This window comes from Eublepharis macularius, chromosome 2 (genome assembly GCF_028583425.1).
Source record: "Eublepharis macularius isolate TG4126 chromosome 2, MPM_Emac_v1.0, whole genome shotgun sequence".
NCBI classification, from domain to species: Eukaryota; Metazoa; Chordata; class Lepidosauria; order Squamata; family Eublepharidae; genus Eublepharis; species Eublepharis macularius.
The window spans coordinates 8241551-8313639 of NC_072791.1; the positions used below are offsets into that span (position 1 = coordinate 8241551).

Sequence of the window (72089 nt, forward strand, 5' to 3'; positions counted from 1 at the left end):
AGAAGGTGGAGTGAAAATTGATGGGAGGAACATGAACAGTTTGAGATATGCAGATGATACCATGCTACTAGCAGAAAATAGTGAAGACTTGAAACGACTACTGATGAAGGTTAAAGGAGAAAGCGTCAAAGCAGGATTACAGCTGAACATCAAGAAGACAAAAGTAATGACTACTGAGTGAGGAATAACACAGTTTTAAAGCTGACAATGAGGACATTGAAATGGTTCATGATTTCCTATTCCTTGGCTCAATCGTCAACCAAAAGAGAGTCTGCAATGAAGAAATCAGAAGGAGATTGAGACTTGGAAGAGCAGCTGTGAGGGAGCTAGAAAAAAACCTTAAAGATAAAGAGGTCTCTCTGGGAACCAAGATCAAGATAATCCAAACTGTGCGATTCCCCATTACTATGTATGGATGTGAAAGTTGGACAGTGAAGAAAGAGGACAGGAAGAAAATTGAGTCATTTGACTGTGGTGCTGGAGGAGAGTTTTGCAGATACCATTGATAGCCAAAAAGACAAATAATTGGGTACTAGATCAAATCAAGCCCATCACATCATGAAAAGGCAAGATTCTCTGGAAAAGTCAATAACGCTAGGAAAAGTGGAAGGCAGTAGGAAAAGAGGAAGACCTAAAACGAGATTCCTGGACTCAATAAAAGAAGCCACAATATGCAGATGACACCCAACCCTACATCTCGCTATCCAGGTCCCCACAGAATGCAGTAGAAATCTTAGATTGCTACCTGACAGCTGTGGTGAAATGGTTGAAAAACAACAAATTGAAATTGAACCCAGACAAGACGGAAGTGATGCTTGTTGGGAAGGCAGAGATCTTGAAGGACATTGTAGTCACCACTTTTAATGGAGTTCATCCGACCCTTGCAGACTCGGTTAAGAGCCTAGAGGGTACGCTGGATCCCACGTTATTGCTAGAAAAACAAGTTAAGGCAGCGGCAAAAAATGTTTTCTACAACCTCACTCTAGCTTGGAAGATGGCTTCTTGACACGGCTGACCTGGCCACTTGGATCCATGCTAAGGTAACATCAAGGCTTGACTATTGTAATGCTCGATACATAGGTCTCCCATCTAAGTTAACTAGGAGGCTTCAATTAGTGCAAAATGCTGCTGCTCGACTGTTATCAGGAGCTCCATTGGCTACCCATCAGTTACCGTGCTCAGTTCAAGGTATTAGTTATTACATACAAAGTTCTTCACAGCTTCGGTCCGGCATACCTACGGGACCGCCTCCCTACGTTCCTCCACGGCAGCTTCGTTCATCTGAACAGGGTCTCCTGCAGGTGCCAGGCTGCACGCGGGTGAAGTCAGCAGCAGCCCCTATACACGGGCTTTCTCTGTAGTGGCCCCTGCCCTGTAGAACGGCCTGCCTGAGGAAGTCAGAAGAGCCCCCACTCTCCTGGCTTTCCACAAACAATGCAAACCTGAATTATTCAAAAAGGCTTTTTACTTAAATAGGAAGGCAGTATTGTAGGGAGGGGGTCTCAGATGCTTTGCTAGTAAGTTAGGAACCGTAGACTTCACCACTATGTTGCCTTACATATTACCTGCTGCTTTAAATATGTACTCCTATGTACCACCAGTGCTCCATGTTGTCTAATGTTAGTCCTAGAATTGATTATGTTCTGCTTCACTATTTTTTCTACTCTGTATTAGATTCTTGCTAATGCTATGTCTTTTAAACTTGTATTTATTTACCCTATGGCACTGTTTATGGAAATGTCCTTGAAATTGACTGTCCTAATCTCATACTGTGTAATCCGCCTTGAATCTCAGTGAGAAAGGCGGACTATAAATGACATTGATGATGATAATGATGATGATGACGATGATGATGATGATCCAGTTTGCAGCATCTGAGCAAGTCTGTTAAAGATAGGACATTTTGGAGGTCTTTCATTCATAGGGTCGCCATAGGTCAGAGGCGATTTGTCGGCACATAGTCTGTCTTTCTCACCGAGACTCGAGACAGATTGTAAACTATAAGTCAAGTTCAAGTTAGCCTTTATTGGCATATATCAACAATTCAAGTTATCCACTTACAAGAAAGAAAAACAAAGTTAAAAGGATACTACATTACAAATACATAGATACAATTATAGCTTATTTCTGTGATATCCTTTGACGCAACTTCAAAGCGGAATGGAGAAACTTGGCCACTTTCTCAGTGACGTCAGGAAAGGAATCCTTCAACAGCCTATAGACTTTGAGCGAGTCAGAGCAGTCCATCATTCCCGCTAGAACAGATTTTAAATATGTTTGATGTATACCGGCGTAGAAATGACAATGCAAAAGAACACGTGTAATTGACTCGACACATTTTTGTTCACATAAACAGCATCTGGTTGAATAGGCTATCCTGTTAAATCTGCCATATAGAATGGCCGAAGGCATAGCATTGCGCCTGGCCAAAGAAAATAAACTATAAGTCAATGCATCAAGAGGACACAGCATCTAATACAGAACAGGTAAAGAACAGGAGAAGGGTTATGACACAGGGCTGCATATTTATGCATGCCCAGATCCCCGGCAGTACAATGGTTAGAGTGCTGACCCAGGACTGGGGAAACCTGGGTTCGTGCAGTTCTCAGGTCAGTAACACACACACACACACACACACTACACTAGCCTGCTTCACTAGGTTGTTGCAGTGCAAGATGTTGCATGGAACCCTTCCCCCCCCCCACACACACACGCAGAATAAGACCCCGTCATTTTGCATATCAAGTTTCTCTGGCCTTCAGAGGTCAGAGGGGTGGATGGATTCCATCCAGTTTGGTATTGAGGCAGCCTGTCGATTAAGGCAGGAATTCCCTCTAGGCACTTTCAAGAGTAAGTAGCCCAGCTGCCCGAATGCTCCAAAGCGACATTAAACAAAGCGCCTTCGAGAGCTCTTCATGGCCACATGCAACGACCCAAGTAAGCTGGACAATTAACCCCAGGCGCTCCTTCACATTACACACACACATACACACACACACTATTCTATAACCCACCTTACAACCATAATGGGCACGTATGAGTCAGGTCTGCCCCTTAGATAATTCATTTTCCGGTGATTAGCCATGTTGGTCTCCAGCAGACAAGCAAGATTCGAGTCCAGCAGCACGTTAAAGGCCAGCAAGATTTCCAGGCATAAGCTTTTAATAGTCTCTCTCTGATGAAGGGAGCTTCACTCTCGAAAGCTTATACTCCGGACATCATGTAGGTCTTTAAGATGCCACTTGACTTGAATCCGGCTCCGGTAATTCAGTTCCTCCTGCCCTCCCCTTTGCCTCACCTGGTACACGTCCTCCTTGTCCTCTTCTTCCTTCCTTATGACCATTTTTGGACACCTTCTGTCTTTTTTCTTGTTACCCAGATCCTGCTCTTCTGGTCCAATGCCATCGTAGATCCTAGTCCGGCACTGAATTGGGTCAATAGCAGCACAAGTCTCCCCAGGGACACCCAGGTAAATTAAGCAGGGGTCATTTCATAGAAAAAGAGCTGGAGGAACTCATTAGCATAACTCATTAGCATATGCCACACCCCTTGCCATCGCCAGAAGTGAGTCATTAGCATAACTGGTTTGCATATGCCACACCCCCGACACCACCTATCTGCGGTTTTGGACCCAATCCTGGCCATTCAGGGCCGAAATTGGGCCCAAAATGGCAAAAAAGTGCTGAAAATGGCCAAAAAGGGGCACAAAATGGTCAGGATCGGGCCGCTGCTGAGTGGGAGAGTGATCCACCACCCGTCAGAGGCCCAATCCAGGTTATTTCAGCCCCAATCCAGGCTGAAACGGGCCCAAAATGGCTGAGAGTCAGGTGGGCGGGGCCACCTGTCATGTGACCTCTTTGGGGAACTGCCAGAACTGCGTTCCTGTGCATTCCCCCTCCAAATGAGCCCTGAAATTAAGTGACACACAGTGCAATCCTATGCAGAGTTACTCCAGTCTAAGCCCATTGATTTCAACTCTGCATAAGATTACTCTGTAAGCCCCCCCCCCTCTGTCATAGCTAGCTCCCAGCCTTCAGCAGTATAGGAGGTGGCCAGTTTCACCTTATGAGTCACAGGACGTGTCCAACACCACAGAGGCTTAGAACATAAAAAGAACCTGGCTGGATCAGACCAGTGGTCCATCTAGCATCCTGTCTCTCAAGCAGTGATTGGGTTTGGACCCTGCCAGCAGGGCACAAAGCCCAGGAACTGATGGGTATAATGCTGTAGCATGGTGATGCAGTGGTTGGGCTGTGAATCAGTGCTCTGCTGGTTTGGATCCCACTACTGCCACCATGAGCTCAGCAGCTGGCCTTGGGTCAGCCACTCTTCTCAGCCCCAGCTCCCCAGCAGTATTGTGCAGATAATAACATTGACTTTCCAGGCATATGCTGCTGAAGCATAGTGGTTAAGTGGTTGGGTTGTGAGTCAGCATTCTGCTGGTTCGAATCCCACTACTGCCATCAGTTCAGCAGGTGGCCTTAGAGAAGCCACTCTTCTCAGCCCCAGCTCCCCAGCAGTATTTTGCAGATAATAACATTCACTTTCCAGGCATATGCTGCTGTAGCATAGTGATTAAGTGGTTGGGCTGTGAGTCAGTATTCTGCTGGTTCGAATCCCACTACTGCCATCAGTTCAGCAGGCGGCCTTGGAGAAGCCATTCTTCTCAGCCCCAATTCCCCAGCAGTATTTTGCAGATTATAACATTCACTTTCCAGGCATATGCTGCTGTAGCATAGTGGTTAAGTGGTTGGGCTGTGAGTCAGCATTCTGCTGGTTCGAATCCCACTACTGCCATCAGTTCAGCAGGTGGCCTTAGAGAAGCCACTCTTCTCAGCCCCAGCTCCCCAGCAGTATTTTGCAGATAATAACATTCACTTTCCAGGCATATGCTGCTGTAGCATAGTGGTTAAGTGGTTGGGCTGCGAGTCAGCATTCTGCTGGTTCGAATCCCACTACTGCCATCAGCTCAGCAGGTGGCCTTGGGTGAGCCACTCCTATCAGCCCAGCTTTCCTGCTGTATTGTGGGTATAATGATAGCACTGACTTTGTTCACGGCTGTGAATGATCTGTCTAGAAGGGTGGTATATAAGCACACAGTTGTTATTGTTATTGTTCATAGGGGCAATAACATGGAGGAGAGGGGAACAATGTAAGCTGCCTTGGGTTCCCATTGGGAAGAAAGACGAGGTATAAAAGAAGTTAAATAAATAAAATACCCTAAACTGAGCCTGTTGAAATGGGATCCAACAGAAGGGCCTGGGTTCACAAAGATCAGAGTTGCAAGCGACAACGGGAGGATAATTTGCTATCCGTCTGCCTTTCAGTTCAACCTTTTGGAGTTACTCTTCCGTGCCCGTAAATGCTTTGCTTCCAGATTCCTACCCAGCTAGAACTTGCAGTCCCCAAGCTAAGCCACCAAGAGCTTCCCTCTGAGGACCTGGCAGTGTTTGATCCATGAATCATCCGAAAGTATTTTTTTGTGGCAGAGAAACAAGCAAAGCAGCTGATGAAATCAATCCGTTTTATACGCCCTTTAAATCACAGCATGCCATAAATCAACATGAAACGGGTCTGAATTTTTGTTTTTTAACAGTATATTTTTGAGGGCTCAGAATACACCAGGATTAAGAGAGGCGACTAAATAGTACCTAAGTTGTGCCAAGCACATATCTTAGGACAGAACAGAGAATTTGTCCTGGGACATCTACTCTTTGTGCTTGTGTTTCTCATAAACACCGCTTTTCAGGAATCCGTTCAGGGAGGAAACATTACGAAGCAAGCACAGAAATAGAAGGAGGAACCAATACTGTAAATTCAGTGCATCTGGCCATTCGAAGGATGTACTTTCACAAGCATTATAACAATTCTGTGAAATAGCCTAGTATTATTCTCCGCATATTGTAAAGGAGAGTAGAGCTAATAGAGCGGGAGTGGCAACTCATACCCCGTCCCCAAGTCCATAACTGGGGAGTTTCTTGCACAAACTGTGGCTAGAGTGTCAGGGAGGGCAGGGAATCTCTACACAAGAAGTGGTGGGAGTTCCAGTTTGGTGTAGTGGTTAAGAGCAGCAGGACTCTAATCTGGAGAGCCAGGTGTGATTCCCCACTCCTCCGCTTGAAGCCAGCTGGTGACCTTGGAACAGTCACAGCTTCTTGGAGCTCTCTCAGCCCCACTCACCTCACAAGGCATCTGTTCGTGGGGATAATAACACACTTTGTAAACCGCTCTGCGTGGGAGTTAAGTTGTCCTGAAGGGTGGTATATGAATTGAATGTTGTTGTTGTTGTTGTTGTTGTTGTTGTTGTTGAAGTGAGAGAGCTGGTTTATCAGGCACTCACTTTCTGTGCTAACATTGCTGCTCGGCAGAGGTGGGAACTGTACAGTATTCCAGATGGGAACCAAACCCACCATATTTCAATCTTTTATTGGAACCAAGAACTTTTTGTTTTGCCATGAAAAGCAGCTTTGGGGGGGACTCAATATGGATCACCACTGGAGAAAGAGGCTATTTCCCTGCTCTTCCCTGCTCCCTCCCCCCCCACCGCTTGCTTTAAAATCCCTAACAGGAAAAAGTCAGGCCGCAGACATGCTGCCAAGGGGTTCCCAAACAAGTAGATGGTCATTTTTATTGGTGGGGGGGACTTAACCTCTCCTTCCTCGGCATCATTATCCCAGTCCAGACCACCGTTGAAAATTCAGATGCATTTGACCAAGAGAGCTGTGGTTCTCTAAAGCTTATGCTACAATAAGCAATGCTGATTCTGTGAACCTGGGCAGATCACGAGAGGGAGGGCAGGAAGGGTTACATCAGCGCTTGGTTCTCGTGGCCCCTTTTTGCCTGCCCAGAGTAATGCCGATCGCCACCTTGGGGTCAGGCAGCAATTTCCCCCAGGCCAGTTTGGCCAAGGAGGGCAGGAAGGGTTACAGCAGTGGCCCCTTCTTACATGCCCAGGGTAATGCCGATTACCACTTTGGGATAAGGAAGCAATTGGCTAGGGATCCTGACGATGTTTTGCCATCTTCTGGGCATGGAACAAGGGTCACTTGGGGTATATGTGGGGAGGGAGGAGGTATTTGTGAATTTCCTGCATTGTGCAGGGGGTTGGACTAGATGACCTTTGAGGTCCCTTCCAAACCTATGATTCTATGACTCTAGGATAGTGTATCGTTGAATGGTGAACATCCGTGTGCAAAGGTGTGGATCCTCTCCTGTTGGACTTGGGCCAGAGGGAATGTATAGTAAAGGCTTTAAAGGAAGAGTCCTCACATACCTCCCCCCCGAAATAGACAAAAGGATTCTTAGGGCAAACCTCAGCTTGAGGCCTCAGATATGTCAAATGTTTACTTAAACAAATATTCCTATAAGCAGCCAAAAAGCTTTCCCTGCCAGAAATGTGTCGAGCGGCAAAGAGATGGTCTTGCCTATCGCCTTCTCTGTTCTTCCTCTTCAAGATGTTGACATGCCGTCCCACAGTCCAACAACGTGCTGTGGAATGTGGAGTATTTAAGTTTCTCATGCCGGATTCCAAAGTTCTTGTTTGGAAGTCTTTATTTACTGGCTTGCAATGAGATTTAGAAGTTCCGCTTCCTTGCGAACATATTCTGAAGACGCAGTGCTAATCCCGGAACCCCCCAAATATTCTGCAGGGTTCTCCCCAGAGATGTGAATACAACCAGTGCCCTGTGAAATATATGAAGGCTAGTCTTGGTTCAAGACCTGGGTTCGAGTCCATGCTGTGAATGAATCATTCTATCCGCTTCACCCAACCCAAACACTCGCAAGGTATCTTCAGCGTTCAGCCTCATAAACCCTAAAGTGAAAACATTCAATTTATATACCGCCCTTCAGGACAACAACGCCCTCTCAGAGCGGTTTACAAAGTATGTTATTATTATCCCCACAACAATCACCCTGTGAGGTGGATGGGGCTGAGAGAGCTCTGAAAGAGCTGTGACGGACCCAAGGTCACCCAGCTGGCTTCAAGCAGAGAAGTGGGGAATCAAACCCGGTTCTCCAGATTAGAGTCCTGCTGCTCTTAACCATTACACCAAACTGGCTGGAATCAATCCCAGCATCAGCTGTTAAATATTTCAGGTCGTAGTAAAGAAAGGCTCCTGTCTTGAAGACGCCTTATAGAGACATGAGCAGTCAGAGAAGACACTTCTAGGAAAGATGGACCCCTCTCTTTCTATGCTGGATGGCTTGTGCTCATGTGCTGCTGGTAACCAGGGGACTGGTTATAGAATCCTAAAGCCGGAAGAAGCCTCAACATCGAGCCCCATGCACAGCTCCAGAAACTCAAAACTAGAGCACCCCAGTCAATGGCTGCTTGAAGACTTCTTCTGCTTAAAGACTTCTGAGAAGGGGTGTAAGCAACGGGCTCCATGGCTGAACCATTCTCACCAGTAGGAAGTTTCACCTTGAGTTTCACCTCCCGTGTCTCACTATACAGATAAGTTCCCATGCGGAAAATGGCAGCTTTGGAGGATGGATACTATTGCATTACACCTTGCTTCCACACTCCCCATACTCCACTCCCAAATGTCCAGGAGTTTCCCAACCACAGGTCAGCAACCCCAGTTACTTCTCATGGCTTGGATGCGATGGTCTTCTTAATGCAACGTAAAATCACATCGCTTTTTTTTTGCAGCGGTGTCACATCAGCTTGTGATCACTGCACTCCCGAGATCTTTTTCACTATGTCAACTGTCCCCGCTCCCATCCCTTACCTCTTTATTTGATTATTTTTTGCCTATATGCAGAACGTTGAATTTATCTCTGCCTGATTACAGCAGAATCCAGCTTCTTTGCTAGCCTGCCGAGCCATCAAACCTACATTATTATTCTGGTACAACTTCTGATTCAGTTGGAAAAGTGAGCTGCGACTCACAAAAGTTCATACGCTACCACAAATTTTGTTAGTCTTATAGGTAATTGTTCAAGATTTTCTATTCCTTGGCTAAATCATCAACCAGAAGGGAGACTGCAATGAAGAAGTCAGAAGGAGATCGACAGTGCAATCCTATGGAGAGTTACTCTAGTCTAAGTCCATTGAAGTCAATGGTTTTAGACTGGTGTAACTCACCATAGGATTGCACTGTGAGACTTGGGTCAAATCCACATTCACCCATTACCCGCATGTTTATCGGATATCTTTCCATTTGCCTCCAATCCGCAATTTTTTCCTCTTCGTTCACATTCCTGCCTCCAATCTGTCTTTCTCGCGCGTCCCTCCGGTCACACGGCCGCTCGAAAACCGCTTTTTTGGGCGGTTTTTTTCCCGCCCATTTTTTTTTATTTTTTTTAGCGCACTTTTCCGTTATTTCGATCTTGCCTTATAAAGAAACATCATTGAAGATAATGATGCCTCTCTTTCCCCCACTGACAGCACTGATGGCTCTCTCCCGTTTCTTTTTTGGAAATTCGGAAGCATGTAGGAAGCTTTCGTGGGCATTTCCTATGCAGGACAGTTCAGTGCCTGAATTTTACTGAAGTTTCACTTCCTTGGAGTGTCATTATTTTGATATTTCGTAATTTCGATATTACAGTAATATAAAATAAAAAAAATAAAAAACAGTTAAAAAGGAAGTTTAGTGAGTCCGTTCTGAGGATGGATTCACCCCAAAATGATTTTTCAAACTACCAGATTTGATTCAGAAACAGCATAATCAATAAATCCAATGCTATGAAGTCAAAAACAGTCTTTTGCAGACTACGGAGCACTTGCAAGTTGAATCAGCCAATAGGAACTCTCGGAACGGCCGGAGAGACAGGAAGGGGGGTGGTTTTTAAAAAAACCACGTAAATTGCACATTGGCCTGTTCACGGCCACCGTGAAACTCCCGTTGAAAACCTGTGACCACATATTCGGGAGAAATGCGAATGAAATGTGTCTGTTTAATGAGGTAATGTGACTGGCACTTGGGATTGCGTGGGGAATGCGGGGAACATGCGACTTAGAATGAGTAATGTGGATTTGCCCCTGGAAGAGCAGCTGTGAGGGAACTAGAAAAGATCGTTAAAGATAAAGATGTCTCTTTGGGAACCAAGATCAAGATAATCCAAACTATGGTATGCTCCATTACTAAGTATGGATGTGAAAGTTGGACTGTGAAGAAAGCAGACAGGAAGAAAATGGATTCCTTTGAAATGTGGTGCTGGAGAAGAGTTATGTGGATACCATGGATGGCCAAAAAGACAAATAAGTGGCTACTAGATCAAATCAAGCCTGAATTCTCCCTAGAAGCTAAAATGACAAAGGCTATCGTACTTTGGTCACATCATGAGCAGACAAGATTCTCTGGAAAAATCACTAATGCTAAGAAAAGAGGAAGACCTAAAACGAGACGGCTTGACTCAATAAAGGAAGCCACGTCCTCCAGTTTGCAGGATCTAAGCAAGTCTGTTAATGAAAGGACATTTTGGATGTCTTTCATTCATAGGACCGCCATAGGTCAGAGGGACTTGGCACATAAAACACACAAACGTGCTATCGGACTCTTGCTATTTTCTACTGATTTGCCACTGGTGAATGATTTTTCCCAGCCCTGGAGAACAGTCTTAACTTACCACCAAAAATGAGTTTCCCGTTTCAAATCTCCTTCTATGCACACTGTTGCTTAAAACTCAAAACTGCCCCCGCCCCAACAAATTGTAACAAAATGGAAATGATAATCAAGGCACATCATTGCGACAAAGAAATTTGCAGCAAGAGGGAACATGCTTAGGCCCATTTCTTGGATGCCGTGCTTCTCCGCTTTTAATTTGCAACAAACCCAAACACGCACATTGAAACACCTTTGAAATACAGCATCTTTGCTTATGCATAACCTGAAGAGGGGTTTTGCTTCTAAAGTTACTTTGGCTAAAATCAATATTTTGGTTAAATAGATTCATTGTATGGTTGTGCTATTGGCAAGTAAATATTCATTTATAAAGGAAGGACAGACAGCATTGTGTAGTGGTTAGGGTGTCATCTGGGAGACTCCAGGTTGGAAACCTTTCTCTGCCATGAAAGCTGGCTGGCTGACTTTGGACCAGTTTGGATCAGGCATCTGACGAAGAGAACTTGATTCTTGAAAGCTTATGCTACAATAAAATTGGTTAGTCTTAAAGGTGCTACTGGACTCTTTTTGATTTGGGCCATTCAGACGCTCTCATCCCAATCTACCTCATAAGGTGTATTGTCGAAGGCTTTCACGGCCGGAGAACGATGGTTGTTGTGGGTTTTCCGGGCTGTATTGCCGTGGTCTTGGCATTGTACAACAGAAAAGAAGAAACCTTAAGAATGAACAGAGCATGGTTTCCAGTTCTGAAAAACACCAGGCTAACAAAACACTCCACACCCGACAATAGCCCTGCAGAGAAGATTAGCACATCAAGCACCAATCCATATGCAAAAGAACCTCCTCAGGATACAGTGAAGCCTCTTGCCATTAGCATTCCACACCCTGGGAAACTCTTACTGGATGACTCAGCTCAGTCTCACCCCTCCTGAGTAGATATAAATGACCTGCCACATCTTTTCCACACTGTGACACTGAGAGATCTTTTGGTGCTACACCTCCGAAGATGCCAGCCACAGCTGCTGGCAAAACGTCAGGAACTACAATGCCAAGACCACGGCAATACAGCCCGGAAAACCCACAACAACCATACCTCATAAGGTGTTTGTTATTAAAGTAAAATGGAGGAGCAGAGAACCAGGTAAGTTGCTTTGGGTCTTTATTAAGGTGAAGAAATAAAGTAAATAAATAAATAAGGAAGTTCCTAGCCCAAATGATTGGAAGACAGGAAGGCATGTAGTCAGAGAAGTATCTGTATTTTGTTGAATAAGATAAGCAGGGTCTGTGGGTGGAGCATTAGTGCCAACACCACTGTGTGTGTGTTATGTGCCATCAAGTCATCTCCGACATATGGTAACCCTATGAATGAAAGACCTCCAAAACATCCTATCATTAACAGAGTTGCTCAGATCTTGCAAATTGGAGGACGTGGCTTCTTTTATTGAGTCAAGCCATCTCGTTTTAGGTCTTCTGCTATCTTCTGTGTTTTGCACAACGCTCCGGAGGCCGGTAAGTCATGTGAAAACGGCCGTGATCTAGTACTCACTTATTTGTCTTTTTGGCTGTCCGTGTTATCTGCAAAACTCTCCTCCAGCACCGCATTTCAAACGAATCAATTTTCTCCCTGTTAACTTTCTTCACTGTCCAACTTTCACATCTAGAAGCGAATAGTCAAATAAGCCAAAAGATACAAATTTGCTAAGATCCAGGAAACTGTACTCCAATCCCTGTTCCCTATTGTGGATCATCTGCATGGACCTGCTGGACAGCCGGTGGTATAGTGGTTAGAGTGTTGGGCTGGGTTCGAATTCCTACTCTGCCATGAAAATTCACTGGGTGAACTTGAACCCACCACAATCTCTCAGCCTAACTTACCTCACAAAGTTCTGTTGTGAGGATAGACTAGAGAACGGTGTGATAAGCTGAATGGGGTCTCCATTAGAGAGGAAAGCGGGATATAAATATAAAACAAATAAAGACAAGAATGTGCACATGAGCTTAACAGATGTTCGTATCAACACAGAAACTACACAATCAAAATGAATTTTAAAGGGAAACAATGCGATGCATACAACATAGAAAGCAGGCCAGTGTGATATATTTAGACGCAGAAGGAATCGTTAAGAACAGCTGCGTGCAAAACAGTTCCCTCAGAGGCGGCGTCCAAGTCATGAAGACATCCCAAAAACCTGAGGTCACGTCAACCTTTCTGTGTCCCTGTATCTCGCTTCGGACAATGGCCCGTTCTGAATGTACCAGAGAAACAGACAACGGCATGGAGTTCTAGCAGAGTAATCCAGTCCCTGATAATTGTTCCCAGCTCCCGAAACCCAGATGTTTTATGGACCTTCTCTGAAAGATGATGTATTTCGAGTTTAATCTGAGTCAGGGTTTCAGCCCTCTGGAATGCCCAAGTCGCACTCTGGAACATGCTAAGCAACAATAAATACACTTGGTTTTGGCACACGGCCCCCGAGCTTGGAGACACAAACGTGGATTTTAGAAAGCAGAGAGCAAGGATTGTGGGTTGTCTCACATAGGGAATATTCTCCCCCCTGCTGCCAGCAAGGGTTCTTTCTTGGCCACACGCGCACCCACAAGACGACAGGTATCTGAAGAAGTGAGTTGTGGCTCACGAAAGCCTACCACAAATTTTGTTAGTCTCATAAGCAGGGCTCATTTCGAGGGGGAACGCGCAGGAACGCAGTTCCGGCAGTTCTCCAAAGAGGTCACATGTCAGGTGGCCCCGCCCACCTGACTTTCAGCCATTTGGGGCCTGTTTTGGACTGGATTGGGGCCAAAACAGCCTGGATTGGATCATGCCGGGCGAGAGAATCCGATCTGGGCCGTTTTGGCCCCAAACCAGACCCAAAAGGGCCCAAAATGGCCACCTTCGGTCATTTAGGGCCCCTTTTTGCCATTTTGAGCCCAATTTCGGCCCTGAATGTCCAGGATTGGGTCCAAAACAACCAGGATAGGTGATGTCAGTGGGTGTGGCATATGCAAATCAGTTATGCTAATGACACACTTCTGGTGATGTCAAGGGGCGTGGCATATGCTAATGAGTTATGCTAATGAGTCCCTCCAGCTCTTTTTCTACAAAATGACCCCTGCTTATAGGTGCTACTGGACTCTTGCTCTTTTCTACTGCCGCGAGATGACAGTTCCATACCGTTCCCTCTGAAAAAGAGATGCCCAGTAGCTTGAACCAAATTTCAAGCCCTCTCCAGGCCGTTCCCCAAGAATGACCACATTTTGTGTTTGGTGTGAGAACCAAGCACAGCCATCTTGACCCCGGTGTTGTAGACATCTCCAGATCAACCCTAATTACCTCAGAAGGCAAACGACTCCTTTCATTTGGGGATCCATTACTGTTTTAGCCCGCTCTTAACTTAGGAGCTCAGGGCAGCCCACATCAACACTTGTTTATCCTCACAATGACCTTGTGGGAGTGAGTTTGTGGCTGGCGCAAGGTCACCCATGGAGTTTCCATGGCTGAGACGGAATTGAACTTGACAAGACTGGGCTTGCCTGGGCTGTCCAGGTCAAGGCAACTCATACTACACAGAGTAGTAAATTTCACAGACCTGTTTCCTTCTGTGAAAAACCTCCAATATAACAATAGCATTCGATTTATATACCGCCCTTCAGGACAACTTAACACTCACAGCGGTTTACAAAGTATGTTATTTTTATCCCCACAACAATCACCCTGTGAGGTGGATGGGGCTGAGAGAGCTCTGAAAGAGCTGTGACTGATCCAAAGTCACCCAACTGGCTTCAAGCGGAGGAGTGGGGAATCAAACCTGGCTCTCCAGATTAGAGTCCTGCCGCTCTTAGCCACTACACCAAACTCGCCTTGATAAAAATGCCCACTTGAACAATTCTGGTTGATATAGTTCATGGAATGACGGGAATGAAAAGGGCTTTCCTGACCACCCCAGGCAGGCCCTTGCACAAGGTGGGGGCCACAACTGAGAATATACATAGGCGGGCAGCTGTCATTCTTGCTGATTTATGGGCTGCTCCCCACAGAAGGGCCTGCTCAGATGAACAAAGTTGTCATGGCAGAGCCTAGAAGGGGAGGCGATCCTTCAGATATGCGGGTCCAAGGCCATAAAGGGCTAGGCGATTGTCAGTTTCAGGTGGGTAACCAAGGTGGTGTGTAGTAGAAGAGCAAGATTCAGGTCTGGTAACATCTTATTTATTTATTTATTTATTATTTTATTTTTAACCCGCCCTCCCCGCAAGCAGGCTCTGGGCGAGGTACAACATTGATTAAAATACAACTTAAAATCAATCATAAAAAAGCAACAGATAAAATACTGTGCCCCTTTCGGGGCAGCCAGCGTGAGTGGACTCTCCATACCCCTTGTAGAGGGAGACCAGTGGAAGGCTCGGCACTGATGGGCTAAAATTAGCCTCCACCATATGCCTGGCGGAACATCTCCATCTTACAGGCCCGCCTAAATGATGCAAGATCGTGGCAGGCCTGAGTGTCCTCAGACAGAGAGTTCCATCAGGTTGGGGCCAGGACCAAAAAGGCCCTGGACCTGGTAGAGGCCGGCCGAGCCTCCCTTAAAGACCAATTAGATTTCCAGGGTAGGAGCTTTCGAGATTCAGAGCTCTGACTCTCGAAAGCTCATACCCTAGAAACCTAGTTGGTCTTTAATGTGCTACTGGACCTGAATCTTGCTCTATGTGATTGTCAGTGTCTTGAATTGAAGCCGGTAACTAAGGATCAGCCAACGGAGTGACTGCAGAATGGGCATGATATGCATGCTCTGCCTAACTCCTGACAATAACTGAGCTGCAGCATTCTGCACCAAGTGGAGTCTCCATGTTGACTCCAAGGGGAGGCCTATGTGGAGTGCATTACAGTAGTCTAGTCTTAATGTTACCCTGCCATGGATCCAGGTGACCAGATCAGTCAAGTCAAAGTAGGGGACCACCATTTGGGCTAAACTTTTTGAGCCCGGGTAGCCTGAGCTCCGTTCCCCCCACTCTTGTTTTCTCTCTCCCTTGAAAGAAGTGTGACCTCACCAGGGCAATTCGGGCCCACGAGCACTTCCCAGGCAGGCTTTCCTAGAGCCAGTTTGGTGTAGTGGTTAAGAGCACGGGACTCTAATCTGGAGAGCCAGGTTTGATTCCCCACTCCTCCACTTGAAGCCAGCTGGGTGATCTTGGGTCAGTCACAGCTCTCTCAGAGCTCTCTCAGCCCCACCCACCTCACAGGGTGTTTTGTTGTGGGGATAACAACAACATACTTTGTAAACTGCTATGAGTGGGCATTAAGTTATCCTGAAGGGCGGTATATAAATCGAATGTTGTTGTTGTTGTTGTTGTTGTTCTGGTCTGAGAAAGAGTGCCAATGGTAAAACCTGACACAGCGCTGGGGTAAAACTAATCTTCTCCCCTCTAACCCTCATAAAGGTTACAGTAGTCTATTATTAAAGTCAAACGGCGTCTGTCAATATTTGCATGCCACAGTCTGTCCCAAGGGCTGCTATTAAATCTCTGATGGCCCCACAAAGGTGTTTCCTTTGTGAGATATTTACTTATGGTATATTTACTTATTAGGTGATTTATGGGTAAGGCTCTCCTTCACTGATTCCATTTGGAGCCTGGCTGCTCTCTCAGGTCCCGTCCTTTGGTTAGAAAAACAGCTTATGACAACAGAAAAAAACTTGCTTTCTCCCAGCTGCTTATAATATAGAAGTTGCCTTCCTTTCTGCCTTGCTGATCCATGGCACGATATTTATTCATATATTTTATTATCTTTTATATTCCACTTTTCTGTCTAGTCAGGACCCAAAGTAGCTTACAAAAATTTCACTTTTAAATAAATTTACAAAAAACACAGTATAAAAAAACAACAATAGACAAAAAGTAGACAAGACCTGCTGGACAGATGTCCATCTCCTTTGTCCCTCTAACCAAGGCCACGAGCTGTGATCCACAGGCCAAGAACCCTTATTGTCTTGCCCTTCGATTCATACTCCTGTTATGTCCAGGCTATAAAGACCTGCAGCAAGAGAGAGAGAAGCACTCAGACGGGATATTTCAAGCTGGCAACCATCTTTGTTCAGTTCCTCCTCTTGCTCTTCTGACCCAGTACCCTTGAGACTAGACTGCTGTAATGCTCAACACATGGGGCTGCCCTTGAAGACTACCTAAATTGGTTCAAATTGCATCTATCCATCTTTCGATCGACACAAATTGCCATGAACACAAAATGTCTACGCTTAAAGCTTTGCACTGGTTACTGGCTCATTACTGGGTCCCCTTCAAGATGCCGGTTTTAACCCTTAACCCCTTTCACCACCTTGGGGCTGCATACCTGAAGGGCTGCCAGAGACCGCACATTTTGCCTCAACGTCTCCCAGCTTTCAGAAAAGCTGGACGACAGAGTTCTTCCAGCCAGGCTTCAAGGGTCAATGTTGAGCTGAGCAGTTACTTGCTAAGGACTGGCGATTGCCTGCATACCTGGAAAGGAGATGCCACTTTGTGTGTTTGCAATTGCTTGTTGTCTGTGCAATGTATTCAAGTGGTTTTGGTTGCCTGTTATCCTGTGTGGAATTCTGTAAGCTGCTTTTGGGGAGAAAGATGAGCTAGAAGCTTTTAAAAATAAATGTAAGAAGCCAAGATTGGCCGATGGTGCTCATAGCTGGGCCCTTATCTTGCTGCTCTTGAGTCTTGGTTGCTTCCAGCTTCTACAGATAGACACAAAGGTCAGTGAACAAACATGAACACAGGGCTGCTTTATGGTGTATCAGGCCATTGGTCCATCCACTCAGGCAGGCAGCGACTCTCTAGGGCAAGGGTGGCCAAAGTTGCTTAATGTCAGAGCCACATAGACTAAACGTCAGATGTTTGAGAGCCGCAAGACATGATGCATTGAAGTGACTTCAGAGGAAGAGGCGGGTTTGGGGAGTGTCTTGAAAGTGACATCACAGGAAGGAGTGGGGTTTGGTGCAGTATGCTGGAAGTGACATCACAGGAAGGGGTGGGGTTTGGTGCAGTATGCTGGAAGTGACATCACAGGAAGGGGTGGAGCTTGGGAAGAGCCATCACCTGACTTTTGACTTGGAAGTGACATCATGAAAGTGATGTCACATCCTTGCTAGGCTTCCCCCCAAAGTCCCCAGGTATTTTCTGAGTTAGACCTGGCAAACCCAACATTTTTTATTGAAAATATGAAAGACATGGAAAGAAAGAAGGAAGGAAGGAAAAAGAAAAAGGGAGGGAAAGACATGGAAAGAAAGAAAGAAAGAAAGAAAGAAAGAAAGAAAGAAAGAAAGAAAGAAAGAAAGAAAGAAAGAAAGAAAGAAAGAAAGAAAGAAAGAAAGAAAGAAAGGGAGGGAGGGAGGGAGGGAGGGAGGGAGGGAGGAAAAGACATGGAAAGAAAAGAGGAAAGAGAGGGAAGGGAGAGAGGGAAATAAACTAAACTAAAGTAAAATGTATGGCCACAGCAATATTCAGAGACCTCCGGGAGCCGCACAACATGTCTAGAAGAGCCACATGTGGCTCCCAAGCTGCAGTTTGGCCACCCCTGCTCTAGGGTCTCAGAGAGTGGTTTTTTGCATCACCTCCCACCTGATCCTTTTAGGCAGGGCTTTTGGGGGGGGGAGGTGGTGGAACTCAGGACCGCACAATGACGTCACTTTGGGTCAGCTGGAACAAGGGGGGAGTTTTTTAAAGTTTAACTCGCCCTCGGCAAAAATGGTCACATGGCCGGTGTCCCCACCCCCTGATCTCCAGACAGAGGGGAGTTTAGATGACCCTCCACACCGCAATCTAAACTCCCCTCTGTCGGGAGATCAGGGGGCGGGGCCACCGGCCATGTGACCATTTTCAAGATGTGCCGGAACTCCGTTCCACCACATTCCCGCTGAAAAAAAGCCCTGCTTTTAGGTGGCGATTTATCTATTTACTTCATTTATACCCCACCTTTCTTCCCAAGGGGAACCAAAGTGTCTTACATAATTCTCCTCTCCTCCAGTGAAGTAGATTGGGCTGAGAGTGCGACTGGCCCAAGGTCACCCAGCAAGCCTCCATTGCAGAATGGGGATTCGAACCTGGTTCTCCCAAATTCTAGTCTGACACTCCAGCCACTACACTACACTGGCCAGGGATTGAACCTGGGGCCTTTGGCACGCCGAGCAAACGCCGTACCACTCAGCCACAATTGCTCAGCCGTTCCTTCTCCACAATTAGCTGCCAGCAGAATGGAACTCAAGTCTTCCTCTCACTTAATGAAGTACTGCGCGTAAAGTGCTGTCAAGTCCCAGCTGACATATGTTGACCCTCATGGGGTTTTCAAGGCAAGAGACTTTCAGAGGAGGTTTGTCATTGCCTGGCCCTGTGAAGCAACCCAGACTTCCTTGGTGGCCTCTCATCCAACTACTAACTAGGAGCGACCCTCCTTAGTTTTTGAAATTTGATTACAGGGCAATAAGGCCCTGTAAACTAAAAAAGGGAACTTTGATTCTTATATGCTGGATATCTTGTTGGTCTTTAAGGTGCTATAGACCAACACAGCTACCAATCTGAAATTACCATCCATATAAAAATCCAGCTATGATCAGCCTTAATGTCAGGATTCACAGAATCACAGAGTTGGAAGGGGACATAGAGACCTTCTAGTCCAACCCCCTACCCAATGCAGGATCAGCCTAACGCATCCCTGACCAATATTCATCCAGCCTCTTCTTGAAAACTGCCAGTGAGGGGGAGCTCACCACCTCCCTAGGCAGCTGATCCCACCTTTGAACTACTCTGACCGGGAAAAAGTTCTTCCTAATATCCAGCCGGTACCTTTGTGCATGTAATTTAAGCCCATTGCTTCGGGTCCTACCCTCTGCTGCCAACTGGAACAGCTCCCTGCCCTCCTCCAAATGACAGCCTTTCAAATATTTAAAGAGAGCGATCATGTCCCCCCTCAACCTCCTCTTCTCCAAACTAAACCTTCCCAAGGCCCTCAGCCTTTCCTGGTAGGGCTCAGTCTCCAAATTCTACTATCTATTTGGTGGTGGGCAGTGCTGTTAAGTCATAGCTGATTTATGACAATCCCTACTGGAGTTTTCAAGGCAAGAAACTAACCGAGGTGATTTGCCATTGCCTGCCTCTGCAACCCTGGTCGTCTTTGGAGATCTCCCATCCAATTATTAACCAAGGCTGACCCTGCTTAGCTTCTGAGCTCTGGCTCGCCTGGACTATCCAGGTCAGGGCACTATTTGTTGACTTGGAAGCAAGTCCTACTTTCTCCCCCCCACCCCACACACACACACACCTTTCCTTTTGTTCCCGTAGTTTACAACTTGATTCATTGCTTCCTGTTTTCTCCGCTTGGTTGGCATGCAGGAATCAAGGGTTCATTACTGGTTTGTGTCGCTGCAGACAGGGAGGGAGTTAAGGACTTTCACTTTACAGCAGCTCCTGTCTCTTAATTTTTTTAAATTTTGTGTTATCGCAATAGCATGATTATGAAATTGCAAGGATGAACAACTGCTACAAGGAGAAAGCACTTAACTATCCCCCCACACCCCTGAACAAGAATGAATAACTAACTGTTAATTTCTTAACTTCATAGATGGACCTACAGAGACTCAGAGCCAAGCTACAAGTGACGCCTTACACAGGTTGGACACTTGTCAGCTTCCCTCTAGTTTTGATGGGAAATGTAGGCATCCTGGTTTTACAGCTTGGCTCTCCATTACAGCTGCAAGACCAGGATGCCTACATTTCCCATCAAAACTTGAGGGAAGCTGACAAGTGTCCAACCTGTGTAAGGTGTCACTTGTAGCTTGGCTCTCAGGAAGAAAGCAGACCTGGAAAGAGCAGGGGGAAAAAGGGACACTGACATTGGAAGCAACCCTAAGAAAACTCACCAACACTTTTTCTCGTTGGGACAGGTCAAGATGGAACTGCAATCGCATTTTATAATAATAACAATAACAACAACAACATCCAATTTATATACCGCCCTTCAGGACAACTTAATGCCCACTCAGAACAGTATACAAAGTGTTGTATTATCCCCATAACAAACACTCTGTGAGGTGGGTGCAGGGCCGGCGCGCCCATGGAGGCCAGGTAGGCGGTGGCCTCGGGCGCGCGGGCCTTGGAGTGGTGCCGGAGGGGGTGTCGGGGGCGGAGGCGCGCACAGCGAAGCTGGCATGACTGGGATGCAGCTACTGCTGCAGCCAGCCAGGCAGCTCCGTGCTGCTGCCGCCACCGCCGCCACACACCCCAGCCGGCCGCAGCCTCCGGGTGCCGCCCCAGCAGCAGCTCGCGGCTTGTGCGCCCAGCTGGGGTGCGTGGCGGTGGCGGCACGGAGCTGGCTGGCTGGCTGCAGCAGCAGCAGCAGCTGCAGCCAGCCACGCCAGCTCCACTGCGTGCTCCTCCACCCCAGCCGGTCGCAGAAGCCGTGAGCTGTTGCTGGGGTGGCGCACGGAGCAGCATCCGCGCGCCGCCCCAGCAGTGGCTCGCAGCTTCTGCGCTCGGCTGGGGCATGTGGCGGTGGTGGCACGGGGCTGGCTGGCTGGCTGGCTGCAGCTGCTGCTGCTGCAGCTAGCCACGCCAGCTCCGCTGCGCGCTCCTCTGCCCCAGCTGGGCGCAGAAGCCGTGAGCTGTTGCTGGAGCGGCGCACGGAGCTTCTCTGCTTGGGGCTCCGCGAGCTGCCCGGCCCCCCTGCGGTGCGTGATGACATCAGTGATGATGTCATCACGCAGTCAGTGGCGCGCGCGCACGCGCAGAGCGCGCGCACGTCACCTCGGGCGCCAGAACCTCTGGCACCGGCCCTGGGTGGGTGGGGCTGAGAGAGCCCTGAGAGAGCTGTGACTGACCCAAGGTCCCCCAGCTGGCTTCAAGCAGAGGAGTGAGGGAATCAAACCCGGTTCTCCAGATTAAAGTCCCGCGCTCTTAACCACTACACCAAACTGGTGTACAAATCATGTTTAAAGTACAAATCATGTTTGAACCAAGATGAGGTTAGGGCATAAAACTTTCCAGAATGGTAGCCGTGTCAGTTCAGCGCAGCTAAAATGACAAAGAGTCCTGTGGTGCCTGAAAGATGAATCAGTTTATTTTGGCAGATGCTTTTGTGAGCCCAAACCCACTTTGCTAGATGCAAGAAAATACTGAAAACGCTCCAATCTGTTTTTTGAAAACAGGAAATGCTGGGAAAGGTGAGAAAGGTATCGTCTGGGTTTTTCATTCCAGACAAATCAAAGTAATTGCAGACCAAATAGGCAAATGTGAAAGTGACCGTTATTTTAACCAGCTTGTTCTTCCAGTCTGTTCTACCAAAATCAAGGCAGTATTATTGGGGTGTGAAATCTGCTTTGAAATATATCAAGAGACCTGCTCAAGGCAGCTCACAAAGTAAAAACAATACAACAAAATCATAAAAGGCAACAATATAAGCAATTTTGAAGAACAAAAAGTCATAATCCAAGCATTAAAACATCGATGGTTGTTGTGGGTTTTCCGGGCTGTATTGCCGTGGTCTTGGCATTGTAGTTCCTGACGTTTCGCCAGCAGCTGTGGCTGGCATCTTCAGAGGTGTAGCACCAAAAGATAGAGATCTCTCAGTGTCACAGTGTGGAAAAGATGTAGGTCATTTATATCTACTCAGGAGGGGTGGGACTGAGCTGAGTCATCCTGTAAGAGTTTCCCAGGGTGTGGAATTCTAATGGCGGGAGGCTTCACTGTATCCTGATGAGGTTCTTTTGCATATGGATTGGTGCTTGATGTGCTAATCTTCTCTGCAGGGCTATTGTCGGGTGTAGAGTGTTTTGTTAGCCTGGTGTTTTTCAGAACTGGAAACCATGCTCTGTTCATTCTTAAGGTTTCTTCTTTCCTGTTGAAGTTTTGCTTATGCTTGTGAATTTCAATGGCTTCCCTTTGCAGTCTGACAAAGTAGTTGGAAGTGTTGTCCAGTATTTTGGTGTCCTGGAATAAGATACTGTGCCCGAGGCTACGTTCAGCCACTGCTGATTTTTCAGGTTGTCCAAGTCTGCAGTGTCTTTCATGTTCTTTTATTCTTGTCTGGATGCTACGCTTTGTGGTCCCAATGTAAACTTGTCCACAGCTGCAGGGTATACAGTATACTCCTGCAGAGGTGAGGGGGTCTCTACTGTCTTTTGCTGATCGTAGCATCTGTTGTATTTTTCGGGTGGGTCTGAATACTGCTTGAAGGTTATGCTTTTTCATAAGCTTTCCCATCTGATCAGTAATTCCTTTGATATATGGCAAAAACACATTTCCTGTAGGAGACTGTTTTTCCTTGGTTGTTTGATTCATCCTGGGTTTGATTGCTCTTCGGATTTCATTTCTGGAGTAGCCATTTGCCTGAAGTGCGTGGTTTAGATGATTAATTTCCTCATCGAGAAAGTGCGGCTCACATATCCGTCTTGCACGATCCACTAATGTTTTCATTATGCCTCTTTTCTGTCGGGGGTGGTGATTGGAGTTTTTGTGTAAGTACCGATCAGTGTGAGTTGGTTTCCTGTAGACCTTGTGACCTAACTGAAAGTTTGCTTTGCGGATGACCAAGGTATCCAGGAATGGGAGTTTTCCCTCGATTTCTTTCTCCATGGTGAATTGTATGTTCAGGTGGATGTTGTTGAGATGATTCAAAAACCCCATCAATTCTTCCTCCCCATGGCTCCAAATGATGAATGTATCATCCACAAACCGGAACCATACACTGGCTTTGTGGGGTGCTGATTCTAGAGCTGTTTTTTCAAAATGTTCCATGTAGAAGTTTGCTATGACTGGGCTGAGAGGGCTCCCCATGGCCACCCCATCCATCTGTTCATAGAATTCGTTATCCCATTGGAAGTAACTGGTTGTCAGACAATGATGGAATAAGGCTGTTACATCCTCTGTAACATTAAAACATCGTATCAACATTCAGCAATCACAAATGATATTGATAAAATAAGATCTAAGTACTAACAGGGGAAGGGGTATGATACGTTTATTGGCTCACACTGCAAGCTCATTACCATGATATGACACACAAGATCATATGTATGGGATGGAATCATGATGGAATCGTGCAGAAGGTCCCATCATAGCAGGATGTACCAGACCCACAGATGGAAACTAGATGGGGTTAGATAGACCCACAGTACCAGACCCACAGATAGGGGTCTAGATGGGGTCAGACCCACAGGTAGGGGTCCCCTAACCTATTAGCATTCTCCAGATGGGATCTAGAGGTCTTCCAGAATTACAATGGATCTCCAGACTATACAGGTTGGTTCCACTGGAGGAAATGGCAACTTTGAGTCTCTCTACACGAGATATTGGACAGGTGAAGAACGCGTGTTGGGAGAGGCAATGGTAGGAGGGAAGGGTAGTTTAAAAAGACAGAGCCGGAAGAGGGGAAAAGGTTTTGCTATACACTGGAGCTGTGGGAAGGGTTTGTGAAATGCCAGAAGGAAAACGTCAGCCCGTTATAACCTCTCCAGGTCCAAGCCCGGCTCTGGAAGGCAGCTCCAGCCCATTTCCTTTCCTCGCTGCCCTCTGGTTACAATCCCACACAGTTGTAGAAGACTGGAGAGGTGAAATTGACAGAGCCTTTGGGGAAGCGAAGATGAAATTAACAAACCATCAGAGGAGCGATCTCCGCCAGCTCTGTCTTTTCAAACTATGCATCCCGAACAACATTGCGTCTCCCTACATTTGATGAACACGCACTGAGGCGTCTCATGTAGAGAGACTCTCTGTGGGATACAACAGAATTCGGGGGAAACCCCTGTTCTCCCCAGGCACACTTACCAAATATCTAGGAATTTCCCATGCTGAAAATGGCAACCTTACCCAGAGATATTATGCACAGGCCCTGCCCTTACAGCCAGGATCAGTTCAGTTTCCCCAAGTTGGTATCTTGACCCTTCATTAACAGCATCACTGGAAGAGACCGTGGCTCAGTGGTCAAGTACCTGTTTTGCAACCAGAAAGCGCCAGGATCAGTCCCTGGCCCTCCACTTCAAGGATCTCAGTTAGCTGCCCTGGGAAAGGCCATTCTCTGTCTGAGTCTCTGCCAACCCAAGCAGGCAATACTGAGCTGGACGGACCACCTTGCATAACAGAGCTCCATAGCCCACTCCAAGTGCCCCCCCTCAGATGTAATCTGAGAATCTAGTCCCAGCTTTGTTTCCCGGGAAAAATATGAGATCTGAATAAGTCCTTGTGAGTGGCCAGAGTTTCAGTCCAAAGGTGCCATAAATAATTGGCTTTTTTCCTTCTTCTTTTGCAATGGGTTATATTCACGCCAAAGCATTAATGTGCGCTCAGGCTTTGAAGAGGTGTAAATAAACCATGTCGATTCCAGCCACTCCAAGTCTATCCTTGGCTTATCCGCACTTCTCATCATAACAGTAGTAGGTAGAGAGTGCCCTCAAGTCATAGCGGCCCTCCAGGTGGGGTTTTCACGGCAAGAGACTAACAGAGGTGGTTGGCCATTGCCTGCCTCTGCAACCCTGGTCTTCGCTGGAGGTCTCCCATCCAATTACTAACCAAGGCCAACCCTGCTTAGCTTCCGAGATCTGACACAATCAGGCTCACCTGGGCTATCCAGGTCAGGGCACTCATCATAACAACCAGTGTCAAATTTAGTTAAGTCTTCCTTTTGCTCTCTTTCAGCTTTTCCCAACACAAAGGGGCCTTCCTCCAATGCAAAAGAAGCCACAACTGTCAGCTGAGCAGAGCAACAGCATGCAACTCTGCACCTCGGTGTGTGTTTTTAGGTTCGATGATAGCATTACAGCCACATGGGAAGCCATACCTCTGCTGAAGGAAAGCGGCATCTCTGGGGAAGGTTGACTTTTATTCCATTTTAACTTACGAGAACTGAATTGGAACAGGTGCAGAATTATGGGGGTTTGCCAATACATTCCCAGAAGCAAGGCCGTTAATGTCTGTTTTTAGAGGCTGGCAAGTGCTAACCAACTTCCTACAGATTTTTTTTTGAAAATATTGCAATTCAGAGATAATGAGATTTAATCACTGATAGTTGCTTCCTTGCAGAAACCAGATTTGTGCCATTGGTGAGGATATCCTGCAGCACTTCCTTTACACACTTCTAGGAGGCCTTTAAAAATAATCTCTCTTGCTAAAACAATTGGAAGCATGAGTTGAAATTAAGACACCCAAACCTGAACAAAACCCCTGTGTGGAAGAAACCTAAGCCCAGCCAGCTCTGCAGCTGATCCAAAGATTCTTACAATGTTATAATCATCTATTACAACAATATACTAGTACCTCTCAATCTCCAGCTTTCATTTTTTTGGAGGAAAAAAACCTTTAGTCCTTTTCTTTGTGGAGTTATAAGGCGAAACATGCAGGCTATTTGTTTTCCTTTCTAATTCCCAACGAAAAGGGCTAGAGGCTTACTTTTTAAAAATAAAAGCTGGGGACTGGAAGGTTGTTGTAACAGATCATTATAACGTTATAACGCTACAGTGATGTAGCTATTGCCAATTTTTTTAAGGCCAGAAAAGCCCTTTGATGGCAGGACAGAGAAATAGCAGCCATGGAGGCTGAGGCAATTAAAGTGTGTGTGTGTGGGGGGGGGGGATTCCAAGTAGATACCCTGTTCAATGAGAGCTCCATGAAGACATGATTGTATGTGGAAGAGACCGCAGTCACTTCTAGGTCTCCACCTACTTTAGATGGATGATGGATTTTTCTGTTTCTAATGCCTGCTAGCGCTGCCACCAAGAAGAGCCCGTGTCCAGCTTGGAGCCCTCAAAAGGGGTGGAGACTCTGATGGTGCCCGGAGGCCCAAAACACTGCCGGACTCGCACCTAACCCTTCCCAAATCTTTGTGCTGTAACACTTGGAGCTTATAGGAAGAGGAATGTACATGTAAAGATATCCACCCTGAGCCTGCTTGAGGGGAGGGCGGAATACAAATTTGAAATAAATAAATAAAACAAGCTAAATTGTTTTGGTCAGGTGAGGCAGGCACATGGAAAGAAAGCAGAGGTGCTTTGCAGTTCCTGCAACACAATGTTCAATATGCAAAGCAAGTGGCTTACAGCAACACACTGACCTGTACCCTGACCTTGTGGTGCTGTCATCAAGATGATCTGGTAAAATCCCAGAAGTTTCTTTCTGTAGCACAGATTTCTTGCAAGCAATCTGAAAATGTGCCTGTGTCACAAGAGGATCGAGAGATCCATGTTTTGGCTGGCACGTTTTCTTTTTTAATTTAAAGTGTCCATGGGAGGGGGCTCCAAACTTGACTGCAGCAGCATTGCAGGGGAAGGGGGCATTTTTTCCCCTCTTGCCATTTTCCTGAATCAAAACACCTCCCGAAGCTACTCTGTGCCCTAATATGGAGAGGGAGGCGAGAGCTTCCCCCTTCATCACAGCAACGACTAATTTGGAGTCTTCCATTTTAAGGAGAAAAGGAATGGAAGATGGTCTAGGGCTCAGAATCCTGCTGCTTGGTTGATCCCATGCATATCTCTGGCCAGTTTCTTCACACCCTCCATGCATCTGACGAAGAGAGCTGTGGTTCTTGAAAGCTGACGATGCATCTGACGAAGAGAGCTGTGGTTCTCGAAAGCTTACGCTACGAATAAGTTGGTTAGTCTTAAAGGTGCAACTGGACTCTTTACTCTCTTGCAGGAGATGGTTCTTCAAGGATCTGCGATTTTTCCATAGTTTTCTGCCAGTCAGAGAGAATCATTAATAGCCAGTCAGTCCATGGGGCGGGGGCTTCAGGGGGGCTATAAAGTGTGTCACGACTCACATGTGCATGCATGCACACACACACACGTTAGACTGGTTGTTCCCTTGACTTTTAAGCTCAGATTCTCTGAACAATGTCTGTGCGTGCTAGACAGTCTCTGCTTTGGAGCACGTTTCCTCTTCCTCTGGCTCTTCTGTTTGCGCAACGGCCCATTGAAAACCACTAATCTAACAAGAATCGAAGTTTTAATGTAAGAGAACACATGCTCCATGGCAGAGGCTATGTCGCACGCACAGACTTCATTCATAGCCTCCAAACATTGTTTGGGAGGATTTGGATTGCATTCCAGTCAATCATTCTCGTGGGGTTATTAATTCAATTTCTGCATAAAGCCTTGAGATGAAATGATTTGTGGCTATGGAACTAATCATCATCAATACACAGAAGATCTCAAGTTCTGTATCTCACAGGGGTAATTTCATAGAAAAAGAGCTGGAGGAACTCATTAGCATATGCCACACCCCTTGACATCACCAGCAGTGTGTCATTAGCATACCTGATTTGCATATGCCACACCCCCTGACATCACCTATCCTGGCTGTTTTGGACCCAATCCTGGCCATTCAGGGCCAAAATTGGGCCCAAAATGGCAAAAGGGGGCTGAAAATGGCCAAAAAGGGGGCCAAAATGGTCAGGGACCGCTGCTGAGTGGGAGAGTGATCTACCACCCGTCAGAGGCCCGATCCGGGCTGTTTCGGCCCCAATCCAGGCTGAAACGGGCCCAAAATGGCCAAGAGTCAGGTGGGCAGGGCCCCCTGACATGCGACCTCTTTGGGGAACTGCTGGAATTGCGTTCCTGTGCGTCCCCCCTCAAAATGAGCCCTGGTATCTCACTATCCAAATCCCCTGGTCGTAGGTCATAGAAGAGGTCGTAGGTCGCTGCCTGACAGCTGTGGTCAGCTGGCTGAAAGCAAGCACATTGAAACTCAACCCACACAAGATGGAAGTGAAGGCGGGGAGCTTGAAGTACATTGTGCTCCCCACTTCTGATGGGGTTCTGTTGACATTTGATTGATTGATTGATTGATTGATTGGTTGGTTGGTTGGTTGGTTGGTTGGTTGGTTGGTTGGTTGGTTGGTTTCAGATTTCTATTCCACCCTCCCCACAAGCGGGCTCAGGGCGGATAACAACATATTAAAAATACAATTTAAAAAATTCATGTACATTAAAATAACACATTTAAAACAGGATGGTGGACAGCCTTCACAGGGAGTGTTAAGATTTTATACACTCCTTTTTTTTCCAGGCCGGCGGAGGCCCAGCCTCAGCCATATGCCTGGCGGAACAACTCTGTCTTGCAGGCCCGGTGGAAGGATAGTAGGTCCTGCTGGGCCCTGATTTCAGCAGACAGAGAGTTCCACCAGGTAGGAGCCAGGACTGAAAAGGCCCTGGCTCTAGTTGAGGCTAGGCGGGCCTCCTTGGGGCCAGGGGCCACCAACAGCTGTTTGTCCCCTTAACCACTTGCAGATGTGGTTAAGAGCCTCCGGGTTATAATGGATCCAGAGCTAGTGCTAGAAAAGCAAGTTAATGCAGTGGCAAAAAAGGCCTTCTACAAACTCAATCCAGCCCAGAATACAGTCCTCTACCTTGACCCAGCCGATCTGGCCACATGGATCCGCATCACAGCAACATTGAGACGAGACTACTGTAACACATTCTAGGTCGGTCTCGCCTCGAAGTCAGCTCTGGTTGGAGCAGAAGGCTGCAGCTTGGTTATTGTCAGGAGCAAAAAAAGGGGGAAACCAAACCGTGACAAACCAACTAAAGCAAATCAAGAAGATTCCTATACAAGTCAAAAACTCTTATTCATAAAGCAATTTTAGTGGAGCGGTACATGTATAATGTGTTGATTACATATAGTAGGCAAAGCATCAAACAATAAGCCAAACTTTGAAACAGCCAAGGCTAAAGTGCAGAGTGCTGTAAACCGATTAAATATTTTAAAAGTGCTAGTGCCAGTACTTTAACAACCGTTATACATATAATACAGTACCACAAATATAATAAATACAGATATCTTTCCAGACGGTGCAATAAAGTCCAAGCAATAAATCCAAAGATATTACAAAAAATATCAAATTTCATCAGAAGTGCTAGTATAGGTGTGTGTGTGTGTGTGTGTCTGTATAGAATTATTCCGTAAGGATCCAGTAGTTGAGACAGGCTGATAATAACTGCGTCGGGAAGCCAGCTATCACATACAAAGCCCTTAATGGCCTTGGTCCCTCATATCTGCAGAACCCTCTGTCCCTCTATGTTCCACCATGTCTGCTTCACTCATCTGAACAAGGCCTTCTGCAGATACCACCCAGTAGTTGGGCGAAATCAACAGCTGCCCGTACCTTACGGAATGGCCTACCTAAAGGGTCAGGAAAGCTCCCACTCTTTTGGCTTTCCACAAACTATGCGAACTGAATTATTTAGGAGGGTTTTAAACTCTGGAAATAGGTGTGTTTTGTAAAATGGATCATACAGATGTCTTGGTAAAAGGACAGGACCTATAGACTACACTACTGGGTGCTATCTGTTGGTGTAAATCTACCCCAGCGAGAGTTTTTGTGTCATTCAGTAGGTTCATGCCCTGCTTTGTTTCCATAGCGTTTAGTGCATGGTGTATAGAGAGCTGCTATAGCACAGTGGTTAAGTGGTTTGGCTACAAATCAGCACTCTGCTGGTTCGACTTCCACTCTGCCATGAGCTCACTCGTCTCAGCCCCAGATCTCCAGCTGTATTGTAGAGATAATAATAACACTAACTTGTTCACCACTCTGGGTGAGGCACTAATCTGTATAGAAGAGCAGTATATAAGTGCAGTTATTATTATTATTATTGAATGAACGATTGAATGAACGAACAAAGTTAGTAAGTTTATGTGGGATTTTTTTGTTTTTTTCCTCTTCATGGGAGAGACATGGGGCATTTGCATAAGTAGGAGGATAACCGATCCTTGACCATTTTTTAGGGTTGCCAACCATCAGATGGGCCCCAGAGATCTCCAAAAATTACAATGGATTTCCAGATTACAGAGATGGGTTCCCCTGGAAGGAAAGGCGATTTTGGTGGGTTAACTCTATGACAATATACCCTGCTGAGGTCCCTCCCCAATCTCCGCCCTCCCCAAGCTCCACCCCAAATCTCCAGGAATTTCCCGAAGTAGAGTTGGCAGCTCTTTTTCCCACCTGAAGATATTTGATGCAAGACTCAGCCATGCATCACAGCAGGCTAGAGGTGCTGTTACAGAGGATGCTGGACAGTGTGAGCAGTCAGCCAGAACTCTGCCATCTTTAATATAAAAATCATAAGCCCCTTGATTCAGATGCACCTTAATTCACACTAGAGAGCCAGCCAGCCGGCTGAGCAAAACGTTGCTGGATCCCGCCCGGGAGAATGAGTCATGCATGGACACGTATGCAAAGCCGAGTGATTGGGAGTGATTGGCTGCTGCCGCCCCATGCTGCAGAATGTGCTATCTTGACAATAAAGGTGCTCATGAGTCATACACACACACACACACACACACACACACCCATGCATTCCAATCTCCCCTCCTTCCATTGATTAAATCCTATTGTCCAATCTCGGGCCATCAATCAGCTCTGATAAGTTTGTAACTTCTTTCTGGGAACATCTAATCAAAACTCTAAATTCATTAGCCAAGCTCTGGGAACATTTAATTAGCAGCCATTTCTTTGTGAAGCAGTGGGAGTAACCAACCTGATTTCTTTGTCACACCCCGGTAGCACCTTCCCACCCCAGAGCTGGATTTACCCTATAAGATCCAGGGCTCTGCCCCCCCCCCCAAATTGTGCACATTTCTTCCGATCCAAGTGCTGTACCCTTACGGTCTCCTTCCCTAAGCTCTCCTGGTCGAGAATGCTAGCCATTTGAAGCCCTATTCCTCTGTGGACTACTGCACTTCTTGGATAGGCAATTATTGCCCTTAATCCCTCAATTATAACAACATAATAACATTTGATGTTATTCAGATCCCTTCAGGATGACTTAACACCCGTTCAGAGCAGTTTACAAAGTATGTCATTATTATCCCCACAGCAACAATCACCCTGTGAGGTGGGTGGGGCTGAGAGAGCTCCTGGAAGCTGTGAGTGAGCCAAGGTCACCCAGCTGGCTTCAAGTGGAGGGAATCAAACCTGGTTCTCCACATTAGAGTCCCATGCTCTTAACCATTCCACCAGACTGGCTCTATTCCACTTTCACCACTGCTTTCTAGGAACCTCGTGTGTTAGGTACTTCTTGTGTGTCTGCATGAGTTTTCCCCTTTAAATATACACTTTTTTTCCCGAAGAACCCATCTCATCAGTTTCCTCAGCGAGGGGACCTCATAATAATTGGTGGAGCATCCCGCTTTGTTACCCCGCTTGCATAGCCTTCTCCTTACCATTAATCCCCCCCTACTTGCAAGGAGTCCCATTCAGGTAACAGACAGCAGCCTCCAAGCGAGAAGCAATATTCTATTTCTTCAGGGATATATTCATATTATATCTTTCTGACATTGCAGTGCCTACCTTAAAATTTCCCTAATTCACATAAAAGTCCCTCAACGCCTTTTGATAAGATATTGAGGACAAAAGTACTCGTAAGGTGGGAGATGTGTGGACTGTCATCAGAAATGTCTTTGTTGCACCAATTTTCACCGGGGTGGAGGAAGGGGGCTATTTCCCTTTCTTTAAGAACTTTCCCCATAACCCCACCCAAATTGCTTGCCTCCTCACAAGATCCAAAGTCTTTTTTCCCCAAACGTGGGAAAGCCATTGTAGAGGGGGCCACTTGGACTGGAAAAATGGTATGTGGGGAAAAGGTACGGCACACCACGTGTCACATCTCTTGTTGATGTATTATAGTAAAAATGAAATCCTGTACAGAACTTGTATTTCTTTTTCCGTGGAGAAAGGTTTAGGTATCCCTCTCAAGATCGGAGATTCTGATCAAGATCGGCTCAAGATCAGATTCTCTGATCCGATTCAGGCTCCCCACAACTGCTTTCATAGCTGCAGGGCATCTTGATCGTGGCTTTGCCATGTCTCATCTGGTTTAAGAGACACTTAAAAGGGGATATCAATGCAGCCAGCTCCATGTTGATGGCTCCCAGCCACACAAGCTCAGTGTAACCTCCCTGTTTTGACCATCGCACATTTTTATCCCGCCCGCCCTCTGCAGAGGCCAGGGCAAAGACTTTTCTCCATCACGCCTATCATATTTCCCTTATTCTTTGGCAAGGGTCTTTTAATTCCTGGGAGCTCTTAGGCGTTCAACTTGAATTGAAAAACAGGATCAAAACCAAATAAATAATTTGCTTCTGTGGACTGCTGTCGGGAACCAGATGCTGGCCTTCAGACGGGTTTTTCTGGTGTTTTTCTTCGGGCTGTTAGCATGACATTTCACAATACTAAAGAGCCCAGTAGCACCTTTAAGACTAACTGTTGGGTAAGTATTGTTGCACAGTAGAAAAATTGCACAGCAGATAAAGAATCACAGACACGTGTGTTCAGCTTCTAAAATAAATGTTTACTATATATAGGAAAAAATTAAAGAGTACATTGGAGATAAAATAAAGAAGAGCTACATCCTTACATCCTGAAGATAACGGTCTAACTAACTGGAGAGCAGCGGAGTCCTGAGTACAGGAAAGAATGTCAATTGCCCCCCCAATAAACCTGGTCAGCCAATAATCAATTCTAGATCTGTTCATTAAGCATGCAACTCCCTTTTTATCCTGGCAGGAAGAACAACTGGACATCTAACTGGTCTTATGCAAACTAGTTGTCTCTAACTAAACACAAATTAACTCTTTCATGACTGAAGAGAATGACACTTGTAAAAATCCCAACACTAACCAACTTTATTGCAGCATAAGCTTTCGAGAACCACAACTCTCTTCATTAGATGCATCTGTAGCATAAGCTTTTGAGAGCCACAGCTCTCTTTGTCAGATGCATCTGTAGCATAAGCTTTCGAGAACCACAGCTCTCTTCGTCAGATGCATCTGTAGCATAGGCTTTCAAGAACCACAGCTCTCTTCGTCAGATGCATCTGTAGCATAGGCTTTCAAGAACTACAGCTCTCTTCGTCAGATGCATCTGTAGCATAAGCTTTCGAGAGCCACAGCTCTCTTCATCAGATGCATCTGTAGACTCTACTATTTTGTAACTATGACTAACACAGCTAATTCCTCTGGATCTGACATTTTACAAGACTCTCGCTTTTCCAGTTTTAGCTTTTCACTCTGGCCGCATGACTCCAATCTGAGAGTGCATATTCAGTTGCCTTTTTCAAAGGGAGAGAGCAAATGGCACTGCTGCTATTCTGTCCCCACCTAGAGCTGGCTGGGCCATATTTATTAATTTTATTTCTTTATTTATGTCATTTATAGTTCGCCTTTCTCACTGAGACTCAAGGCGGATTACACAGTGTGAGATTAGTACATTCAACATCAAGAACACTTCCATAAACAATGCCATAGGGTAAATAGATACAAGTTCACAAAGACATAGCATTAACAGGAATCCAACACAACATAGTGGTGAAGTCTACGGTCCCTAACGCATTAGCAGAGCTTCTGAGACCCCCTCCCTACAATACAGACTTCCTATATGAGTAAAAAGCCTTTTTGAATAATTTGGTTTTGCATCATTTACGGAAAGCCAGGAGAGTGGGGGCTTAATCAAATAATTTATAATAATTTTTGTTATGTTATTTACAGACCCGGATTTCAGTGTGGAATTTGTACAGTCAAGTTCAAGGACACCTTTCAATCAGGTAACAGAATATATAAATGCAAAACTGCAAAGATTTAAAGCCAGCAGAAACCCAATACCAAATTGAAGAAATGCTGAAACAGAGAACTCTTGGACCTACATATTATTATTTTTTTTTATAAATTTTTTTATTGGATTAGATTATAATATCATTCAACACATACATTACCCCCTTGTAAGTCTATTTCTAACCCCCTCCCTTTCCTCCCCCCTTTTTAGTTGACTTCCAACAGTTTTCCAACCCTTAGTCTATCTTATTACTTAATTACTTAGTATCTCATATATTCTATTAAACACACTTAATACTCTTTTCTCTAAGCTTATTAAATCTCTACTAGAAATATCTCTATAATAGAAGTTTCCCTTTAAATACCTCATTTAAACCATATATTCTACATAAGATAATGCTAGCATAATAATATATATTATTTATTTATTTATTTATTTATTCAATTTATATACCGCCCATCCCAGGGCGGTATTAGCAATCAAGATATTAAAAATATAACATTGTATCCGTTTACTTTCCGTTTACTTTCCGTTTACTTTAACTCTTTACTTTCCACAATCATCCTGATTCTGATATTAGCTTAGACTCTAATATTCTATTACACACCCATCTTTTACTATTTCTTATTCTAAGCATACTTTAAGTCTATAAGGTAACTGTTATACTCAAATATCCATTATATACTCTTTACTTAAGCTATATATTGTAAATAATATCTAACTAGCTTAATGTTCTTGGACCTACATATTAAACAACATAGAACTATGCAGTAGGATCATACTTCAGGTACAGACAGTACATCGAGCATGACCCAGGTCCAGTAGCACCTTAAAGACCAACTAGATTTCCAAGGTATGCCAAGTGCATCTGACGAAGAGAGCTGTGGTTCTCGAAAGCTTATGCTACAGTAAAGTGGGTTAGTCTTAAAGGTGCTACTGGACTCTTTTCTATCAAGGTATGCCAAGTGTTTTTGTTGTTTTACTGGTCAGAAGCGACACTGGGGAGGGGCCATGGCTGAATGGAAGAGCCTCTGCTTTGCATGCAGAATGCCCCAGTGTCAATTACCTAAAAGGGTAAGGCAGTCGGAGCTGTGAAAAGCCTCTACCAGGGACGCTGGAGAGCTATTGCAAGTCGAGAAGACAACACTGGTCTTGATGCACTAAGGGTCTGATTCGGTACAAGGCAGGACAAGCGACTCCCTGCTCCGACAAGCAGCTATAGGATAACTCTCCAGATAACAGAGGGCACACAGGGAGGGAGTGGCACCCAGCACAGCATGTCCACCTGCCAAAAGGAGTTTCTTGCTTTGCAAGGGAATACTGATGATGAGCGACTGTTCTCTGCCCCACAGAGCTTGCAATTCCAGAAGAAGAGGCAAGCGGGCAAGGAGGGCTGTCGTTTGCAACTGTGAAGACTGCAGGAGAGACCATTAAGTGGGTGAAGCAATTGTAGGCATGAAATAACAACAACAACAACAACATTCAATTTATATACCTCCCTTCAGGACAATTTAATGCCCACTCAGAGCGGTTTACAAAGTATGTTACTATTATCCCCTCAACAAAACACCCTGTGAGGTGGGTGGGGCTGAGAGAGCTCTGAGAGAGCTGTGACTAGCCCAAGGTCACCCAGCTGGCTTCAAGCAGAGGAGTGGGAATCAAACCTGGCTCTCCAGATTAGAGTCCCGTGCTCTTAACCACTACACCAAACTGGCGGGCAACTGTGTCGGCAAACAAGAGGAAGACATTGCCAGGTTAATTTTGTTTTTGAGGGTTTTTTTGCAAAAGGCGTAACAGCCTGGCCAGTTGGGAGGAAAATTTAATTTAATTTAATTTATTATATTTATATTCCGCCCTCCCCGCTTTCGCAGGCTCAGGCCGGATAACAAATACAAACACCACCCAACCATTAAAAACATTTAAAAATGGGGTGTTACATGATTCGGCAACCTTCTTGCAGCTACACTCTAGCTGCGGGAGATTCCCCTATGCGAGCTGCCTTTATTTGTTTAGCACCTTCTCTCCTGCCCGTCTTCCAACAACAATCTGGCGAGGTAGGTTACTCTGAGAGAGAGCGATGGCCCGTCTGGATGTCTCACTTTTCTCTCAACAAAATGTGGGAAGAAGGGAAATGTGCGCCAAGGTCACAGTTCACTTGGTAGTGGCAGAGAGTGCCCTCGAGTCACAACTGACTTAGGGCGACCCCTGGTGGGGTTTTCAAGGCAAGAGACTAACAGAGGTGGCTTGCCATTGCTTGCCTCCGCACAGCAACCCTGGTCTTCTCCCCACATCCAATAATAACCAAAGCTGACTGTGCTTAGCTTAGGGCTTGCCTGGGCTACCCAGGTCACTTTGGGCACTAAAAGAACCCCTTAGCCGGCCCTTTCCCCTTTATTCATGGCACAGCCCTATTCTACTGCCCTTGCAAAGTCATAGCGGAGACCAATTTCAAAGTTCCTGCAGGCAGGGCTTGGATTTCCTGGGCTTTGCCACCCTCAGGGCATCCCAGACACCGGGCATCTCCACACTTGCATTGCTGAAACCCCTCATCTCTCCTTCTCATCTCAGTTTCCTGTTCCACGGAGAAAACAAACCAAGGTAAATATCACTGCTGGGTCTGTCACCAAGGGGGGAGCGCACTGCCTCTTTCCCACAGCGAAGCCACAGTCCGTCCCAGAGATGCCGTCTCCTTTATCAGGGTGGGGGAGAGCAGGGCAAACCCTCTTTTGTCCAGCATGCCACAGCCCCTCCAGGCAGAAAGCCACGGGTGCGCCTCCCCCACCAGTGCTCCATGCTCTCTGCCTCCACAGCAAAAGAGGGAGTGACTGGCCGTGCCCTCCTTTGTGGGCATTCTGGAAACATCTGTTGGAGCGTCGTTGGAAACCGGATGCCCGGCTGGCCCAGATAGACCATCAGCATGAGCTAGTCGTAAAAATCTTCTATTTTTATGTCTAATGCAGAGCGCCGCCACATCTCTGTAAAGTGCCGTTTTCCTGCCCGTTGGTGAGTGAGAAAGGGCGAAAGCATTTTAATTAATAAATCAAGGACAGGCGTAGGAAGTGCTTAATTTCTAAGAGAGAAAAAAGATGTCAACCTGGATTCTTTCGACTTGCCTTGGAAGGTACCACTGCAGTTTAGTTCTAGAGGGGGAAACAGCTGTGAACTCTGTGCATGCTCAGAGGTAATATTCTGGATGGTATAATACTTTAAATCAGGGGAGGGGCAACGGATAGGTGGTATAGCCTCTGCTTGTAGGTCGTAGGTTCAATCCCCCGCATGTCTAGGTAGCAGGTGCTTTGTCCTAACGTTTCTCCTGGTGGTTTTAGTTGTTTATTGCTGGATTTTGCTCAAGCTCTTGGGTGAAAGGAGTTGACTCATAAAGGAAAAGTAGTAGAAAAGAGCAAGAGCCCAGTACAGCTCACTTCTTCAGATACCAGTAGAAAAGAGCAAGAGCCCAGGAAGACTAACAAAATTTCTGGTAGGGTATGAGCTTTCGTGAGGCACAGCTCTCTTCAGATACCAAAGGAAAAGTAGGATGTGATGCAAAAAACAAAAACAAAACACCCCGCTGCCGGTCAGAGTAGATACTCCAAGGTCTTACCCAGTATAAGCCACCTTCTTATGGTCACAGCAGTTCCGAAAAAACGAAACGAAGCGGTCGTAAATGGCGGGAGGGGGGCTCAGTGCGTGAGGCTAAAGGAAGAGGGAGGAGCTAAACGGCCGCAAGATCGACGGAGCCTGTCCCGTCCGGGAGTCGCCGGTCCGCTGCCGGCACCCGCGCCTTCCGCCCGCCCAGGGAGCGGCACGTCCCGTCCTGTCGCTTCCCGCACACCCCGGTCCAGTCGGGCGGCGCGTCCTTCCCCTCCGCTGCAGAGCACTACCCACCCCGCCCGGGAGCCTGCGCTGGGCGCCGCGGCTGCTGCCAGGGAAGCGCGCCTCGGGGCATGTGCAGAGTCTTTGGCACCGGCGGCGCCGTCTCCACGCGCCCCCCGCCCGGAGCAGGGCAGCGCCGCTCCTCCCACCCCCCTCCCCTCCCCTCGGCGAGGCTCGCTCTCCTCGGGAACCCGCGACGTGGCCCCCGCCTCTCGCGCTCCACCCCCGCAGCCCCGGCCCGGCGCTCCCCCTCCGGCGCGCTCAGTCGGCGCGGGCGTCCCCCCGAGGCGCGCGGCGGCGGCTGCCCATGGAGGACGGCGCGTACCGGTGCCGCGGCCGGCGCAGCCTGGAGGGCGGCCGCTCGGCGCTGCCGGGCTCGCTGCTCTTCGCGGCCGGCCTGCTGGGCAACGTGCTGGCGCTGGGGCTGCTGTGGCGGCAGCGGGCGCGGGGCGGCGCGGGGCGCGGGGCGCGGGCGCCGGCCTTCCACCTGCTGCTCTGGGCGCTGGCCGCCACCGACCTGCTGGGCAAGTGCCTGCTGAGCCCGCTGGTGCTGGCCGCCTACGCGCGCAACCGCAGCCTGAGCGCGATGGGGGCGGCCGGCGGGGCGGCCGGCGGCGGCGGCGGGGGGCTGTGCGCGCTCTTCGGCTGCCTGATGGCCTTCTTCGGCCTGGCGCCCACCGCGCTGCTGCTGGCCATGGCGCTGGAGTGCTGGCTCTCGCTGGGCCACCCCTACTTCTACCGGCGCCACGCCAGCCGCCGGCGGGGCGCCCTGCTGGGCGGCGCGGCCGCGGCGCTCTGCGCGCTCTTCTGCGCCCTGCCGCTGCTGGGCTTCGGCGCCACCGTGCAGTACTGCCCGGGCTCGTGGTGCTTCATCCGCATGGCCGGCGACGGGCGGGCCTACTCGGTGCTCTACGCCAGCCTGCTGGGCCTGCTGGTGCTGGCCGTCGGCCTCTGCAACCTGGCCACCATGAGGAGCCTCTGCCGCATGGCGCGCCGCCAGCCGCCCCGCAGCGCCGCGCCCACGCCCGGCCCCGGGCCGGCCGGAGCGGGCCGCATGGAGGAGCTCGGGCACCTCACGCTGCTGGCCCTCATGACCGTCCTCTTCACCGTCTGCTCCCTGCCGGTGATCGTAAGTACCAGCCCCGGGGCTGGGGAGGGGAGGCGGGGAGCCCTTGGCAGCCCGGGCGACCCCACGGCGCGCCGTCGAAGCGCCCTGCCAGCTGCCCGAGTGCGCCTTTTCCAGCCTGTGGCCGCCCCCGGCGTAGGATTGCCAGCCTCCAGGTGGTGACTGGAGATCCCCTCGAATCACAATTGATCTCCAAACCTTTGATCTCCTCCAATTACAATTGATCTCCAAACTGATGTCCAGGTCCCCTGGAGAAAACGGCTGCTTTGGAGAGAGTGCTCTATGGCATTATACCCTGCTGCGGTCCCTCCCAAACCCGAGCCTCTCCAGGCAGCACCCCCCAAATCACCAGGAATTTCTCAGCCTGGAGCTGGCAGCCCTCCTCCAGCACCTTCGTTCTCCTCCTTTGGTGCCAAACTGGCAATCTCCTGTCCGTGCACTGCTAGCTGCCTGCGAGTGTCCTCTGATAGAAGAGCAAGATCCGAGTCCAGCTGCACCGTAGAGATCAACTAGATTTCCAGGGTTTGAGCTTTCCAGAATCTGACTCTCAAAAGCTCCTGCCCTGAAAATCTAGTTGGTCTTTAAGGTGCTACCGGATCTACGTGGCTGCCCACGTGAAACTATCCTGAGGAGTTAGCTGTGTTAGTCTGTAGTAGCAAAATCAAAAAGAGCCCAGTAGCACCTTTAAGACTAACCAACTTTACTGTAGCATAAGCTTTCGAGAATCACAGTTCTCCGGAGAACTGTGATTCTCGAAAGCTTATGATACAGTAAAATTGGTTAGTCTTAAAGGTGCTACTGGACTCTTTTTGATTTTGAAACTATCCTGTGTCGGAAGAGGTTGTGCTTCAAGGGCCACACCACAGGCTTTCCTGTCTCCCTGTGGCTCAAGAGGCAACGTTATTCTTCTGAGAACTGGTTTCATTCTGGTTTCCTTCTGGCGTGTTAACAAGACCAGTGGCTGCAGTTTTCTCCAAAGCCCTAACAGATAATCAGACGTGCCGGAAAACAGGCAGGGTATCGGGGAGCTCTAAATTATCATTGCAGAATTTGGAGGGGGGCGTGCTTCTGTCATCTTGAATGTTCACACACCCACACAAACGCACACACCCTTACAAATTACAAGCACTTCTGCTCCTCTGATAACAGCTTGGCTTCTGTTTTCCTAGCAACCTGTAATTGCTAGAGGAAATTGTTAGGAAAAGGTTATGGGAAAATAGATCTTTTGAAAAAAATTTCAGATTGACCTGAAAAAAATTCTCCTGTTGTGATTTTTTTACAGCATTCCTCATAAGGGATGTTGGTTGATTTGGAGATTTTTTAAAAAAAATAAGGTCCTGGGAAATTTTGCTACTACTGCTGCCCTTTGTTCTTTTACACCACCAATCACAAAGGTAACACAAGTGTATTGTCGAAGGCTTTCACGGCCAGAGACCGATGGTTGTTGTGGGATCTCTCAGTGTCACATCTCTCACTGTGATCTCCCACTGAGACACTGAGAGATCTCTGTCTTTTGGTGCTACACCTCTGAAGATGCCAGCCACAGCTGCTGGCAAAACGTCAGGAACTACAATGCCAAGACCACGGCAATACAGCCCAGAAAACCCACAACAACCATCGTAACACAAGTGAATTGCATGACTAGGGTGCCCTTTTTGTGGGCTGTTAACATGGTGTGCGGATCTGTCGTGCTCGTATCTTGTGGATGAAGGAAGCGTATGAACATTTTGCTTCTTCCTTCCTTTCCGAGCAGCGGCGTCCAGAGCAGCGGCTGCATATCGCCGGTGTCTGGTGGTGCTTTAAAGAATAGCAAATCCAGTGTGGCAGAAACTTTCACTCCCTAGAGCCCTCTTCATCAGTTGCCTGGAAATTATGCAAAGTGCAATGAATAAACTTGAGTTACAAAGTGAAATTTGCGTTTTTAAGGCTCTGGATTTTTTAAAACGTGCCTGTGCCAAATTCAGCTGCTTCAGCTGCAGTAATTGTTCCTAATCTGGTTCTTCTCCATGTGTATCCATTTCCTCCCGTCCTCTGTATGTTTCATTTTATCCAGGGCTTTTTTTCTGGGAAAAGAGGTGGTGGAACTCAGTGGGTTGCCAGCACAGGGGGCAACTCCTGGCGGGAGGTGGCACCCCTCGTACCACGCGCGCAAAGTGCGTGCACGCTTTCGGGACCACACAATGACATAACTTTGGGTCAGCTGGAACAAGGGGGAGTTTTTTAAAGTTTAAATCACCTTCACACGGAGGGCGATCTAAACTCAGCTCTGCCTCGAGATCAGGGGGCGGGGCTGCCGGTCATGTGACCATTTTCAAGAGATGCCGGAACTCCGTTCCACCACGTTCCGGTTGGAAAAAAGCCCTGATTTTAACCCATGCAGCAGATATTGTGTTAATGTTGCCAACTATTCCCCCCCTCCCTAAGACAGAGCTATTTACCTTTGTATCTTGGGACCATTCCATCTCAATACGTGGGATGCCATCTTGGCTCACTGCTGAAGTTTTCTGCCTCTTGCTTTGCACCCCAGTCTCTTGGGCAAAAATGGCAAATCCGCTCCCCATCACAGCATGGCCTCCTTGCCAAGCCTGGGTTGCAGAGAACAGCCACCATCGGGGTGCCAGCCAGGGCGAGGGAGGGCTTGATAAACACAAAGGAATGGGTTTGACTTACTGGCAGTCCTGCCTTTCTTCGGCAGCCAGATGTTTAAGAATCAGAAATGACACAGAACTTGAGTTTATTTGCAACCTGCTGAGACCTTAGAATCCAAAAGCTATTCATGGACTGATTCTCGGAAAGAGCTGAACGCCTCTTGGTAACCAACGAATGGCAATGCCGTTGCGAAATTGCTTTCCTTTCACACTCATGTGTAAACAATTTGGAAACTGCTTCACATTCCTAGCTTCACTTTTTAAAAAAGATGTCAGCAACACAGCATTCGACGCCGCTACCTCTGCGGAGGGCGGAATAAGTATTTCCATATCCAGATGCGTCAGTGTAGGAGAATGTATTAAAAATGCTAATTAATTTTTAGCTAATTAATTATTACTAATGTCCCAAGACCAGTGGATCATCAGGCCATGGTCGTTGAGGGAGCAGCTCATTGCTGAATGAAAAATGTACAGCCTGCATCTTTTGCCTTATAACTCCACAAGGAAAAAGACTAGATATTTTCGTGTTTTTTTTTCCAAAAATAAAAGCTGGAGAATTGAGAGGAGCTGGTGTATTGCTGCAGTAGTTCATTATAATGTAACAGTCTTTGGATCAGGTGCAGAACTGGCTGGGCTCAGATTTCTTCCACACAGTTTTGTTCAGTCCAGGGGCTTTGAAAACCCCTAGTGGGGTTTTCATGGCAAGAGACTAACAGGTGGTTTGCCATTGTCTGGCTCTGCATAGCATTATCGATCTTCTTTGGCGGTCTCCCATCCAATTACTAACCAAGGCCAATCCTGCTTAGCTTCTGAGATCTGACGAGATCCAACTCACCTCAGCTGTCCAGGGAGAGCCAGTTTGGTGTAGTGGCTAAGAGCAGCAGGACTCTAATCTGGAGAGCCGGGTTTGATTCCCCCCTCCTCCACTTGAAGCCAGCTGGGTGACCTTGAGTCAGTCACAGCTCTCTCAGAGCTCTCTCAGCCCCACCCACCTCACGGTGTTTTGTTGTGGGGATAATGATAACACGCTTTGTAAACTGCTCTGAGTGGGCATTAAGTTGTCCTGAAGGGCGGTCTATAAATCGAATGTTATTATTATAGGGTACCTTTTATGGTAGCTGACTTTTTGTCCTTGTAGAAACCTCTGAGTCCAGCCAATTCTCTTGCAAAACCTGATTCAGCTAAAATGAGGACTGGACCATCTATTAGTGTCAGCTCTTACAGGTATGGGAAGTAGCCATCAACTAGGTTGTCTGCTTTCTGGGTTTTTTTCCAGGTCTTATGAGCCATTATTCTGTGCACCCTATAAAATCCACAGTTTGTCATCCAGAAATCTGTGGCTTCTGGCCTAAAATCGTAACTGTCCTTTCTGTCACCCACACAAAGTTCCTCTTTCTTAATCATTCTGTCTCTTTCTGGGATGTTGGGAGGGACTTTTAAGCTGACCATTCACACAAGCATGTGATTATTATTTTGATGGATTTCTTAGCTGAATTACAGTGACATGAGATGTTTAGGCAGCCGAGGGGCTAGATCAGACTCACGTAGTCCTAAACTCTGTTTCCAGAAATGGCCAGGCTGCAGCTTCCAGGGCATCCAGGAAGCAGCAATGCCCCCCACCCACCCCAGCATCTTTGGGTTGGAAGCCCCAGGCAGGAAGATTCTCACGTCCCTGCTGGGCCACCATACATGGCTAGTGGGCTGCTTTTGGAGTGGTAGGTGGCAAGTGTCGTACATGCCTCCTTTAGGCCTCCGGAGGGGTTTGTATGTGGATGGACCACTGGGCGAGGAGGGCTGGCATCACGCGGCTACAAGACTGCACTGTGATCCAAAAACTCTCCACTGCTTATCTCAGCCTGGCTCTTCCAGCTTTGGCTGCACGGGCCTCCCTCACAGGGCCGTTGTCAAAAGGGCAACAAGATCTTGGGTCAGTCACAGCTTCTCGGAGCTCTCTCAACCCCACCTACCGCACAGAGTGATTGTCGTAAGGATAATAATAACACACTTTGTCAACCATTCTGAGTGGGCATTACGTTGTCCTGAAGGGCGGTATATAAATTGAATGTTGTTGTTGTTATAAATTGAATGTTGTTGTTGTTGTTGTTAGTACGCAAAGTGTCTTGAATGCTGGGGACCATTAGACAAATACGAAGCATCAGTATTATTATTATTTTGGCAGCTTTCTTTTGAACAGCAGACAAGATTATATCACAGCCCCTCTGGTAAGCAAGGTGGCAGAGCGGCCACTAATAAGGCAATGGAAGTCCAAAACCAGTGTGGTGTAGTGGTTAGAGTGGTGGAGCAGATTCTAGGAGACCCAGGTTCGAATCTCCACTCTGACATGGAAACTCGCTGGGTGATCTTGGGCCAGTCGCACCCTCTCAACCTAACCTACCTCACAAGGTAGTTGTGAGTGATGGAAAAATCCAGGAAACCCCAAAAACTAAGGGGGAACTTTCAAGGGGTCATTATTGTTTTAATACTCATTGCAAAAAAAACCAACCATGATTCAAGCTGCAAGAGAGTAAAATTGCTAACTGCGCTATTCTGGGGGTTGGGAGGCTTCCTGTTTTGAAATGAGAGGTGTTAAGATGTCTTCATAGTTTGACGAGAGGATGCAGGTGTGAAGATTTTATCAAAAAAGGGCAAAGCATAAGTTTGAATATATTGTCGAAGGCTTTCACGGCCGGAGAACGATGGTTGTTGTGGGTTTTCCGGGCTGTATTGCCGTGGTCTTGGCATTGTAGTAATGCCAAGGTGTAGTCTTTCGGTGCTACACCTCTGAAGATGCCAGTCATAGCTGCTGGTGAAACGTCAGGAACTACAATGCCAAGACCACGGCAATACAGCCCGGGAAACCCACAACAACCATCATAAGTTTGAATATTCCGAGAAGTTGCCTCACCAGAATAGAGCATGTGGAAAGGGCCTTCGAATAATTAGTAGCAAGGAAAATTCCATTAGATAGGATGCTAAATAGACATATGCAGAAATATTGCTTACCCTACTATATAAAAGATGTTCTGCCAGGCTTCTGGGGGTCGAGGCGGACGAGCCACTAAACCGGCTCCTCCCAGTGGGGGGGGGAATATGTACCAATTCTGCACTGGCTGAGACTTAACCACCCTGCCCAGTGGGCCCAAGGTGCTGTGTAGGATGTAAATATGAGCGGCCCTATGTTTAAACACTATCTTACGGTTGCTACCAATGTTTTAAATTTTTGGTGTAAATCCGCTCTGAGCCCACTTGCGGGGAGAGCGGACTATAAATTAAATTAATAATTAATCAATAAAATAAAATAAATAAATAAATAAATAAGAAAGAAAGAACGTCCCTGCGGGTGGATTCACAAATTTCTCAGATGACTGAGTTCTGCACCTCTGTTTCATTGAAATAAACTGTGCACCGTCCTCGGTCTCAGCCTTGTGTGATTGATTGGTTTAAAGTCACACCAAGGGAACTCGGAGCAGAGTTTTTGCATCACGAAGATAAAATGAAGGAGAGGAGAATTGTGTAGGCTGCTTCGGGTCCCTCCTGAGGAGGAAAGCGGGGTATGAAGGAAGTAAATAAATAAATGTCAAAGTTACTGTAGGGTTCTTCGGACTGTGGCTAAGGTCCTTGAAGCTGGCAGATGGAGCATGAGCTAATTCAAATACTTGGCATTTCTGTAACGCTTTCAGTGTTCAAAGTATTTAATCTGCATTGTCTCTGGAATTCTTACAACAGCCCTGTGAAAGTGCGGTCAAGTCATAGATGACTTACAGCAACCCCTGCTGGGGTTTTCAAGTCAAGAGACTAACAAAAGTGGGTTGCTGTTGCCTGCCTCTGCGTAGCGACCCTGGTGTTCCTTGGAGGTTTCCCATCAAATTACTAACCAAGCCTGAACTTGCTTAGTGTCCGAGATCGGAGGAAACTGGGCTTGCCGGGGCTAATGATGAAGGCCATTATTATCCCCAAAACATGGGGGTATCTGGGTCACTGTTTGAAGAGATCGCCAACCTTTTTGAGCTTGTGGGCAAAAATGACATTTTGAGAATGTTGCGGTTGCCTGTACAAAAATGGCTGCCACAAGAGGTGGAGCCAAAGACAAAATGGCCACTCCAGGCAGACACGTTCCGTGCTGCCATCCATCCAGAATCTACCCAATGCAGGTTATAGAGTTCTTCTGCACCCTGTCTTAGAGCCTCCCGATCCATCAGATGACCCTTTTAGATCAAGGTTAGCCGTGGTTAGATCAAGACAGCTGTGTTTGTCTGTAGTGGTAGAAAAGAGCAAGAGTCCAGTAGCACCTATTAGACTAACAAAATTTGTGGTAGAGTAGGAGCTTTTGTGAGTCACAGCTCACTTCTTCAGATAGCAGAAGAACAGAGCAAGAGTCCAGTAGTACCTTTAAGACTAACAAAGTTTGTGGTAGGGTATGAGCTTTCATGAGTCACAGCTCACTTGAAGAAGCTCATACCCTACCACAACTTTTTTGAGCCTTTTAGGCTACTTACCATGAAATCCTAAGCAGAGTTACTCCAGTCTAAGCCTTTGAGGCTACTTGAGCCTTTTAGAACAGTTGTGGATCTTCTGTTTGCAAAACAATGAGCCACGGCCCCAATTATTTCCTAACATCACATCCCTATGGGAACACGATAAATACAACTCAATACCGGATTTAAATCACTGGATTTAATAGTTCAAAACAAAAGAAGTATAACTTTTTGTAGTATAAATGGTCTTGAAACCGCATTCTTAAGGTCACTGCTTTAGAAATAAGGTCACAGAGGAATAGGTCTTACTTCAAAGGAAAAAATGCCTTCATAAAGCAATCAAAATCTTTTTTTACAAGTGATATTTTTAGACTCGTCAACTGTTGGGGAGAAATCGGTGTGGGTGTGTTTCACAATCGTGGCCAAGTTAGACTGTTGTATTGTTAAAACACAAGTAACAATAAAACATACATAATGATTTGTGGTGTTGCTTGGAGCATTTCTCAGCTTTCGTAGCTGCCAATTCGGTGAGCTCACCTGTTCTTTTTAGGAGGGCATTCTAGGGTTGCCATCCTCCAGGTAGTGGCTGGAAATCTCCCGGAATTACATCTGGTCTCCAGGCCACGGAGATCAGTTCACCTGGAGAAAATGGCTACTTTTGGGGGTGGACTCTATGGAATTATGCTATGCCAAGGTCCTTTCCCTCCCCAAACCCCACTTTCTCCAGGTTTCACCCTCCAAATCTCCAGGAATTTCCCAACTTGGAGCTGGCAACCCTAGGGCATTCCCATATGCGAGGTAAGAAAGAATCATTTAACCGTTTTCATAAAAGCAGAGCAGAGTTCATCTGTACAAGATTCACGTATGTTGTAAATTGCTATCTTGTCTCTTTAAAAAGTATTAACCTGAAAAGAAAAATTCAACAGTTTCGCACCATGAATTGTCAACAGGTAAATTAGTCACGGAAGCAGCTGGGGAAAGGTATTATGAAGAAAATAGAGAAAAGAGAGCCCAAGAAAGCCTGATTTTATCAAATATATGAAGTTAAGCAGGGCTTTGTTTAGTAATTGGATGGGAGACCTCTAATGAAGACCAGGGTTGCAGAGGCAGGCAATGGCAAACCACCTCTGTTAGTCTCTTGCCATGAAAACCCCACCGGGGGAGGGGGTGTCACCATAGGTCAGCCGTGACTTGAGAGCACTCTTTACCACCAAGGAAGCAGAAATCTTCCAGTAATCAAAATAAAAGACAGCAAAAACTTTAGCGAAGTGAAAGCTAAGGAGGACTTAATCTCCAAGCCAGTTTTCAAGCAGGGCCACATTATTCAAAAGGCTGACTAGGCCAAAGCTTGGGGGGGCCCTGCAGGGACTAGGGGCCCATCAGTTTTTTTGCTGAGGCACACCCCCACATATTTCACAATTAATTGTTTCTCTTATATCACCTTTATTAATAAGATAATTAACTGCTTCCTTATTGAAGTGAAACAAATGGTCTCTTATATTAAAACACTTATCCATAAATTATATATTTTAAATAAATAATAAAAATGTTATTCACTTCAAAATATTACGGTATTGAACAATTATACCCCCCCAAATAGGCTTTCTTGAAGAGTTCTACTCGTACAATAACAATATTTTTAAAATTGTGACTAGAATTCTTCAGGAGACCCTCAAAAATGGGTATAGGGCTATGTCCTGCGGTCTAATACCTACCATACCAGGGTCAGGCTGTCAGCTGTAGTGGGGTGAAAGATTGAAGTGCCGGAGGGGGCCCGAAATACCTGGAAGCCTAGGGGCCCGGCCATGGGTTAATACGGCCCTGTTTTCAGGGGCAGAACTTAAAACAAAAGGAAGCATGTCTCTGAGTATATGCAGAGTGTTCCCCTCCTCTGGTTTGGACCTGCACGCAGGCAGAGTTTTAGAGTTACTCTCAGGGATTTGTTCTATTCCCAGGGAAGATGGCCCTGCTTACACCAAGTTGCCTCCACTGCTGACAGCTCCATAGAGGAGGCAGCGAAAATATAGTCTGTGCATGGTTGCTGCTACGGAGGAAAAGTTTCCAACCCTAATCACAGCCCGAGCAACCTCCCCTGGACCAGGGGAACCAAAGCTCAGTCAGGGAGTTGCACGGCTCACCCTTTTCCAGCAGGAGTGGCTTGCCCTCGTTCCACCTGGTGGCACCTGGAATGCATGCCAGCCGCCTGGCTGCATAAGCAGAGGAGGACTTACTTCCTGCCCCAGTCCCCAAAATGTCCTATCATTAACAGCCTTGCTAAGATCCTGCCAAGTGGAGGACGCGGATTCTTTCATTGAGTCCAGCCATCTCGCTTTAGGTCTTCCTCTTTTCCTGCTGCCTTCCACTTTTCCTTGCATTATTGACTTTTCCAGAGAATCTTGTCTTCTCATGATGTGACCAAAGTATGATAGACTTTATCTTGTCATTTTAGCTTCTAGGGAGAATTCAGGCTTGATGTGATCTAGCACCCACTTCTTTGTCTTTTTGGCCATCCATGGTATCCGTAAAACTCTCCTCCAGCACCACATTTCAAATGAATCCATTTTCTTCCTGTCAGCTTTCTTCACTGTCCAACTCTCACATCCATTCATCGTGATGGGGAATACCAGAGTTTGAATTATTTTGATCTTGGTTCCCAGAGAGACATCTTTATCTTTAAGGATCTTCTCTAGCTCCCTCACAGCTGCTCTTCCGAGTCTCAGTCTTCTAATTTCTTCATTGCAGTTTCCCTTTTGGTTGATGATTGAGCCAAGGAATAGAAAATCCCGAACAATTTCAGTTTCCTCATTGTCAACTTGAAAAATTGTGTGATTCCTCAATAGTCATTACTTTTGTCTTCTTGATGTTCAGCTGTAATCCTGCTTTGGAGCGTTCACCTTTAACCTTCATCAGTAGTTGTTTCAAGTCACGTTAGAGAATACTAACCTCAGAGGTCCCTTGTTCATAGAGAGTCAGTGTTGTGTAGTGGTTAGCGTGTCATGCTATGAGACCCAAATTCCAGTCCCCATTCTGCCATGAAACTTGTGAAGGTAAAATGGGGAAAGAAGAACCAGATATACCACCTGGAACTAGTTGAGAGAAGGTTAGGTGGGTCAAAAAGGTACAACGTGTTTGAGATGGGATTTCAGCCCCCCCCCCCAAGGAGTTCTCTTAACCCTGGCACGCTGGAAAGTAGTATCTACTGAGAAAGTGAGTGTTCCCTCACCAATGTCAGAGGGCAGACCTGGGCATCTTGGCGACTTGTTACATGACAAGTTTCATGCACAGCCAATAGTTTGTGTGGTCAAGGAAATATGGTTGCCAAGGAGCAAGACTATCCCACAGCAAGTGATTCGGTTAGGTGCCTCCTTAGCGACGGCAGCTAGAGAAAAAGCCTTTGCAGATAAAGGAAAGGAGTCAGAAGTTGGTTTCCCAACCTCTGATTTTCCTGGGGCACGATTGAAATGCAGAAGCTGGGTGCCACGTGCTTGGGCAGAGCTGTGGGTGAAAGCAGACTTCAGGATTGTGTTTCAAGGACGCTCAAATTCCACACCAAGTCAAGCACAAGCCACATGGAACACTAAAGACACCCGCCTGTCTGCTGAAAACCCAAGGAGCCACCCTAGGAGATTTCACCTGATGTTGCCTAAACACGTATTTATCAAACCTAATTGTGCAGACATAAAGAGTGGAAACCTGCTTTAAAAAGCAAAAACAAATGACAACTCCAGTTCTCAAGATGTTAAATTCTGTGGCTATTGTCAACTTTTCCACTGGAGTTGCCAGCTCCAGGTTGGGAAATTACTGGAGATTTGGAGGGTGGAATTTAGGGAGGGAGGGGGGAGACCTCAGAAGGGTACAATGCCATAGAGTCTTCCTTCCAAAGCTTCTGTTTTCTCCAGCTGAATTGATCTCGGTAATCTGGAGATCAGTTATAATTCCAGGAGATCTCCAGGCCCTACCTGGAGGTTGAAAACCAATAGAGGCTCTTGCAGGTGTGCAATTGCAAAACCAAGAGGACACTAGTCCACCACAAGTTCTAATAAATCACAACACCAATATACAAATACTTGTTTTATGTTTCTTAAAGTGCTAAGTGCTACCGATAATCAAGTACCATCTAATCTCAAATAAAAAAATTTTGCATTCAAAAAAGGATAAGACACTAGAGATCATACTGCAAATTTACAATAGTTAATGAAACATATCAGAGAATTTCAGAAGAAAACCAGTTTGTGTTTTATAGATTACAGCAAAGCTTTTAGCTGCGTGGATCATGAAAAGCTATGGATGGTGTTAAAAGAAATGGGTGTGCCACAACATCTGATTGTGTTGATGCACAACCTGTTGTCTGGACAAACGTCTACTGTTAGGACAGAATATGAGGAAACAATCCTTAATATGAGGAAACAGATCCTTAAGGATAAGGATGTATCACTGGTGACCAAGATCAAGATAATTCATGCTATGGTATTTCCCATTACTACGTATGAATAGGAAAGTTGGACAATGAGAGCTGATGGGAAGACAGTTGATTCATTTGGAACGTGATGTTGGAGGAGAGTTTTACAGATACTGTGGACAACTAATAAGACAAATAAGATGTTTCAGGATTAGAGATGGGCACGAACCAGAAAAAAAAAACGAACCATGTGGTTCTTCAAATTTCACAAACCTGCCCCTGGATCACAAACTGGTTCGTTTGGTTCATGAAAACGTCACATCCAGATCAGAAAATCACCACTTCTGGGTCAGCAGAAGGTCACTTCCTGGTCAACAGAAGGTCTGTGGGAAGTCCATCCTCTGTTGCCTAGGAAACTGATTGATCAGCACCAAGCTGTTGGCAGTGATGAACCAAAAAACAAACCAACCGAACCAGCCTGAAGTTCGTGGTGGTTCGTCAGAAATGGGATCTGACGAACCGCTGGTTCGCAAACCACGAACCGGCCTGGTTCGTCATAAATTTTGGTTCATATTTTGGTTCGTGATGCCCATCTCTATTCAGGATTAAATCAAGCCTGAATTCTCCCTAGAAGCTAAGATGATAAAACTGAGGCTATCGTACGTTGATCATATTGTGAGAAGACTCACTGGAAAAGACAGTAAGGCAGTCAGAAAAGAGGAAGATCCAACATGAGATGATAATAATAATATTTGATTTATATACCACCCTTCAGGACAACTTAATATCACACTCAGAGCGGTTGACAAAGTGTGTTGTTATTATCCTCACAACAATCACCCTGTGAGATGGGTGGGGCTGAGAGGGTTCTGAGAGAGCTGTGACTGACACACGGTCACCCAGCTGGCTTCAAGTGGAGGAGTGGGGAATCAAACCTGGTTCTCCAGATTAGAGTCCTGCTGCTCTTAACCACTACACCAAACTGACTTCATAAATAAAGCCATGGCCCTCAGTTTGCAAGACCTGAGGAAGGCTGTGAATGATAGGAGGTTTTGGAGGTCACCATAAGTCAGAAGTGATTTGACAGCACAACACACACACTTCCTGTGGAAGAGGATCATGCTAAATGGCTTTGGGGTTCATCCCAAGTCTGTAGTTTCATGACACTCCCTCCTCAGTCATTTGGCTGCTGAACTCTGCATTCAGGCTGCAGGGGCAGCAAAGGTGGTGGAAGAGTCGTTCCCCCCCCCACCACCACCAGTAACCTGCAAACAGTGCACAGGAATATTTGGAATAGAGAAAAGGACATGGATACAACCATCCTGATACTGTACTGCTTTAGAAAAAAGGGGACCAAATGGCTTCCATAAACACTTCCCCTCGTAACAGGGACCTCTCCTCAACATAGAAGACTAGCATGTTGGGGAGAAACTCATGCTATCTTTCTACATTCATGGAGTTTTTGATGGGGCCAGGGGAGAGAATTCAATCCAGCCAATTCCCAGTTGCATTCTGAAATCGTACAAACCTAGCTACAGATGGCACAGCCCCTCCACCCCATCTGCTTTTGTGCATACTCTTCCAGGACAGGCAAATAATGTTTCAGGTGGGTAGCCGTGTTGGTCTGTGGTCAAAGAGCAAGATCCGGGTCCAATAGCAGCTTAAAGACCAACGAGATTTCCGAGGTATGAGCTTTTGAAGGTCGAAGTTTGACCCTCTAAAGCTCTTATCTTGGAAATCTCGAGGTCAAACTTTGACCCTCAAAAGCTCATATCTTGGAAATCTTGAGGTCAAACTTTGACCCTCAAAAGCTCATATCATGGAAATGTCGAGGTCAAACTTTGACCCTCGAAAGTTCATATCTTGGAAATCTCGAGGTCAAACTTTGACCCTCGAAAGCTCATATCTTGGAAATCTCGAGGTTAAACTTTGACTCTCAAAAGCTCATACCTTGGGAATCTCATTGGTCTTTAAGCTGCTATTGGACCCAGATCTTGCTCTCTTTTAATAATGTTGAGAACGTAAAACGTGCCGTGCTAGATCTCACCCGATGTCCATCTACATCAGCGTTTGGTTTCCTGCAGCAGCCAACCAAATGCTTTCTGAACATCTGCTCTTGGGCACTCTCTTCCTTCTCGATGTGATGGGTCGTTAGCAGGATCTCAGCCATACATATCTTCACTCTTGTAGTCTGTTATCAGATCTGTAACCAGAAAGCTCTCCAGGGGAGTTTTAATAGAGGATAAAGTTATATTGTTTGAAAGAAACTATGAAGACCTGCCGAGCTCCAGGCTGTTAGATAGGCATTCCTCACCTTTTAAAGACAAGATTTAAAAGTATAAGGCTGGAGATTGTCCAGAGGAATGGGGGGTTGAGGGGGGCCCACAAATGTCAGCAGCTGCCTGACTGAATCAAGAAGAAGGGATGGAGGGCTGGCAGGTTGCCAAAGCCGAGGCTCAGTGGCAGAGCATGTGGCTCATACGCAGCGGGTCCCAGGCTGAATCACTGGCTTCTCTGGTGTAAATGTCTCAGGGCATAGGTCTTGAAAAAGGCCTTTCTTTGCCAGAGGAGGGAAGACCAATCCAGACAGACCAGCGATCTTGCTTGGTATAAGGCATCAAGGTATTATTTGCGGGGCTCCATAGTCAAGGTACCCACTAAGTTGGAAAAGCCGAGAAATGCCAACCAGGAATTCTCTCCTGCTGCCTCTAACCTTCTTCTATGCACCACGGGGATTGAGTACAGAAAACATGTTGGAGCAGTGACCCTTTGACAGTCTTGGGACCCCTTGCAGAAACAAAAACTCGATGATAACTACTAACAATTGTCAATAAAGTACTCTTAACAAATTTAAGTATGTCTATGTGTTCTTTATTCACATAGCCTTAAAAATTTATTTTGCTAATGTACCCTTGGAGAATATTATTTTGTAATCCGCCCTGAGCCTGCTGGAAATGGGAGCAGCAAAGGAGAGTAACACAATGGTAATATAATCTGTACAACAACAACAACCAACAACAACAAATGTGGGGAGGTCGGAATAAAAAAATCAAAAAATAAATTTCCGTGAATGTTTGATACAATATATTATGTAAATATAGTTCATGTATATTTTTCAAGTATTTATATAAAGAACACACGGACATAGTTATATTTCTTAGATTACTTTATTCAAAATTGTCGTTAGTTTTTTGTTTCTAAAATAGCTCTTGCACTGTGAATCTTTTTTAGCTTAGTCTTGGGACCCTGGCAAAAGCTGGCCTTCCCACCATGTAGACCTGGACATGTGGATTATTTTAGAATGGGGTGCCGTACGGGAGGGATCAGCTCTTTCAGTGATTCTTTTTGTATTTATTTATTTATGTTATTTGACTTATATCCCGCCCTCCCCACGAATGGGCTCAGGGTGGCTCACATCATCATTAAAACACAATACATTAATAGTCAACTTTAAAAACACACTTAAAAACTTATATTAAAATACTCCGGTGCCGTTATACATAGGCTACTTTGGATACTAATAAAAGACCTGCATAAGTCATAGCTGTAGGTAGAACGCATAGCCGAGGGCAGTCATAGGAGAGGCAGCGATCTTAGATAGGATAAGAGGGGACACCCGCTGGTCCTCAACCGAAGGCCGGGCAGAACATTTCCGTTTTACAGGCCCTGCAGAACTGTGATAGGTCCCACAGGGCCCGGATCTCCAGCGGGAGAGTGTTCCACCAGGCTGGGGTCAGGGCAGGAAAAGCCCTGGCCCTGGTGGAGACCAGCCAGATGTCCCTCGGGCCAGGGACCACCAGTTGTTTATCTGCAGAGGATTTTTGAATTTGGGTTTTTTTAAAATTAATCATACAGAGAATTATCAAGATGAATTTTTGGTCTGCAGAAGTTGCTCGATAAGTTACACCTTTGCCTTTGACCTGTTCCTTTTTACTTCCAAAATATTACCAATGCTTGAGGCGGGCGGCTGCCCAGCAGTGCACACATCCGGTCACCCAGCCTCTGTCCACCAGGGGGCACTTCTCTCACTCACAGGCTTCCCCCCAAAGCATCTCCAGTTTCATTTTTCCCGCTGGCAACATTGCCTGAAATCTTTGCCTTCACTGAATGGCATATGCACTCTGGGATTCGTATGGGATTCATTAGGAGTGGGATGAAATTTTCAAATGATTTCCCCCCCCCCTCCTGCAATTCTTTGTGGCCTTCTGGCTTGTCACTGTGTTTAATAGCAAACCAGCTGCCCCTCCTGTGCAGTTAAAGAAAGCCGTATGACGAGATCACCCACAGAGAAAGTGGGGTCTTAACTCTCTCTGAAACTTGCGGGGGTGGGGAGCAAGACTTTGGAAATTGAGAAAAAGAAAGAAAATCTTCCTTTAAGAAAAAACAGCCTGATGTAGTTAACGCTGGACTGACAAGTTAAAGTGTAAAGGTTTAGGAGTGGGGAATTAACCTAGTTCTAATTTGGTGTAATAATAATATAGTACTAATAACATTCAATGTATATACCGCCCTTCGGGACAACTTAATGCCCACTCAGAGCGGTTTACAAAGTATGCCATTATTATCCCCACAAGAGCAGCGGGACTCTAATCTGGAGAACCGGGTTTGATTCCCCATTCCTCCGCTTGATGCCAGCTGGGTGACCTTGAGCTAGTCACAGCTCTCTCAGAGCTCTCTCAGCCCCACCCACCTCACAGGGTGATTGCCGTGAGGATAATAATAACACACTTTGGAAAATGCTCTGTGTGGGCATTAAGTTGTTCTGAAAGGTGGTATATAAATCGAATGTTGTAAACAGAATACCATAGGGGGGGGGGAGTTGGGGGCTCGAGAAGATTACCGAATTGTTTACCCTATGCAAACCCAGAAATGATAAAAGATTTTTAAAATCAGAAGCCAGCAGCATAAATAAATAATCCAGCCAACAATGCAGTGTTTAAAAAGCAGCCGAGAGATAAAGCTGCTTAAAATCAGCCGCCAGCAATACGAATTGCATAACCCAGGTGGCTCCAGGAATGAAAACACCAAATTCCTTCTGGAATAAAATCCTGTTCACAATTTACTGGAAAGCCAAAAGGGAAGGGGAAATTAGTAATAAAGGAAAATTCCTCTGAGTGGGTGTGTAATGTCTTAACGTTGGCATCGAGTTGTTGCAAGTAATAATATTTCTTATTAGGACTGTCATTCAGTAAAAGAATGTATAAGTAAATCCACATAAATAAAACAATGGCAAAAGTGCAGTACATTGTTTTTAGATGACACACATTAGAAGGGGAGGCAGTCCCTTGTGCATGTATGAAAGACTCTGCAGTACCGCAGAGTGGTTAGAGTTTTAGGCCGATTGGGGCCATTTGTCATTCATCCAGTGATGGCTGGGGAGTGTGTCTTGTTTTGTGCAACCAGCCGTTGACTGATTTTGGCTTAGCAGACTAGCCTGCCCCAAAATTGTAAAATGTATACCCCACTTTTCTCCCAATCTGAGACCCACAGTGGTTTTTCACACGCTGAGCATTTGTGATGGGTTCAGGGTCCCCCAGCGGGTATTGATGGCAGAGGGGGTTGAACCTGTATCTTCCAGATCCTAGTCTGACACTCTAACCACTAGGAAACCACTCCCATCAGGTGGGCTTTCCCCTCTCATGCCTCTTGCAAAGGCCCAAGTGAATTTGTATGCCTGCTGCCATCAAGCGTTTTCTTCCACTGTCTCATTTACAGCTGGAGTTCTTTATCTTTTCTTTCCACCCAGATCCGTGCTTACATTGGAGCGTTTGCGCCTGATTACGACGAGAATGCTGACCTCACCGCTCTCCGTTTTTTTTCCGTGAACTCCATTGTTGACCCTTGGGTCTTCATCATCTTCCGGACTTCTGTGTTTCGCACCTGCCTCCACCGGGTTTCTAGAAGGCTGAGTTCTAAGAAAGCCCCACATTCTTATCTTCTGGAAACATCAACACGGAAGGATTCTGGACCGCTGCAATGAGAGCTTGGCTCGCTGCCGTTTTCTGGAGGTGGGGCTGATGTGGTTGGATTCCCGTCTATGAATATGACGGGTCTAAGGAACTGTCCGAAGTGGAGTGAGCAAATGCTTGCCGTAGCCAAGGGAAGAGGCCAAGATGTCTCATGGGTTGTGATCACATCCAGCGTCTATGGAATATACTCCTCTTATGCGGAATCTGGTACTTTTTGAGAATTCCAGGGATTAGTAACCAAAGAGTTTTTCTGTACCAATTTGCCAAAGTTCATATCTGATCTGCATTCTTGAACTGATGTAGCCCAGTCCTACAAATACATCCACCAGAGTTACTGTCCCTCACCACATAGTTTTACAAGCTTATTCATTGCTTCAGATGAAAGATAAATCCCTTCCACTGTGCTAAGATTTCTCTGCCTGGTTGTCTGGAGCGGATTCCTTACTCACCGTAGGCGAATGAAGAAGTGGTTGTTTGTTGACCCAATGGAGCCAACTTAGGCCCCATGTAAACTGCGCTGGCTTGAAGGGCAAATTTCCCCCATATACCTTTGGACCTTACAATACTGTGTGCCTCGAGAAATCCTACATGAAACCAGGAGTAACTCTGATTGTTACACGACTTCTTCGCAAGCCACAAATCGACTCCGAGAAGTGTGTACGGGCCGGCCAGCCAGTAAATACCTTGGTGGTGCTTTAACTTTTGTGGCTTTACTAGCAAGTCTAAGGTATAAATCATGAGGAAAGGAAATAAACCAAGATGAAATAAACCAGAACAGCGGAGTCTATTAGGGCCAGATCAGACAAGATGCTAGGAGATCACGGCCTTCCCAGCGTTTTAAAATGCAAGTGGAAGATACAGGGAGGGGATTCGAATTGGGGGCTGAGTACAAAAGTTCTTTCTCACCCACTGTTATTCACTAAATGAAATCTCGCTCTTTTCCTGCCCCTTCTAATATTAATAATAGTTGGTGTGGGGGAGGTCAGTTTTGATCAGCAAAAGTGTAGGGGTAAGAAGGATGAAACCTTTGCTGTCTACATGCCACAGATCTTACCTATCAATTTACTTTTACAACACACAGGGACGATCCAGTAATGGGTCTCAATTGTTGGCAGAAAAGCGGGCTTATAAATCTATTAAGTAAATACATGCAAGCCACCCTCTCATCTCGTTTGGCCTTTACTTCACATCCAAATACTGATTTTTTGTGTGTGTTGTCTTGTCCTGGCGATGTTATCTGACCAAACTTCTGTTAATTTGCCTGGTCCAGTCATTGTCAAATGCTATCAGCTGAGATCTTAAGCATTCCGCTCAAGTTTGGCAAGGATGATAATAATAATAATAACAACAACAACATTCGAAATGCCTACGCAAAATGGTTTACAAAGTATGTTGTTATCCCTACAACAAATGCCCTGTGAGATGGGTGGGGCTGAGAGAGCTCTGAGAGAGCTGTGACTAGCTCAAGGTCACCCAGCCGGCTTCCAGTGGAGGAGTGCGGAATCAAACCTGGTTCTCCATATTAGAGTCCTGCCGTTCTTAACCACTACACCAAACTGGTGTAATGGATCTTTTATAGCAGACAAGCTGCTCGAGCACTCTGTTCGCTATGGCTGGTTTCCCCCCATGCATCTCTCTACTGCCTGGGAGAGCTGGGGAAATCACAGCGAGGGGGACAACATCGGGTCCACAGGAGCTTTTCATTCAGCCCTAAAGCTGCTGGAAATTTGTGTCAGGAGCGTTGGCCCATCGGACAGCAGCATGATCAGCGGTCCAACATTCACAAAAAATAGTAAAATAGCTTAACAGAAAGCTGACAGGAAGAAAATTGATTCATTTGAAATGTGGTTCTGGAGGAAAGTTTTGTGGATACCATGGACCCGCTGAAAAGACAAATAAGTGGGCACTAGATCAAATCAAGCCTGAATCCTCCCTAGAACCTAAAAATGACAAAATTGAGGCTATTGCGCTTTGGTCACATCATGAGAAGACCAGATTCTCCGGAAAAGTCAATAATGCTAGGAAAAGTGGAAAGCAGTAGGAAAAGAGGAAGACCTAAAACGAGATGGCTGGACTCAATAAAACAAGCCTCGTCCTCCAGTTCGCAGGATCTGAGCAAGTCTGTTAATGATAGGAAGGTTTGGAGATCTTTCCTTCACAGGGTCGCCATAGGTCAGAGGTGACTTGATGGCACATAACACACACAGCTTGTGAGTGAAGGGCCGTTGAGAGCAGCAGGGGGGAAAGCCAGGCCGTCCTGTTTCCTGTGTTGGTACATCGCTGGCTCTGGAAACGGAAGAAGCCAACGTCCAACTCAGGGCCCTCAGAGTTGGCTGAATCTCAGATTGAGCCTGCAGGCTGCCAAGAAATGTGTTCTTGGATCTACTGTCAGTTACAGAGGCCCAACGAGCCTGGCCAGAATCCACTCAGGACAAAAAAAATGCCCCTGGAACGGGCCCAGAATTCTTTGGAACATGCCGGGTCTCCGTGGCAGGCCAATTAGTGGAATGGAAGACAAAGCTGGAAAGCCACTGGCAGTGCTGGGAATTGTAGAATGTTTGTTGTCTTGTCTGGATGTCGTGTCTGACCAGGCTGGCCCAGACTAGCCCAATCTTGTCAGATCTCAGAAGCAAAGCAGGGTTGGCCCCAGTTATTTATTTATTTATTTACGTCATTTATAATCCGCCTTTCTCACTGAGACTCAAGGCGGATTACACAGTATGAGGTTAATACAATCGGTATCAAGTACATTTCAATACAATACCATAAAGTAAACGGATACAAGTTTAAAAGACATAGCATTAGCAAGGATCCAAGACAGTAGAAAAAATACTGGAGCAAAACATAATTCTAGGTCTAGCATTAGACAACATGGAGCGCTGGTGGCACATAGGAGTACATATTTAAAGCTGCAGATAATATATAAGGCAAAAATAGTGATGAAGTCTATGATCCCCAACTTGTTAGTGAAGCACCTGAGACCCCTTCCCTACAATGCAGCCCTCCCATTTGAGTAAAAAGCCTTTTTGAATAGTTCGGTTTGGCATCATTTACGGAAAGCCAGGAGAGTGGGGGCTCTTCTGACTTCCTCAGGCAGGTCATTCCACAGGATAGGGGCCACCACTGAGAAAGCCCTTGTACGGGCTACTGCTGACTTCACCCGTGTGCAGCCTGGCCCCTGCAGGAGACCCTGTTCAGATGAGTGAGGCTGCCGTGGAGGAACATAGGGAGGGAGGCGGTCCTGTAAGTATGCTGGACCAAAGCCGTGAAGAACTTTGTATGTAATAGCTAATACCTTGGACTGAGCACGGTAAATGATGGGTAGCCAGTGGAGTGACTGTAGGATGGGAGTGATGTTCAAGCTCCTGCTCGCTCCTGATAACAGTTGAGCTGCAGCATTTTGCACTAATTGGAGCCTCCTAGTTAACTTAGATGGGAGACCGAAGTGAAGAGCATTACAATAGTCGAGCCTTAATGTTAACATAGCATGGATCCAGGTGGCCAGGTCAGCCGTGTCAAGATAAGCCATCTTCCAGGCTAGAGCGAGGTTGTAAGTGAGGTGCTGTCCCATCCAAGTTAGTACTTGGATGGGACAGCACCAAGGAAGACCAAGGTCAGTACACAGAGGAAGGCAATTGCAAACCCCCTCTGAGTATCTCTTGCCTTGAAAACTCATTGGGACTGCCGTAACTCAGTTGCAACTTGAAGATACTTTATGCACACATCTTAAATAGCATAGAGGTGATCGGGCGTTGCAGAAGACAGCGTGGTCAATGGTCAGAAACTCTTTCCATACAGAGAGGAGCTTACATGGTGCATTACTGAAAAAACAAACTGTAATGTAACAAGCCAAATATGAGGATGCCGTTATATAAAGTGGAGGGGGGGGGAGCTCACCAGAGGGGACACTGTGCTGTGGCAATGCTCTTTTTTGGTCAGATGTCCAATCTTGCAAGCACTGAGACCATGGGGGACACAGACCTGTCAGCAACTAGAGACAGCCATGCACAGCACTGATTGGCTGCTCCCATCCCTAGAGCAGTTTTTCAAGTTTAGTAGAGCTGTGTAGGCTTTTTACTTTTAAAGCGCTGAACAAATATTGGACCTGAATGCCCTTGCAGGACATGCGATACAATAATTGAACCATCTGGAAAGGCAGGTCTGTGCTGGTGGTTTATTGATACTGCGGGCAGAACGTAGTCGCTTGTCATGAATGGTATCTTGCAGAATTTCAGAGGCAGTGGGGCAGGGGTTACGTGGAGGGCCCTTCCACCCAGTCTGTTTTCAGGCCCTGATTTTTGTACAAAAATGGAATTAATCATCTAATATTTGTATTTTCTGTGCCCATTTATAATGGCAGGGAGTTGCAAGGGTCACTGGTACCAAAAATCCCCAAGAAACGCCTGTCGTCCAAAATCCAAAATGATAGTATCAGTATTGGTATGTGTGTGTTATGTGCTGTCAAGTCACCTCCAACCTATGGCGACCCTATGAATGAAAGAACTCCAGAACGCCCTCTCATTAACAGACTTGCTCAGATCCTGCAAACTGGAGGACGTGGCTTCTTTTATTGAAGACATGGCTTCTTTTATTGACACATGCTTTGTGTTTATAACTACCACATCTCTGCACAATAGGCTGCATTTCATGGTCTTTTTGCAGAGGCAAATTGGCCATCCAGCCTCCCAGAGCTTCCTCTCCCAGCTCACCCCCCCGCCCTCCTTCCTGGCCTCACAGCCCATCCTTAGGAAAGTCATGACCCACTTTTGCATCCTGCCGAATTTGAGAACCGCCGTGCTATAGTGATGGTTCTGAATGGCTTTCCTGAATACAAGATGATGAGAATACGAAACAATCTAGTGTCTGATAACTACATTAGGTAAAGGTAAAGATAGTCCCCTGTGCAAGCACCAAGTCGTTACTGATCTGTGCTCCATCTCCGTCTTCAAATAGGGGTTGCCAACTCCAGTGTGGGAAATTCCTGGAGAGCTGGGGGTGGAGCTTTGCAGATGGCACAGTTTTGGGAATGGAGGGAGGACAACAGGGGTGTGATACCATAGAGTCTGCCCTCTGAAGTTGCCATTTCTTCCAGGGGAGCGGATCTCTGTGGTCTGGAGATCAGTTGTGATTCCATCAGAACTCGAGGCTTCACCTGGAGGTTGGCAAGTTTAGGAATCATGCAGGGTGTCTCCGCTTGTTAAAAAACTTGTAACACAACAGACGGTGCAGAAGTGGCAGGAGCAGACTCTTCCTGGAGAAGGAAAACCTGGGAATTTTTAACTTTGAAAAAGAATGCCTAACTACAGCCAAATTTTACATGAGACAGGATCTCTGGGGATCACTCTATACTAGGGGTGTGCACTCGAAAAAGATGTGTCTCTCCCACTTCTGCTGCTCTACACAAAGGTTTACAAAGCGTTACAAAACACTTCGGAAAGCTTTGCTTTGGTATTTCCGAGTTGGCTCAGCAATGCTGTGGCTGATTCGGAAATACCAAATCTATCCGAATCGAAAACCCAAAGCCCACACTCTTACTCTACACGTTACTTCTTTTATGAGTTCTTCACAGAGTTAACTCGTGCTCTGCACAGACACACATCAGCTCCAGGGATTGGCTTCTATTAAAAAATGAGAGTGCAAATGGGCTCAGAAAGCTGCCGCCTCCCAAGCTTCCCCATCCCCCTGGGCATGCAAAAACAGTGTGGAGGGAAGACATTTCCCCATTTCTGCTGCTCCGCGTAGAGGTATCGTGTGTACATGCAGACGAAGAAGGGGAAACTCCCCCAAAGCACTGGGGAATCCAGTCATGACCTCTGGCTTTGTGTAATCTGACCCCAGACACTCAAAACATTTAAACTGCGGGGAATCCTGTGGAAATGGCTTTGGCTTAGAGGGGAAAAAATGTTTCTTCGTGCAAAGCTTTATTGTGGCACTGAAAGAGGATTTGAGCGATTCAGGAAGCCTTTGTCTATGTGGCTATTAGTTATCGAATGAATGCAATAGATGGAAGCTCCACCTATACTTTGGGATTTCCTGGGGACATCTGGTTGGAAAGTATTGTCTGTAAAACTGCTGAGCTTCATCCTTCTTCTCACCCAGCCAGGCAGTTCTTTTGATGTCTTCTAGTGTTTTCCTCTACTGTTTGTCAATATTCCGTTGCTGGCCCTTCGCCACCGAGCAGTTAGAATGTCCAGAGGCAGCCCTTGATATGACGATGACTCAGTTGGTGACGTGATCCTTCTCAGGTAAAGGGCAGACAAGAATAGCAACAGCCTGTTTTTAGGTTTGCCAAATGCATCTTCTCAAGGAAGTACATGTGTCTGTCTCTTCCAAAGGGGCCATGTTCTATTACTGTTACGCAGTTGGAATGTTCCTAAACCATTTGTGATCTTGTAGCAACTCAGCCAACAATTGGACTGTTCTCAGATGACAGCCTGGCCCGTCACAGGTATTTAAAAGATCCAGTTTTGCCTTTCCTCTCCAGGACAACAGTGCTCCATATACCTGTCTTTGTAGGAGACAGGTGCTGCCCCCTGCTGGAGACCTCCAAGGCCAGATGTTGCAGAGGAGAACCAGAAGCAGCAGCTGGAATGGAGCCAGGGCATCTAAGCACTTGCAACAAATGTGGAGAGGGGAGGCAGAACAGCAGGTGGGCGCTAGCTTCCCGTTCCACCCCCATTCTAACTGCTGCAGGGTCTGTCAGTAGCTCCCTTCAGCCAATGTGCAAAAGCAGAGTTCATGGTTGACTACAAGCAATCCCCTTTAACTGTAGATAGCCCAGGTCTATCAAACTAGGGTCTGCAACCATGCTTTCACATGAGTTGACAACTGGGGTTTTTCCTTGATGTACGAATGCAGGCTTCCTGGCATAACTCCAGCTTGGAGGGAAGGTGGTAAAACCGGCATTTGTCAAGGCAAACCAGGACTTGAATCATCGGCAAGCCAAATCTTGATTTTGCAAACGAGCCATAGTTAAAAATAAACCAAGCCACGCGTCTCCCACTTACCGTGGCCAGGTGCCAGTGGAAAGCCTCCTGGGCCGTTAATAATTGTAGAAAAAGGAGTGCAGCAGTACAGGTTTCCCCAGGACGCCTTCCCAAATCTGCCTCTCTTGAGAAGGTACAGGATCTGCTGCTCCGTGTCGTTGTTCTTTATGCCGTCCCTCTTTGTCCCCCCACCCCACGCAACCCAATCCAGCGATGCGTGGCTATCTGGCAGATCACAGTGTAAAAGGCTAGACCGTAATGAACTGTTTGTGTCCTCTGCAACACCCACACTTCAACTATTCATGGCAAGTGACTGTTTTACTTAGTATTATGTTTGTGAAATAAATTATTCTTTGACTTATCCAGAGTATTATTGATCCAGAGGAGTTAGCCGTGTTAGTCTGTTGTAGCAAAATCAAAAAGAGTCCAGTAGCACCTTTAAGACTAACCAATTTTATTGTAGCGTAAGCTTTCGAGAACCACAGTTCTCTTCGTCAGATGCATGTAGAGTATTATTGTTATTGTTATTATTTAGTTCGCCTTTTTCACTGGGATCCAAAGCGAATTAAACAGTATGAGTGAAAATAAAATATGATCAATAGCGAGGACACTCACTGAGCAAAATACAATAATAAATAACAGTTAGGACTAGGGTTTCTAGGTGCCCACCACTGGCGAGCGAACTAGGGATTTGCCCCCTTGCCTGCTGATCTGCCAGGGATAGCTGGGAGGTGGCAAGCCCTCTAGAGGTCACCTATCACCAGCAAGCACCCTGGGAACACGAGTGGTGAGCACACTCCCAGGGGGCACAGTGACATCACTTCCGGAAGTGACATCATGCCAGGCATGGGAGCATTCCTGCGCTTCGTTTGGGGCCGATTTGGGCTCCAAATGAGTGCAGGAGTGCTCCTGCAGCCAGCGTGACGACGTCACTTCCAGAAGTGACATCATTGCGCAAGTGCCAGGGCGCATAGGTGCTTTGCGTGCGTGCAAAGAATGACCACACGAGCAACACGAGGTAAGCACCAGGTTTCCACACGCACACACGCCGCTGAGAGGGTATAAGGACATGGCAACCCTCGTTAGGACATTCAATTACAGAGATACAATGGGTTATGGCAGCAGAAAATTTGAGAAGAAAAACATAAAGCCAAGCACAGAGATAAAATCTTTCTGAAACAAAGCATAGCTAATTTACATGGCATGTTTTATTAGATACGTGTCCATAAAGGGGCCTGCTGGACTCCACACTGGTAGGTACTGGAGGCTGTGGATAAGTCTACATATAGGGAGCAGTTCTGTCAAAGCCCAGGAAAAGTGCAGGAGGGAGGCTGAGAGTGGCCCTTTCTGTCTTCAAGGTTCCAGCCCTTACATGTGTGTTTAAATGTCTATGTGCAAGGCCAGCCAAACCCTGACAGAAATGGCATCGGCTAGCCCAATCTCGTCAAATCTCAGAAACTAAGGAGGGTCAGCCCTGGTTAGTACTTGGATGGGAGACCACCAATGAAGTCCATAGCTTGCGAGCATTCCCAAGGTGGCCCGTGGCCTGCAAGTCCAAGCTATGCAGAGGCAAGCAATGGCAGACCACCACTGAACATATCTTGCCTTGAAGGTCCCCGCCAGCTGGCTTCAAGTGGAGGAGTGGGGAATCAAACCTGGCTCTCCAGATTAGAGTCCTGCTGCTCTTAACCACTACTCCAAACTACACCAAGATGAGTTTGCCTCTTTGCCTCCTCCCACCCTCACCTCCACCCCTGTGCTCCGCAGTCTGCTGGAGGGCAGCATGGGCCTCCTTGCCAAGGAGGAGAAGAGAGCAGGGCTCGGACTCCATCTCACCTCTCCACGCCCACTTCCCCTCCAGGCCAGCAGGTGGGAAGGAAGGAAAGACTCTCCTCAGCTCTTTCCCACCCCTGGCAGTGCTTGGGAAGGAAGGAAAGATACGTGTGATGATGACATAACTGCCAGAAGTGTTGTCATCGTACTGCGGCCAGGAGCAAGCATGCCCAAAGATGTATTGTCGAAGGCTTTCACGGCCGGAGAACGATGGTTGTTGTGGGTTTTCCGGGCTTTATTGTCGTGGTCTTGGCATTGTAGTTCCTGACGTTTCGCCAGCAGCTGTGCCTGGCATCTTCAGAGGTGTAGCACCAAAAGACAGAGAACAACCATCAATGCCCAAAGATCTTTCTACCTGTGAGTACCGGGGGTGGGCTCTTCTCCAGTATTTTGGCAGACACCATCTGGCAGGGCTCATTTTGAGGGGGAACGCACAAGAACGCAGTTCCGGCAGTTCCCCAGAGGTCACATGTCAGGTGACCCCACCCACCTGACTTTCGGCCATTTTTGGCCCATTTCAGCTTGGATTGGGGCCAAAACAGCCCGGATTGGGCCTCTGATGGGTGGTGGATCACTCTCCCGCTCAGCAGCGGCCCGATCCTGACCATTTTAGGCCCCAAATCGGCCATTTTCAGCCCCGTTTTGCCATTTTGGGCCCAATTTCAGCCCTGAATGTCCAGGACTGGGTCCAAAACAGCCAGTATAGGTGATGTCAGGGGTGTGTGGCTTATGCAAATCAGCCATGCTAATGACACAGTTCCGGTGATGGCATATGCTAATGAGTTATGCTAATGAGTTCCTCCAGCTCTTTTTCTACGAAATGCCCCCTGCCATCTGGCAACTTTACTAGCAGGGTGCAAGGGGTTTCCCAAATTGTGGCCTTGGGTGGAACTGTGTTTTTTCAAAGTCACATGATATTCGGGCATTTCTGTGATTTAATGAGGAATCTGCCAAAAGCAGAGGAGGAAACGGGGAATTCTTGCTAAAGCAGCATAAAAAGTGCTGGGTGGTGTTAGTTTCTGTTCTGTTTTTCTGGGTGTGGCTCGAGTGATGAACCTTTTATCATAGACCAAAGAGAAAGAGTCAAAGAGTTGGTCCCTAGTCCATGGCTAGCAGCCTATGGCCCAGAAAGAACTATCTTAGCAGCTCCAAGACCAGCCCAGGATGCTGTTAGTGTACTTTTTATTTGTTTGTCCCTTTAAATTTTACTTATGTCTTCTTAAATTGCCCATTTTAAAAAATAAAACCTGTATTTTACAAGAATAGCATGAGGGGCGAGTCAGAAATCTACTGTAGCATTGGCCAAAATTGCTCCTCTCCAGTGGATTCATCCTGTAAATTAATTCTCCTTTTCAGTTTAAACACTTCTGAAGAAAGCTGTACTATTTCTGGGTGTTACATTATAATGAAGCACAAACCAGAGTTAAACAAGAGTCTTGGGGCACCTTAAAGACCAAATAGTTTTTATTCTAACAGAAGACACCATGGACTTTTTCAGACACATGCATGAAACTCCATAAAAGCTTATGCTAGAATAAAAGACACAGTGACGTGTAGTGCTTAAAAGTGCTGAGCTAGGATCTCAGAAATTCCAGGTTCAAATCCCCATTATGCCCTGAAAACTGGCTAGGTGTCCTTGGGCCCGTCACAAGGTCCTTGCAGCCTAACCTACCTCGTAGGCTTGTTGTGTGTATCAAATGGAGGCAAAAGGAATAATGTAAACATTTTGGGTCTCCACTGGGGAGAAAGCCGCGTAATGAATGAAGTAAATAAATGCAAATAAAAACTTGTAAATCTCTGCGTTTCCACAGTTTCTGTAAGTGCGGGCTGCAAATCCTCTGGGATTATAAAGCAGACGGAGTCCAGGTTCAGAGAAAGGCTAAAAGTGATGTAAATAAACGAATGACTGATTTTTTTTGGAAAGCAAATCTGAAAATCTTCCCAGCCTGGCCAGCAACAGCCCGGGGGCAAACACAGCGTCTGGGGAATTCGCACAGTGAAACACAGGAGCAAATGCACACACCATGCACACACCAGCAAGTGTGTTGCGGTAGAAAAAGTGGTGAGTTCAGCCCTGAGAGATTTGGGCATGAGCGTTCGCCCCGTCTGTAATGTGGGGGTGATAACAGCATACCTCGACCACTCTGTGATGCTGAGGAACAAAACCATTGAAAAGCATTTGCGCAACAGCTAGGAGCACAGCCTGGCCAAAGCAAAGCACTTTTAATTCCCCTTAAGAGTTGCTTAAGGGAGCCAGTTATGGTGTAGTGGGTAAGAGCGGCAGGACTCTAATCTGGAGAACCGGGTTTGATCCCCCACTCCTCTGCTTGAAGCCAGTCACAGCTCTCTCAGAGCTCTCTCAGCCCTACCCACCTCACAGGGTGATTGTCCTGAGGATAATAACAACACACTTCGTAAACCGCTCTGAGTGGGTGTTAAGTTGGGTCTTCAAAATGGACAGGAAAGCAGACACTGACGCAATTGTTCAATCTAAAGTGGCTCCTATTTTTAAATTTATTAAGAAAGATCATTTTAGATCATCCTATCTAAGGACCTTAACAACAATGAAATTAAGGACGGCCTTCACTAGCTTAAGATTTCAAGCTATGCCCTCAGTGGTCCATATGGGCCGTTCTCTAAGTGTCCCCGCCCTGCTACGACTCTGTGTGCGCGCTATGGGAGTAGATGATTCAATCCATCATATTCTGACATGTCCTCTATTATTGGATCATCGAAACAAATTCCTTATTAATATTGTATCTTTGCAGGAAGGACTTTCAGATTTGGATAATTTCTGCTTGCCGATGAGGATCATTTTCTTTCCAACAGAGTTGCTTTGTTTGCATTAGCAGCTAGAAGGATTAGATCGAACTATATGAAACAGTATAACGGTTAAAACGGTTTTGATCGTTTTATGTATGTTCCCCGGAGACTGCTTCGATCAGCGGATAAATGTTTACTGGTGGTCCCCGGCCCTAAGGAAGCCCGCCTCGCTTCAACCAGGGCCAGGGCCTTTTCAGTCCTGGCCCCAGCCTGGTGGAACGCTCTGTCAATGGAGACCCGGGCCCAGCGGGACGTATTATCGTTCCACTGGGCCTGTAAGACAGAGCTGTTCCGCCAGGCGTTCGGTGGTTGAAGGAGGTGGTGCCATGTCGGCCTCCCCCCTTTGGGGTGGGGAGTTCTCCCCACCATTGCACCTTAATGTATTTGGTTAATTTATTTTATTATTGCTTATTGTATGTTGATTTTAGAATTATTGTTTTCTTTTTTTTAATTGATTTTAACTGTTGTTCACTGCCCAGAGCCCCTGAGGATGGGCAGTTTATAAATCGAAATAATAAATAAAATAAATATATTTTAATTTGGTCTCAACACTTTGGGGTTTTGTTCTGTATTATATTGTAATTTTCCTAATTTTTTGTTAATTTCAGAATTTTAGTATGTGGAATAGTATGTGTTGTTTTACATTGTTACGACCTATAGTTAATACAGTACAATAAACAATGACATGGGTGTTAAGCTATCCTGAAGGGCGATATATAAATCAAATGTTGTTGTTTTTAAGTTGCTTCAGTCTCTTCAGTTGAAATCAACAGGATATAATAGTCGTATTACGGAGCTTCTGCCCTACATATTTTGCTTCATGTGAATATTAATCTTTGTATCCTATAGGTGGCAGCATTCCACTAACAAGGAAAATTAGACCTCTTAATTCTGCAAACTTTTTATTATTACTATTACAACACTAATAACTAAAAATGTAACAATCACACTTGGCAGTTATAGAGCACCTCGTTTTCTCAGCATTCCCTACAACAACCTGGTAAGGCAGGCCATATTATTATCCCCACATTGCTTCATTTTGTGCTGCGATAGTTAAAAGTCCTTTCTGGATCAGTCCAAACATTCATCTAGTCCAGAATCCCATTTCTAACAACTAGATGCACACCCAGGAAATGCAACAGATATTAACAAGCATTAGGGACAATGACAGTTATACTGCCTCTGTAGTTTCCCTTGGGGTCGGGCGTACAGGAAGGCGCTGACCTATCCAAACAGCACACAGGAAACTTGAGCAGTTCCAGTAATGAACTTCTTTATTGAGGTCTCCATTGGAAAGAACACTTGCACACATAAACGGCTACTACTAATACACACTGCGCCCAAGTGAAGCCCCTCTCATACATGCCTTGAGGGGGGAAACTGGAATTAGTATGTAAGGTCTCACTTAAAGGCGTACACACATACCTCATAGCCTCTAAATATGGAGGTTCCATTCTTGATGGGTGTGTGGAGGGCTTTTTTTCTGGGAAAAGAGGTGGTGGAACTCTCAAGAGGGAAATGAGGGAGAAACACATGGAAGAAAAGTGTTACTTTCAAATGTCCCACTGCTTTTTTCAGCTGAGGGGGAGGAGGGGTCCCTCCTTCCTCTCCCCTCAAATGAAAAAGCTGCCAGAATTTTAAAATAGCATTTTTCAGCTGATGGGAGGGAAATCCCCCTCCTGTCAGCGGAAAAAACCTGCCTGCTTTGAATGCAGCAACACTTTTCTTGCAATGCAAGAAATGTGTTGTTGCTTTCAAATGCCCTGCTGCTTTTTTGAGCTGGGGGAGGGGGAGGGGGTCCCTCCTCCCCCTCCCCTCATCTGAAAAAAGCAAGCAGGCATTTGAAAGCAGTGTTGCTACTTTCAATGCCCGCAGTTTTTTTTCAGCTGATGGGAGATACCCCTCCCATCAGCTGAAAAGCAGCAGGCTTTGAAAGCAACACTTTCCTTGCCACTTGAAAGTGACAAGAAAAGTGTTGCTCTTTGCCCAAAGCTAAACAGCTGGATGCCTTGGGCTGTGCACGGGAGGAAACAGGATCAGGGGCTGGGCCACTGGACATGTGATTACTTTCAAGAGGTGCCAGAACTCCGTTCCACTGCATTCCCACTGAAAAAAAGCCCTGGGTGTGTGTTATGTGCTCTCAAGTCGCCTCCGACCTATGGCATCCCTATGGATGAAAGACCTCCAAAACCTCAGACCTTGCAAACTGGAGGCTTCCTTTATCAAGTTAAGCCATCTCGTTTTGGGTCTTCCTCTTTTCCTAACATTATTGACTTTTCCAGAGAGTCTTGTTTTGGTACATGGTGCTTAATAAGCCATTGCCAGGACTACATGCTTTAGTCCTAAACTTTCTCAAAATCTGGCTATGCTCAGGACATCAGCTGTGATTGTGGCTATGAATTCCACACACTAGGTGGTCCCAACTTCTGGTGGATGCATGTGTGAAACAGACAGCCGGAGGGTGAGGTCCTTTCCTTTGCACTTCTGGGACATTCCCACACGGCTTACCTGAACCCGGAACACTGCGCAGCATGCCGAAAAAAATGCGGAAGATCGCATTTTTTCTCACGAGTTTTTCACAATGTTGCGCAACATTGCGCAAAACTCACGAGAGAAAACGCGATCTTCCACATTTTTTTTGGCATGCTGCACAGCATTCCGGGTTCAGGTAAGCCGTGTGGGAACGGTCCTGCTATATTGATTTACATCGCCCAGCCTGCTAATATAGAGATATCTCTTATGAATATTCCACATTCTGCTTAGAATGTGTCAATAATATATGGTATCATCCTCTGCCACCATGGCTGTCTCATTGTTCCCTCTAGTTCTTTTGGGAATAATCTTAAATAGTAATCTGATAGTTTCACATTCTAAGTATAAACCAATTAGATCAATCATTTCCAAACGAAGGTGTCCGAGCTGCTGGGTTTACGGAGTGATGACTACTAAAGTGCCTGCAATAAATTAATTAAATAATTAAATAATTTAAGGTTTTGTCTTAAACCAGAGCGCCTGTGAATAGAAGAAGAGTGTGCCTGTTGCATCTCTGTATGATTTAATGCTTTCGTTGTATCACAACAGCTTATCTGCATCAAGTATGTTTAGATCATCCAATTACTCCTACCGCAAGAACACAACAGAATCACTCGCCTTTGGAGGCTGCCTGTCGCATCTCTGAATGTGCCGTGGCTCTATTGCTGCTTCCTTTCAACTCAGGAGGCAAAGTGAGGAGACTGACTCACAAAGAAATTAGGAGGTGGGCTCCTCTGAGGAAGTAACTCTTAACTATGTTGGACTCTAAAGATAAACATTTTGGGATGCAAGAGGACTTAACTGAGAAAAAGAATGAGTCTGGAGGTGACTTAACCAAGCTCTTCCTTCATTAAATGATACTACTCATTTAACCCATAGGTTTTGAGTAGTGCCACCCTAGAATCCGCATAAACCAGGATAAGTAGTTGCTATTGTAACCTGTTTTGTTCAAGAACATCAAATAATAGATGTATCTAATTTGAGAACTGGGAGAGTTCATGTCTATGACAGTGTGATCCCACCTTGTGACACTTGCATTTATAAAAAAATAACAATGAACAAACTTGGAAAAGAAAACATCTTATTTGGAACAATACAATAATAGAGCATATGCAACAATCGTGTAACAAAAAAGGGCTGTTTTGCTCAAGCAGACCCAGGTCTCAGTCTTTCTGACTTCTGTATGGTGGTCAGTCCCTTGAACTGCAGCAATTTGTAGCTGTGCTCTATGTTGAGATGCCTTCTGTTCTTCACAGGAGTCCTAAAACATTAATAATGAATTCACGAAAGGAGTGTT

The 72089-nt window shown here is 46.3% G+C and overlaps 1 protein-coding gene across 1 annotated transcript; it reads left to right on the top strand.

Moving 5' to 3' along the window:
• Positions 1–38308: 38308 nt before the first annotated feature.
• Positions 38309–57939, top strand: LOC129324549 (prostaglandin D2 receptor-like). The gene is made up of 2 exons (XM_054971862.1): positions 38309–39130; positions 56396–57939. Exons 1-2 carry the CDS (start codon positions 38309–38311, stop codon positions 56627–56629), a joined length of 1056 nt encoding a protein of 351 aa, XP_054827837.1. The 3' UTR covers positions 56630–57939.
• Positions 57940–72089: the final 14150 nt, after the last annotated feature.

Coding starts and splice junctions, on each gene's coding strand:
- LOC129324549 (XM_054971862.1), top strand. CDS start 38,309: ATGGAGGACGGCGCGTACCGGTGCCGCGGCCGGCGCAGCCTGGAGGGC. Junction 39,131..56,395: donor TCTGCTCCCTGCCGGTGATC/GTAAGTACCAGC, acceptor CTTTCCACCCAG/ATCCGTGCTTACATTGGAGC.